Source organism: Poecilia mexicana, unplaced genomic scaffold, assembly GCF_051168715.1.
Source record: "Poecilia mexicana isolate PSO_F unplaced genomic scaffold, ASM5116871v1 scaffold_6, whole genome shotgun sequence".
Classification (NCBI taxonomy): Eukaryota; Metazoa; Chordata; class Actinopteri; order Cyprinodontiformes; family Poeciliidae; genus Poecilia; species Poecilia mexicana.
This window is the reverse complement of record NW_028263375.1, coordinates 12,961,238-13,015,321: the sequence shown is the minus strand read 5'-3', so window position 1 is coordinate 13,015,321 and position 54,084 is coordinate 12,961,238. Positions and strand designations below refer to the sequence as shown.

Genomic DNA, 54,084 nt, shown 5'->3' with positions numbered 1-54,084 from the left:
TGATCATTGCCTACTTTCTTTATTGCAGCACAATGTCATGCAGCGACAACATGCATCCCCCTTAACCTTTTCACAGAACATTCACACCTCACACACCACAGCAGCATTTTATTTCATTCACAGCACCAGATGATTTTATGTTTCAAACGGAAAAACTCTTCTTTCAAATAAGTTCTAACGCAGAGTTGCAATCGACTAAAATATTTGGCAATTTAATGGAGGCTGTAGAACATAACACGGTGCATTACATTAAGAGTTCATGTTCTGACGCACAATGATGATGAGTAAAGTCAGCTCATAAAGGACAAGGAGGGCGTATTATGAATTCATTTTAAAAGGTCAAATCCATTTGGTTTTCTTTCAAAATGTAATGTGAGCAGTTTTAAATGGTCTGAATCTTTGTTGGTGTGTTTGTGCTCTCTTCCTACGACAGTTTGATTCGGTGGGACTACCCATGTAGGCACGTCGAACGGCTTCACTATGTAGCGTATTTACTGATAATTCGAGCACATTTCTACATTCTGGTCGCATCATTTTCTTCTTTGCAATGCATTTTCAATAAAATATTTCTGTCTTTCAGAGCTCTGCGTTTTTTTTCTTTCTTTCTGTCTGTATTTTTTTTCTTCTGCTCTTCTCTCCCAGTTTTATGCTCAGTATCTCTTTTCTCCCTCCCCTTCCTCTCGCCGTCCTTCTTTTTCTCCCTCCCTTATTTTTTTTCTCTTTTTTCTTCTTGAGCCGCTTGCTTTTCATTCTATTTTCTTTCATTGTTTTTCTTTTCTCTCTCGCCTAGGGACCCCGTTTCTCTCTCTCTCTCTCCTCCTCTTTCTCTCTCTTCCTCTATTCAGGTTTTCTTTATTCTCCTTTCTGAATAGTTGTGGTACTTTAAGGGGAAGGGGAAGGCGAGGGAGAGGGGAGGGAGGTTAGTTTCAGTCAAAGCTGCAGAACAAAACTTCCTCCCACACCACATGCAGTGTCTCTTGGAATGAGTTTGTCACTGACTTGAAGACACATCCCCCCCCCTCACCACCACCACCACCACTCCTGTGTGTACCACCATGGATGACAGTCTTGCAGTGACTTGGTTTTAGGCCAGCAGACATCCACATGTTCCATACAGACTATTGTCCTCCTAAATATCAGGAAGAGTTGCTTGTTTGTGCGTGGAGTATCACATGGTGACACATGATGCGTTTTAAAAACCAGCCCCAGCCGTGTAGGAATACGATTATCTCCCGAGTGAGGTGCGTGGAGGGAGGCATTTGTGCTTCATGGAAACATCTTCATTGCTGCAGAGGACTGACAAGCTGCCTCATACATGCACAATCTCCTCCGCTGCTCGGATCTCACTTGGACCTTGCACAGATGAGTCCAGTTCACAAATAGTGAAGCCACACAGGCAGTTTGCAAATGCAGCAATATGCAGGGAGGAAGAAAGAAAAAAAACTATTAGTGAAGACACACAAAGACAATTCACAGCAGCCAGTTAATCTCCAGATATCATGACAGAAATCATTTCTTTCTTTATGACAGTGAAAGACTACATCCACCTGCACCTATGCTTCCCATCTCACACACGCACTCACATTCTCTCTGAGACGGCTTAATGCATGACTCAATGACGTTGAAAGAAAGGGGGTTGGATAAATTGGAAATGATTAAAAATGCAGAATTGACAGGGAAACCGATAAAAAAAAAAAAAAAAAAAAAAACTTTCTCTTCTCTTCTATAAGTAAGAACCAAAACCAGCATGATGGAATGGCAGGCTTGAAGGGGAGAGAAAGGTGAAAGACAGATGAAAGTGAAGAGAGATAAAAGCCAGAGTGAGGAGGGTGTGGGATAAAGCAGGAGGAAGGGAGGCAGAGATGAAAGCAAAATGAGAAAGATAAGAACAGAGTGAGAGAGACAGAGAGGGAAACGGAGGAAGAGATAGATAGTGTACGGAGCGGAGAGAGAGGTAACCATGGAAACAAGAGGAAGGTACAAAAGAAGAGATAGACAAAGGGGGTTTGATTTAAAAAGAATGAAACTTGGACGAGAGAAAAGTAATTCCGACAGAAATTTGTTACCAGGAGGTGGAGAGATTATATTATATATATATATATATATATATATATATATATATATATATATATATATATATATATATATATATATATATATATATATATATATATATATATATATATATATATATATTAAAAAAAAAAAGAAAAAGAAGAGGAGCGACAGCCATGGAGGGACAGCGCCTGAATGTGGACGCCCGCACGCGGGCGCAAAAGGCACTCCAGAGACCTCTAGTGTTAATAGGCTTCTGTGGTTCATTGTGGGCCTCACCTTGAGTAAATCTGGGGCCATATCTCTATGTAGGACACTCGCAAAGCAAAGACAGCCAAATATCCCAGGTTTCCCTTTCGTTTTATGTCCGTCACACACAGATTTCACATGCAGACGCAGAGACTATATAGCGTCTTATAATCATAGTTTGCCATGAAGCACATAGCAGGAAGAGACTAAAATAGGATAAAGTACCTTAGCGAGATTCCTCTCCCACCTTGCTGCAATGAAAAACTGCATTTCTGATAAGAAGGTATAAGTTGGTCCTGCTCTGTGTTTGCTGACTTATTGAATGAACTTGGGGTGGATGTTGAATTCTGTACTGCAGGCTATCCATTCCCAATGAATAAATGCAACGTGCCCATATATTAGGATTCATATTTGTATATCTATATAGAGTTACAGACAGACAGAGAGGGATTTTTTTTATTATTATTTTTATTCTGTGGTTTTTGAGTCTCTTGTGGCTATCCCTCCTTCTCCCTTCCCCCTCTCTGTTTTTCTCTCCTTTCTGTCTTTCTCTTTCGTCCTCTGTCTCTGTTTCTCCCCCTCCCTCACTCCCTCCCTTCCTCTTTCTCTTGATCTCTCTCTCCTCCTCTCTCTCCTGCTCTCTCATGCCCCCCTCTTTTTCTCTTTCTCTATTTCCTTCCATAGCTCTCTGTCTCACTCCCGCGCCCCCCTCTCTGTTCCTTTTATATCCTCCTTGCTGAATGCTCTTCTCCTCTCCTCCCTCAACTCTGTCTTTTCTCCTTTATATTCAGTCTCTTTTTTTTTTTCAAGCTCTCCCCACACTCTTTTCTCCAATGTTGTCTCCAAGCAGAGTTATTTCATTGGTAATATGCTGTCTTTCCATTTAGTAACTCCGCTGCAAAATGGAAAATGTAATCTTTTATTTAGTTTTCCTTCTCTTATGTTTTACTTTTATTTGTTTTTTTTTTCTTTGCTCTGGCTATCTCTGCATCCCGTCAGCCAGTTTGCTCAGGAATGATTTTGCTGAGAGAATTGTTTAAATATTAAGACTACGGAAGGGGAAGAAAGCAAGCAAACAAGGGAAAACATCAATACTGAACCCAAAACTTGAAGTTGAAAGAGACTGCTGCAAAAGTTGCTCGTCTGTTTCATGACGAAGACCCTCCTGCTTCTTCTTACCGACCAGGGTGTGGCTACTTTTTTCTTAGTGTTTTCCCATATTCCATCTGCATTGCTACGATTCGAGCTGTCTTGATTGTCTCTTCTGCGCTTATGAAAATCCCTGCTGTTTTTTTTTTTTTTTTTTTTTTTCTCCATGTGAAAGCCTAATTACAGCAGCTAATCATGCTTGAGACTTACTATTATATCAGCATGCCATGCAGAGGTGAGACTGATCCAGCACTGGAAATAACAGAAGGTGTGTGGGCTTGATGCTGCAGACACAGGTCTGAGAAGATGGCCTGCAAGAAACAAAAAATAAAAGAACAGTGACATCACTCCAAAAAAAAAAGAAGAAAAAAACAAGAAAAAAAAAGTTCACAGCCAAGAGCGAGCTTATTACTCTCAATGAGAATTCTTACCTGAAGACTGAAGAGGCAACTTCCTTAAAAAAGAGCAGCACAGCTCCCAGTTTGCCTGACAGGGAGAGGATGTTGAATTATGGCCATCACCCGGCACAGCGTCTCATACGCAGGCTGAGCAAACTGGGACTGCATGGTGCCTGTCACTGGGCTGCATGGAGGAACAACACTTACTATATAAGCTCAAGGCGTTGACTGAAAGTACAGAGAAACCAACGTTACGGGTGCAAATATGTGTGAAAAACCTTAACATATATGTAACCATTTTTACAGTGGAATAATCTCACTGTGATTTTTTTTTTCTTTGAGGGGCAAGGGGGAGATACATTCTTTAATAAAAAAAAATGTTGCCTATGTGGCAAGGAGAAGCCCAGAAGATTTATTTTCACAAGTGGAGTGTTATAGCAAAGCTATAACACTCCACTCCACTTCATACATTTTGAAAATATTCACTTTTTTTTTCTTTTTTTTTAGAAATTACTTCGAGCTCATTTCAAATGCTATGGACACGCAGAGGAAAAATAGGTAGATTTGAAAAATAAAGAAAAGGAGGAGGGGAAAAAATTAAAAGAGAAAGAGAGAAATAAGAAGGGAGAAGAAGAAGTATGCCTTTACACCCACAGAAAGAGAACAAAAAAACAGAACTGAGAAACCAGAGTAACAGACAACATATATGATTATATAAGTATAACAACATCACTGAAAACCACTTAGTACTAGTTAGTACAAGATGTATTTAGTAGCAACAGCCAAAAGATTGTGTTTCTGTAAACCCCTGAATCCAAGCATCAATGTGTAAATTAAAAAAAAAAAAAAAGCAAAACACAAAATCATTATTTGTGACAATCATGGCACCATCCTACCTCGTGTCCCCCCCTCCCGACCCTGCAGTTACACTTTGGACAGTTCAATTTTCCAATAGAACAGAACTTACTCTTCTTCTGGAACATTTTACGAAATTGAAGCATACAGAGAAAGGGGTTTTTGACTACTCCCCTTTGAACATTCCTTCTAGATCTTTGGCTCTCAAATGTTGTATTAGACACACAATCTTAATTTTCCGAAAACATTTTCCACAACATATTGGCAGACACAAGTACATATTTTTGACTTTTTTTTTTATCTGGTTAAGTGATGTCACATACACAAGACAATTACAAGAAAAAGGAAACATTCTTTGAAGGTCAGAAATGAACCAACCGGATCTCTGTAACTGCAACGTTGGTTTGTGGCATAAGCAAGACAAGAGTAACCAAGAGCAGCTTGACTTGTCAACAAATGCCTACTTCTGAACTTGTTTAAAAAGTTTATTAAAGGAAAATTGTGGAAGAATTTGAAATTCCTTTCAATTTATTTTGATTTCAATTTTTTAGAAATTAAAAAAAAACCTAATAAACGTAATAAAACAATACAAGGCATTGAAGTTTGATAGGTATCTCACTGATTTTAGAATTTCTGTTCCCTGGATCTCTCAACTGGTAAGAAAAAAAAAATCTTTCTATCTAAAGTAAACCAGCAGACTGCATTGAGTCATTGCATCAATCCATCCTCTTCCTCAGCAAGCATTTAGCGACAGTGGGCTGTCAGTGGCATTGAGTTTTCAACTTCGAACCAATCACTCCTGTAAAGCTTTTAACTTTGAAGCAATCACTCCTGTTAAGCAAGATAAATATGGCCACTGGCTAAAAGAACTTCCACTCTGTGTTGCACTTTTCTACTACAGAGAACGGAAAGATAAGAATTAAGAATGTGGAGTTCCTAGAAAGTCTGATAAGCTTTAAAAAGTGTATAACTTTCACCACTTTTATTTTAAAAGTCATGTTCGGGGCTGATTGAGCAGCTGATTATTTTATTTGAGGCAGCTACTTCTTCACATGGAAATGTTTCCCTTCTGAATAAAATATAACCAATTAAAGTTTAGCTGTTTTTTATTAGATTGCAGTACTGCAGTAGAAGATAAATTCATTTTAAAGCTTTTCCCACAACAAATTTGCCTGCATAAACAAAAAAAAACAACAACTTATTAATAGCATTTGCTTTAACCCCCTTAAACCAGGAACGTAAGTTGACATCGATAAATCGCTTGTGATTCATTGAGGTTTTTCTCAGGGTTGAAACAGACAGTTGATATCTGGATGTGTTGCACCCCACCACCAATGCCGCCGCCGCTGCCACCTCTCCCCTGTCCCTCTCTCAAGCTCTCCATCTCCTTGACTTGGTCTCTTTCTCTTGTTAGAAACAATAAGTTCTAACTTTGACCTACATCTCACAGAGGATGTGACACTCATGCGTGGTCACCCTATGGATAAACAGCTCTAAGCGGGCCTGCTTTGGAAATGGATACACAGTAGACATACAAACCATGTGGAGAACAGAAAGCGTGTTCTTCTTCTGTGCTTGTCCCCCGATCTCTAGCATCAAACACATTTGAAATCCCAGATGAGGGTTAGTGCACTCGAGAGCAGACCAACGGTTCACATCCCTCTCTCTTCCTGCTTTAGTACCTGTAGAAATTATATTTTACTCTCACTTGTAGCCATGAGTCTCATCCCATGTAAATGTAACTAAAGTAAATGGACAAGCAAGCCTTTTCCCCCCTCCTTTTTTTTTTTTTTTACTGATACGAAGATTCAGGCCTGGAAAGGAGCCAGAGCTTTTCCTACTCTCGCCCCCCTCCAAAAAAACTTTTGTTGTCTGTGTCTTTTTCATTTTCCCCATAGGCTAGTTCTGTGTTGTTTTATGTACGTGTCCCTTGTTGTTTCTTCCATGTGGTTTCTTTGTCTTTCAGCCTCTTATCTCTTTGTTTCTTCCCTTGCTCTCCTTCTATTTTCTCTCCCTCGACTTCCTGCTATCTCTCCGCCTCGCTCACACCCTCACTCAATCTCTTTCTCTTTCCTCTCCCCTCCCCTCCTTCCCTCTCATTCCCTATCTCCCCCTCCGCCCTCCTCCTTCCCCCTCCGCACCCCTTTCTCTCTATCTTTTCTCATTCTCGCAGCACTCCCAGCTGCTGATGATTGATCAAGGTTTTCAAGGTTTGCCCTTTCCTGTTATTTAGCAGGAAATGTTTATGCACAGTTCTCAGTCTTGCAGTCACAATTGGCATGTGTCCACACTGTGTTTGTTGTGCCTGCCCGCACCTACTCCTGCTTGTCTCACGTCCACTTTTTTTTATTTATTTTATTTATTTTTGTTTGTTTGTTTTAGAGTGTTCACAAGTACAGTAAAGGTGAGGTAATATAAAAGAATATCCGTCTAAATTATGAGGTTTGTCATTAGAGGCGACCTCATCAGTTCTCATCCGGCAGGTAGAACACTCTGCCACACCGTTCTCAAGGAAGTTCAATAGTTAATGCCTTCTCTTTGCTGTTTTTTCCTTTTTCCTCACTCCCTCTGTCTCTCTCTATCTCCTTTTCCTCTTTCCATTCCCTTTGCTCCCACCCCACCACCTCCACTCCTCCTTCACTTCTTTTCTTTTCTCTTGCTGATGGACTCCTCTTTTTTTTATTTTCACACTCCACCATCCCCCTATTTTCTTTTTTGCTCCTGTTTTCCTCCACACACCCTGCTCCTCTCTTTTCACCGCATTTTCTTTCAACTCACTATCTGTCTTTCCATCCCCACCTCTTCCCCCAACCCACGCCCCCCCTTTCTTTCTTCCCTGTCTTTTATTCTTTCGCCACATCCTTTCTTATACCCCAGCCTCCCCCTTCCTCCTCCTCCTACAGTTCTTCTTTACCTTCTTCCTCCTTTTTTTTGCAGCATTCTCTTTTTCCCTCCCCCACGCCAGTTCTCTTTCCTCTCTCCCTTTTTCTTTCTGCCCCCCCTTGCTTCCTCCACTCAGATTCACTCCCCCTCCTTCTGCTTCTTTCTTCCTTATTCTTTCTCCCCCATGTCTGTCTCCCTCCCTCTTTCCTAACTGCTTTTTTCTCTCCTCTCTTTCTCCTACTCTTCTTTTGTCACTCTTTTTCCTCCCTCCTTCTGAATTTCTCAGACGGAATAGTTTATACTTAATTAGTTTGGATAAAAAACTCTTCGCTCTCGGTGAAAAAGTTAAAAAATGTAAGCTTTTCTCAGACATTATCTGTCTGTCTGTTTTGTCACTGACAGACGCACCTCCACCCATAACGTCTCTAAATGTTTGAGAAAGTCTGTGGCATCTCTATGAGTGAGAGGGTCTAAATCACACACACGCACCTATATATATATATATACATATATATATATATATATATATATATATATATATATATATATATATGTATATATATATATATATATATATATATATATATATATATATATATATATGTATATATATATTTGTGTATGTCTTAGTGTGTGCTACTGTTAAAAAGAGGGAAATGCAAAGTATCAAGTGTGATCAAGACAAGATAGTAGTAGCTGAAGAGAAATGTGTGTTGAAGGGTCATGTTGAATTGTACGTAGTGAGAAAGGGAGATAAGATGTGTGTGTGTTTATGAGAGAAAAGAAGAGAAAAGTGAGATGGGAAGGAGAGGGTGGGAGGAAGAGAAAGAAATGGGGTGATGCTGTGTGTGTGTGTGTGTGTGTGTGTTTGTGTGTGTGTGTATTGGGGTGAGGGCTGTTGAAGGGTGGTGGGGTGCGAGGGGGGGCAGGCACAGTCAGTTCTGATAACAGCAACAGTAGGAGGAGGATGAGCCGTGGGACCGCCCCACTCTCCCGCAGATATAAATAGGAGGTGGATTTTTTTACTCCACTCATTTCTCCTGAAGGATGAGATCCCTGAAACACCTCAAACATCACTCCAGGAGCAATGTGGTGAGTCTGGGACCCGAATACACTGGGGGAGATGTAAGGGTTGTGTTAGAGAAGGGGGTTGGGGGTTGTTGGGGACTTGTTTTTAGCACTTTGTCAATGAGGTGTTTACCATAGTCCTGTCCGCGCTCTTACCCAGGAGTTATAGGAAGGAAGAGGGAATGTACTTTTCACGTGTGGCGCAAGTGCTGCGGCGTATGGACGTGTTTTCTGAAAGAGACGCTTTCTGTTTCCATTCCAATTGTTTGTCTTTAGGTGTCTTTCAGTCTTGCAACTTTAAATGTGAAAGTGCGCCACTCTCGCAATAATTACCCTACCTTCCCTGTCTACTTGTCATTTGTCTTCCTCTCTTTCATTTTGTCAGCCTTTCATTTTGCTGTGCTTTTTCTTCTCTCTACAGCCCTCCCTCCCTTCCTCCTTCACCTCTTTCTCTCTTACTCACTCTGTCTTTCTGTCTCTCTTCGGCTGCCCCCCTCACCACCACCACCCCTCCATACACTCACACCCCCCTTCTCCTTTTCCTTTCTCTCTTCACTCCTCTCACACGCTCACTCAATCTCTCATTCCCCTTCCCTCCCTCCCCTCCCCTCTTTTCTTTATCTTTCAGCCCCTCCATCTCATTTCTCTCTCCGTCTCCCTCCCTCCACTCCTCCCCCGCCCACAGCTCTTTCTCCTTCTCTTCATACCTCCCTCCCTCTTTTCTCTTTCTCTCTCACTCACACACGCTTTCAAATACACACCCAGTCTCTTTCCTTTTCTTTCCTCACAAACACACAGTCTGTCTCTGTCTGACTACTTTAAAAGCAGTAATTATAAATGACATGGTTATCAGGGCATCCAGGTCTACTCCCCTCACCCATGCACACACACGCACACACACACACACACACACACAAACACCTTTATTCCTGTTCTTTATCTCCTCTTTCTTTCTGTCTTTTCTCTGTCTACTCTTTTCTTTTCTCTCAGTATTGTGTCAGGAAAAGGAAGCAGCTTTTTCTTACATGGCACATTGAAAGCTGCAGAGTGCTACCTGGAAATAAACCACAGGGTCAGAACTTCTCAGAATAATGTTTCAGCCAGTCTGATCCATGCTGATATTTAATTTATATCATGTCTTCATATACAACAGAGAGCCAGTTCCTTCAAAATATGAGCATAAGGGTCTGAAACACTTAAAGATTATACAATTGAGTTTTCTGCATTGGTCTGGAATATAGAGCGAGTTCAAAGCCCAGTCGAATGTCTGAGCTTTGAACTTATGAGACCGCCTGCCAGCATATATCATCTTGTTAAAGAGGTTCAAGTTTGAAGGCATTATGAAGTTGGCCACAGTGCTCAGAGAATCAATGAGACGGTTTGCTCCAGTGATGGGCCGACCGTGGTCAAAGCTAGGCCGTCCCAGGACCCCACAGGAAGTGCCGAGGACAGTCCACGGAAGTCAGCTTCCTGACCAGGACCTGTATCCCTTGTTGTGTTCTTTATTATTCTAAAGCCTGTCAAGGAAGGAAGCTGAGCGCGAACACAGATCTACCTTATCTCCTCGATCTAATGTTCTTTGGATTCCGACCGAAGACACAAAGGCGGCGTCTGTACGCAGCTTTCATATTGTGAAAAATAAGATCTTAATACCTGCAAGCTGAAATCATTTTAGCATTTGGTTACAGCTTTATGAGCCTGAAATATGAGGGTATATTTTGTTCTAATAAAATATTAAGTAGTACTTTAACAGCTGTTTCATCAGTCTAAGTTCCATTATGCCTCATACCATGTGTGCGCGTGTGTGTGTGTGTGTTTGTGTGTGTGTGTGTGTTTGCAGGAGGAAGAAAGTAGCTGTTTGGTGCGAACTTTTCCAAAGATGACTGAAGCCCACATGGATGTGGGCACACAAACAGAGCCTGTGGTGGTGTTATCACTTGCTCAAGCTGCTGTTCTTGGACTCATCTCCCAGAATGAAATATTTGGGGCTACCATTGCCCCAAATGGCTTTTACACAGGGGAGCCAAAAGAGTGTCCTCCTCCTCCTCCTGAGGCAGCGGAGTATGAGTATGCTGACCAGCTGATAGGTGCTAACGGGGACTACCTGCCCGAGCCTGCTGGTGAGCAGGAGCCCCAGCCGCACTGCAGCGAGAGAAGACGCCCTGGTCCCCGTGGGAGAACCAAGAGGCCGAGGAGCAATGGGGAGATAGAACCTCCCCAGCACAAAGACGTTGCTCCACAGGCTCAGGTTAAAGGTGAAAGACTTGATTTTGACACCCCTCCTTCCTGCATTCACATGAATAACAGACACTCGTCCAGCAAGTTAGAGGATTCAATCACCCATCATGCCTCCTTGAAAGAGGAACAGACCTGTGGAAACTGTTCATCATGTGTGAGAGATACGCCCATCCCACAGACAGACGAACAGACAGAACTGGAACATGAAGACAGTTCTGTTAGGGAGAAAGAGAGGAAGGAAGAAGAGTTGGTGGTAGCGGAAGAAGAGGAAGAGGCACTGAACCTAAAGACAACTGGAGAGAATAGCAGTCCTCTGGAGAATCGTTATTATGATTCCAATGAGGTGGCCTACGAGTCTGCTGACATGCCGATGCAAGGAGAATATGAGGAGAATGGCCAGGCACAGGCCATGCTGTGGTCAGACCCAGAGGGGCTCGCCAGACGAATGCAGATTGACAGACTGGACATAAATGTACAGATTGACGAGTCTTACTGTGTTGATGTAGGAGAGGGTCTGAAACGCTGGAAATGTCGTATGTGTGAGAAGTCCTACACGTCTAAATATAACCTTGTCACTCATATCCTGGGTCATAATGGAATTAAGCCTCACGAGTGTCTGCACTGCGGGAAGCTTTTCAAGCAACCGAGCCACCTTCAAACTCACCTGCTCACTCATCAGGGGACCCGACCCCACAAATGCACAGTGTGTGAAAAAGCATTCACACAGACTAGTCACCTGAAGAGGCACATGCTGCAGCACACAGATGTTAAGCCTTACAGCTGCCGCTTCTGCGGTCGTGGCTTTGCCTACCCCAGTGAGCTGAGAACCCATGAAAACAAACACGAAAACGGTCAGTGCCATGTCTGTACCCAATGTGGGCTTGAATTTCCAACCTACGCCCACCTGAAACGTCACTTAACCAGCCATCAGGGTCCGACTACGTACCAGTGCACAGAATGCAACAAATCTTTCGCATATCGGAGCCAGCTGCAGAACCACTTGATGAAGCATCAGAACGTTCGACCCTATGTTTGTCCAGAATGTGGGATGGAGTTTGTGCAGATCCACCACCTTCGACAGCATGCCCTCACCCACAAGGTACTGGATGTTTTTTTTTTCTACCAATTAATTGGCTAGTAACTTTATGTTACTAAATCCTTAGTTGAAACAAGATCACAAACACTAAAACATATTTTAGATAAAAGTGTTTAACTTTTTTCTGTCACTGTTTGATGCATTAACATAGATGTAAAATTGAGCCAACTGCCATTCTTATATCACAGGCTATTCTCTAAAACCAGTTGCTTTGTAAGGACAGTCTTCAAAGGCTTTGAGTTTTTGTGTGCTCAGCCCCACCCCCAACATGTGTTTTGTTTCATTTGCAAAGCTTCTTCTCTTCCTGTTTGATGATTCACACAGTCTCTCTTGTAGTATATGTTAAAGATATTCTTTATTTTTAACGGTAGAGATCTTTTGTTCATGACGAGCACTGCCAAGAATTTTTAGAACCCTCACATATTTATATAATTTCTTCTGATTTAGACTTGACCACTTTGTGTTTCCTTCCAGGGCATGAAAGAATTCAAATGTGACGTGTGTGCCAGAGAGTTCACTCTGTCAGCCAACCTGAAGAGACACATGCTGATCCATGCCAGTGTGAGACCCTTCCAGTGCCACATCTGTTTCAAGACCTTTGTCCAGAAGCAAACCCTCAAAACGCACATGATCGTCCACCTTCCCGTCAAACCCTTCAAATGCAAGGTTGGTATACCAAGGGAGTATAAATATCACGTTGAACCAAACTGATGAAGGTTACTGATTCTTCACCCACCCTCCTCCCCCAGGTCTGTGGGAAGTCATTCAACAGAATGTACAATCTGCTTGGCCACATGCACCTCCACGCTGGCAGCAAGCCCTTCAAGTGCCCTTACTGCACCAGCAAGTTCAACCTGAAGGGCAACCTGAGTCGACACATGAAAGTTAAGCACGGCATTATGGACACCACAATAGATGGACATGGTGAGTGGCTTTTGCTCTTGTCCTAATTAGACCTCTTTGGAGCAAATGAAGTTGGTGAATATGTTCATAGGGTTTACCAATGGCATGTCTCCAAGTGGGACTGCTCCGAGGGCTTAGCGTCAAACAATTGTCACTCAGTCTGTCCCTAATGGACTTTGACTCAGCATGTACAGTAACATAGTGGCCGAGCATTTTGATGTTTCCGTCGCTCTCTCCGCATCTGTTTAGGAAATATAGCAGTGAATGGATTAGACCAGTGTTTCCCAACCCTGGTCCTCAAGGCACACTGACCTGCATGTTTTAGATGTTCCTCTGCTTCAGCACACATGATTTCAATTGATGGCTGATTAACAGGGTTTTGCTGAATTGGAATCATCTGAATGTGTGTTGAAGCAGGGGAACATCTAAAACATGCAGGTCAGTGTGCCTTGAGGACCAGGGTTGGGAAACACTGGATTAGACATGCCGGTCTTCATCAGTAAAGACTGATGCAGAGGACGGGCAATCTGCTGGATGTCCTCAATGTGGCCATGTGTCTTTAGGAAAAGATCTATGCATGTGTGCAACAACGTCTGTTATTGAACGCAGCATTCCCCTTCCTTTGTCAGAACCCCCCCAAGAGACAGAAGGCCAAGAGGAGTTTGAAGAGGAGAGCTTTGAATTCAGTGAGCGAGAAAACCGCGCCAACAACAACAACACACCCGTGGCCAAACTATCTCAAATGGAGTACTACAGCAACTATGGGAAGGGTGCAGGGCGCTTTAGTGCATCAGGGATAGTACCAAGTACCCCAAACTGAACATGTGCGTGAACTCATTTAACTTAGGTTTGTTTATTTTGTTTAATTGCTATTAAAGGCAAAATGGTTAAGTTCCTCCCTAAAGGGATAGCTTGTGTTTTTTTGAGGTTCTTTGAAATTATCAGCAATAGTTTCATTACCTGTAATTCAAATGTTGTGTCACTGAGTTTGTAGAAGAATAAGGAAACTATCAGAGCAATTGAGAACTAATAGCTGGCAACATACTAGCTGATTGAGTATTTCAGACGATTCTTAGCAACTTTAAACCTAAAAATCTGTCCACTGAGGTACAGATGTATATATGTAAAACATCTACACTTTTACAAGAGACTGTTGTTAAAGCCAGTAACTTAAATGTTCCTGTGCGCAGGATGCAGGCAGCTTTTCGATGCCCATGAGGCGGATAAGGTGGATGACACAGAATCAAAGTAACTTAGTGTAGTAGAACACGTGTCACTCAATTGAGAAAACAAAGACAAACTTAACAACAGCCACCCTGAGAAAGTGTAGAACGTTGATATCTCCTAATATAGTGCTGTACCCCCTAGGCTGAAGTTATCCTCAGTTAAAGTTGTATTAAAGTGCTGCAATTACTGGTAGTCAAAAAAAAAAAGTCTACAATCCCACTGAGGTTTTCTTTACTTTATGACAAAGTCATTGCAATATAGATGAGACCTATGTGCTACAGGTAGAGAAACCATTGCAGATAACATGAAAAAAACCTAACTTTAAAAAAATCCCAACAATCCTTTTGGGAATATGAGGAAGCCCAGCAAACTGCACATTAATATGCACTGGAATCACTCAAAATCTGCAAAATGTGAGAAAAAAAACAACTGATTATTAAAGGTTATAGGAAAAAAAACAGTATAGAAGTATTTAAGTGAAAAATGCTACAAGATCAACAAGATCATAACCTGAGCCCTAAAATAAAGCACATTTTTAGCAAGAGGAAATGCATGTTACATTGCAGTTAGACAATCCGTGTGCTGAGGTTTCACCAGTGTGAGCTGTGAGGGAAGGGAACAGGTGCTCTTTCACCTACCAAAGCTTATCAAAAGGTTAATGATTCTCTTTGATTTATACTGTGATAAAAAAAAATAATTAAAAACTGTAAGAAAAAAAATGTTCTGTGCTTTACTGCATTTTATTGTACAGTGCATCAGTTCTGCTGTATGTTGGCTGGTGCATCGCACTAGAGGACCACTGTGTCTACTTTTTACATTAACAACCATCCTTGTGTATTGATCTCTAGTCTATGAATGTAACTGTTTCTGTGGAATGTTATAAAGCAAATTCAAATGTCCTTTTTTAATGCTTGCACCCCTTTACCAAAGAATTTGAAAAATCTTGCAGCTATGGGTGAGTTTTTTTTTTTTTAACCTAGCTGTTGTGTTGAACTGGGACATTGAATTCCCCAGACTTCATGAAATTACATCCAGGTTTATCCTCCTACCCTTCTGTAGATCTCTTCAAAAGATTACCACAGAGATCAGGCTGTAATGCAGGTTTCAGCAAACCTTACTTTTCCCCTCCCCACCCTAAAATCTAAGTTTCTGAAGGCAACACTGCAAAATTTATTTAAAAAAACAAAACAAAAAAACAAAACAAAAAAAAAAACAATGCAACCTACATCCATACTTTTACTTTTCTCATTTTAAATTGGTGAATCTCAAACTGAATTGTCCCCCCCCCCAAAAAAAAAAAAAAAAAAAAAAAAACTTGGACAGAAATATTAAGTGCCCCAGTGTGTCTGCGAGAGCACACCATCCATCATGCTGCGTACTGCTCTCAAGTGATGAACGACAGCCTCCATACATGCGACAGGGCCATGGACCTTGCGGAAAATGATGCGGAAATGCTCAATATATTCAGTTTTCCACTGCTCAGCTTTTTCACACTTGCAACCTGCAAACAAGTTTCCCCGTGCAAAATGTTGATATAATGCGTAAAAAAAAAAAAATTGCTCATTTTTGTGAGTTTTTTTTTTATTTTTTAGCTTCAATGTTCACTGCGTCAATATTTTAGCAAGGATATGAAAATGGGAAGACGCTCATCCTGAAAGGCTTTCTGTATTGAACTCTAGTGTGAAGATGATATGAATAGAGTTGTATGAACAATGTTGTGTACCAGGCAGAATTGTCAAATAATAAATTTATTTACCATATTTTTGCTGAGTTTTTTAATTAAAAACGCCCACACAAAAAAACTAAACATAGGTCAAACAAGATTTATTGGCAAGCATTTTCCGTCAGTCTTCGTTCTTGCTCAAGGCATAACACAGCACGGAATACAGTACACATTACAAAAATAAAACTTGCACATAATGGGTCAGGTGTTTATGGGGCCATTAGATGGAAAGACGACTTAGTCGTTTAATTTCCTATAATAACTAGTAAATCCTACGGTGTATGCTCCTTCGAGTGAAACGCAAGTGGATTTGTTGACCTTTCAAGTTAAAAATGAGGTACAAAAACATAAGAGTGACATTGCCACATCCTGGTTCTTATTGACCGTTTCAAGTCTTTCACTTGCCGAGGGCTTTATCCAGATTTTTCTTGATGGCGTCGAGGAAGTCTGTAGTATTCACATAGTGCTCATTCAGCTTCACACTGAAAATTAAGCAAAAAGGAAGGGGGAAAAAAAAAAAAAGAAAATCAACCAACAAGATCCAACATCTACATTAATTGTACAAAATCGTATTAAAATCTGCTTAAACCTGTGCATGGATGCATGTTTTCATAAACTAAAATGAAAAACTTACATGTAGACTAGCTACAATGCATGCATATATATATATATATATATATATATATATATATATATATATATTTACTGCTCAAAAAAATAAAGGGAACATTTCACTTTAATTTTGTGTGTGGCTCCAAATCCAGGCCTCCATTGGTTAATAGATTTGATTTCCATTGATGATTTTTGTGTGATTTTGTTGTCAGCACATTCAACTTTGTACAGAACAAAGTATTCAATGAGAATATTTCATTCATTCAGATCTAGGATGTGTTATTTGAGTGTTCCCTTTATTTTTTTGAGCAGTGTGTATATATATATATATATATATATATATATATATATATATATATATATATATATATATATATATATATACACACACACACACACACACCAAAGTCTATATAGAGACTTTGGTGTGTCTTTCAGTGCTGTACACGATGTGAGGTACGATGCTAGGGGGTTTAAATGTGTATGGTTGATATATATATATATATATATATATATATATATATATATATATATATATATATATATATATATATATATATATATATATATATATATATATATATATATATATATATATATATATATATATATATATATATATATGATTAAACGCAGATAGGAATTAATAAGTATTCACATCCTCCTACTCTTTTTCAAATAAGGAAAGGTTGAGTGTAACCTTTGCTCTTATTAGTTTTTAATATCATATAATCTCAGTTATGGATCTTTACTGATAAGATTTATGAAAGAACCACCCTAAGAAATTATTTAAGTCTTGATCGTTGATCAGTAAAGATTGGAAAGTGAAAGTCGAATATTATGGCTGATCAGTGAACATGCCATGCGTAAGCACTACCAGGTTTGGGAGAATGTTGTTAGTGATCAGAAAGACTCATGGCTGGCCATTTTATCAGTGATGCGTTTCAAAATAAAGTTAGCAGTACCACAAAATGAGGACGAAGCTTCTAGAACGAAAACTATTTTCTGTAGATGTATGTCGGATACTCGTGCAGAGTGCCACAAAAGACATTTGGACCTTGGAAGAGAGCTGGGAACTTAATGTATTGCAGCGATTTTTCTCCATTTATCTTTTTGAAGAGTTTAAAAAGGTTTACAAAAGAAGAGGCTGGATTAGAAAATGTTAGCCTCTTGACAATCTCCCGTTCAATGCAACGCTACTCCTGCAAGGAATACAAACAGAGACTGATTTAGTAATGCTAACCACAAACTGCTAATATAAATGGCTAAAGGAAGTTTGAAATGTTAAGTTTATAATCATCTTGTCAGAAGTTTGAGATATAAATGAAAGTGTAAAAGGATAGAAATGTATTTGATCTAAAATAAGTTGGACACAGCTGGGGGTCAACTTGAAACCATTTTGTCAGGAAAAAAGGAATATAAAATACAGCAAGCCAACATGTTGAGATTTTTTTTTGTATGTTTTTGTGCATTTTATTTTTAAAGAAATGCCTGTCCTATAAACTGCAAGTACCTCAGAGTATTTCACTGTAAATATTCAGTGCTGCAGACCGAAACAGCTCATTAAGTATGGGCTCCTGTGAAGAATTCATTGTTTTATTTTACCATAAAAAAGTATTCAGAGATCAGCTGTTAAATTATTCAAAGTAGGTTTTATAATTATTGTGTTTAGTTCTTCAAAATATGTGATTAGAAATCATCCACAAATATTTCTGACTGGTACATATGTGGTTTCTTAATTTTATTAATGATGATTTTATTCCCTATCTGTTTTTTAAGCTTATTAACATTTACTGCTTATAAGTTCATTATCAGCTTTCCAATTTTGTTGAACCCAAAATTTTTTATTCCACCACCGTTTTTTGGTGGTGGAATAAAAAAAGATCTCTTTAAGAGATCTCTGTCCTGTTTTCAAGTATAAATATAGAAGTTCAGTACGATTTTATGGCAGGTTCAGCAGTCAAATATGGAACATACAAAAACCACAGCCTGAACGAAGGGAAGAAGGGACAGACAGATGGGTCGACACGTGAATGGATGGATGGACAGTTGGATGATGGGCAGAAGGATAATGAACAGATGGATGGATGACTGGATGGGTAGATGAACAGATGGATCGAAGAATAGATGGATGGATTGTTGGGGGATGGATGGATCTTTAAAACAATGTAATAGGAATTACAGCATGGAAATACAAATCCTTTTTTTCCATACGTATCCAATACTAGAAAATACTGAACACTCTGGAGTCCCTTTCATTTTGTTCTCCAACAGTATTTCTTTATGACAAAAAGATCTTCTAATGACTGCCATAAAAATATTAGATATCAACATACTGGGAAAAAAAAAAAAAAAAAAAAAAAAAAAACTTCAATCTTCAACTTACATGAATATTTGCTTTTTATAATTTATAACACATTGGCAGTCAGTTTTAGCAATCACAGTCTTTTTATTTAAATAATTATTATCTGGGCCTGAAAGCGTGAAAACATCTATCCAGCTTTTCCTTCGGTTCTTTCGGTGAATACATGACTCTACTTTCATGCCTTACACTTAAAACAATATACATAGAAAAGCAATCTTTTAAAGATTGCCATAAAAAACTTTCCATAAAAGTCTTGTGTTAACTCATTTCATGAAAAGAACACATCACCACATAGCTGGGAACAGGATCATGATTTGGGTGGACGGAGCTTTCAGTGACTTTCCACTGGTAGAGGAGTGTCTCACAAAATAATACACTGAAATCAAGACAACTGAGATTTAACCTAATTAGACGAAGGATCAAAAATCCTCAAAGCCAAAATTGATGCCACATCACTTTGTGGCCGGTGCCACAAACCTTTACATAACCTTGTCATAAAGCAAAAATATAACTCTGCTTATTGTTTTATCTTCACTTTTTTTTCCATTTCTATTTAGCTACAGACCAGGAATGAGCTGGTTAGCAGTAAAGAAAAGTCTGTGCCTACTACAGATGTCTGTGCAGACCAAGCAGAAACTTTGTATCCACAAATGTTAAACTATTGCCTTTTAATTCTTCAAAGTGACTCTGGAATATAATAACCGCAAACAAAACTTTACATTTCTCCTCATGTTTTCAGAAACCTCTGGGAGTAAAATTTCCAAACATGAATAATTACTAATCACAAAAAAATGAGGATATTCAGCTTCCGGGAGAAATTTCAAGATGAACCTGAAATTCTCTGCAACTTATTAAGTTTACAGGTGAACCTAATATGACCTTCTCTAAATGTTTTAATTGACATGTCCAACTCTTTGATGTTTCAGTACTTTTTGCATAACCTGCTGTTCTCTAACAAGGAGTTTGACAACTAAATTCACAACAGGTGTTTGATCCATGAATCGATCAATAGATGGACCTCGAGGCTGAATAACTCCAGGAAAGAGGCGAGTTTATAACAACTCCAGTGTCAAAAAGATCATCGCTGTTCATGCTGCGTCTACTAGATTAATCTTAACCCTGCCTTACTTTTCTGAGAAGTTACTGATAAATGTTTCAGTTTCAGGATGCAGGTTGTTTCCTGAGTAAATAACCATCAGCTTCTCTGTAAATTCCTAAGCTATGCAAAACCAACGACAGTTAAAAGATTCGGAAAATAGTTTTTACATGAACAGCAAGAACAAGAAAACCAAAAAAAAAAGTACAGGTTAAAAGTTTAGAGACATGAGTTGGTCCCGTTTTCCCCCCACAGCAAAATTGGATATTAATGTTAATTAAACTTACTTGGAGAGGCCGTGGATGCAGCCCGCGAGGTCCTTGGTCATGATGCCGCTCTCAACAGTCTCAACACACACTCTCTCCAGAGTCTGAGAAAACCTACAGGGAATAATAATAATAATATATAAAAAAAACCATACACACACATTTGTAAAATCTCAATTTCACCTTAAGGTTAGGTAGTTTCCAGACATATTACAGCTCTCACTTTATGAGGTCAGGGTTGCCGTCGAGTTTTCCTCGGTGCTCCAGGCCTCTCGTCCAGGCAAAAATGCTGGCGATGGGGTTGGTGCTGGTCGGCCTCCCCTGATAAGAAAATAATCACGTGGAAATCAGCCACTTCACGTCTCAAAAGATCAGAATTTAGCTCCATAGTTATTCAAATCAAAAACTCATACTACATAAATACATAAAGCAAAGAGAAATGCAATCAAAGTGTTTGTTTCTTTTCATTTTTAAAGGTTATCACTCAAAATTATGTTTCTCTGAGAAGTAGAACTTAACATCAGACCAATAAAAAAAAAAAGCGGCTAAGTTACGGCTTACATGACCATTGGAAAAATAGTCGACTTGACAGTCATGAACCCCATCCAAGACGAGGATATGCTACAGAAGGTCACTGCTGAACATCAGATTGCTGTATAACCCTATTCATGGAAAACTGAGTCAAAGGAAATGGTGTAGCGACAAAAATGTGCAGAGCCAAGAGTGTTATCTACAGCCTTGACAGGTTGATGTAGTAGTTCATACAAAACGAGGCCTGAGCAAGAACGGAATGCGTATAATATACATTATATTGACATATTTTGCTGTAGCCTGATATTTCTGTATTAAAAAGTTTTGTGTGGTTGTGCGTCATATAATTTTCTGTGAAACCGAATTCTGGGGATTTAGCACCTATAAGCCACATCTATCAAGATAAACTGAAATAAACACTTGAAATATATTACTCTATCTATAAAAGTTTCTCTTTTTGAATCAATACTTTTTTGGTGATAATTTTCCAATTTACAGAGACCCACTCATTTATTTAGGCGGGAATACATGTTGCATTTTATTTTCACCACATGATGGCAGTATAGAGCCACAGTGTAAAAGCAGGTAAGGCAGTTCTGCTACTCCATTCCCCACACATCTCAGTGGAAATGTTTTCCCAATACAGAGCAGCTGATTGACAAAGACTGATGGCTGCAAACCTTCTGGTGCTCGCGATAGTGTCTGGTCACCGTGCCGTGAGCTGCCTCGGCCTCAATGGTCTTTCCATCAGGGCAGACAAGGACTGATGTCATTAGTCCCAGTGAGCCAAAGCCTGAAAGACAAAGCAAGACCCTTCTTTAGAGCAGCTCTCACACTAGGGAAGCATTTTCGAAAAAATAAGCAAGTTTTCTTCTCAAATTTCTCACCCTGTGCAAGAATATCAGACTGAACATCTCCATCATAGTTCTTGCAAGCCCAAACAAAAGCTCCCGAAGACTTCAGCACTTGGGCAACCATGTCGTCAATAAGCCTGTGCTCGTACCAGATCTTCAGCTTGTCAAACTCTGGTTTGTAATGTCTGTGGGACACAAAAAGAGATATTCGTTTTCCATCCAACGACTTCAAAAGTGCTTTAAAAATAAGCCTTGAGACACTCACTTCTCAAAGATGTCCTGGAAAATATCTTTAAACCTGCCGTCGTAAGCTTTCAGAATGGTGTTCTTTGTGCTCATGTAGAGTGGCCACTTCTTGCCAATGGCATACTGGAAACAGCTGTGTGCAAACCCGGTGATGGACTGGTGAAGAGAGAAAAATAAACAGTTCATGCCTGCTGAAGGTCTTTATCAGCTGTAAAAGGTTTACAACCTTTCCCCTTGTTGAGATGAAAGTCATGTGGAATGACCTCTTATGTTGTTAAGACAAACAGACCGAGCTGATGAAGGCAAACAAACCAGTAGCAAAGCAGGCTGAACGCTTTGACTGCCAACGGTGTCCAGAAAATTTTACAAATCACCACGCACTGTTTCTTTAAGTTTATTCGTAGTCGTTCTGAACCACACAAACCTAATTCAAATGGTGTAAATCCTGGGAGAAAAAACACGATCATCACATGCTGGTAACTGTGTGCTTCAGACAATGCGTACACAAGAGAAGTCTGCACATCTATCGAAAGGATATTAAATGTATTTCAGTATTCAAAATGTATCCGTTTATATTTATGAAGAACAATGATCTAGTTGTTTTAAGGTGAAATAAAAAAAATTAGCTGCATGTTGTACAATAAACATATTACAAGATATGCAACAGGACTTCAGGGTAAGAAACTAAGTTTCTGACAGAATTGTTTGAGCTCAGGCTCAGTAAATCTGCTTGTTTTCAAAGTTTTCATCATTTTGATTGACCGGCCAAAACTGCTGCAGTTAAGTTCGCTTTTCTCACAAGGAAACCTAAAATTCAGGACACTTTATCAGTGGTTTGAGTTGTTTTGTTAGTTTGACCTCAAGCCTTGTTATTTTGTACAAGCAAAATACTGCTTCACAGTTCATCTCTGATAAGAGGGTGAAAGCATGTCTGCAGCCTGACCTGCTTTGCAAGTTTTCTTTTGATTTTAGAATGTGAAAAATAAAGGACTAAAGAAATAGATTTTTTTTATTTTTTTTTTATTTTTTAGTTAATTTAGAAGTTTGCACAGTAATGCTCTTAACATTTCAATTATATCAGAGTATTACCTCATGTCCAGTTAAAACAAGTTTGTATCGTCTCATCGTCATCGGTATTCCTTAATGTTCATCAATGAAATAAGATTAGAACATTGATGGATGGTGTATTGTGGCCGTAAACACCTGATAGTGTCAAGTTGTAAAATAAAAATCTGTATTGGCAGGGCAAGCTTTTTAAACACCAGTGATCACTCAAAAATCTGCACTGCTTTGACAATGAAAAATACAAAGAATCATGAATCATTTGTTGTGCGTCTCTATAGTCTTTCCTCACCTCGTCTGTGTTGTACATGCCCATTCCACAGCCGCCAGCTGGAAAGTCATAGACCTCCCATTCCTTGTTTGCACTTCCATCAGAAGGTGAGAAGACCATCTTAAATTTGCCAGGCTGGTCCACAACAAAATCTGTTGCTCTGTACTGTAGAAGAAGAAAGAAAAATAAAATGGAACTATGTAGTAAATTTTAGTGTTCACGTACATTTTCCATTTCCAAATGTCAGATGCTTGACAATTTTAAAATTTCTAGATTTTTCCTGTTATGTCTATGAATTCATAATGATTCAAATTCAGCAGTGTTTTTTTTTTGTATATATACTAAAATAAATCAGTTTTGTTTTAAAATGTTTCACAAGGAGATTTGTCAAATCTGGACTATATTACCCATACTAAATGCAGATTAAAATCTGACTTTGTTGTCTGTTAACTGTTTATTTTATTTGTAAAAAAAAAAAAAAAAAAAAAAAAACTGGCTCATTGGTGCATCTCTAGAATGCAAACAAAGTAAAACTACAGAGATGGGAATTGACCGATTGCACCTTAAATCAGCTCTGATTATCGTTTTTATCTTGCAGAAATGCACTACTTAATATTTTAGATAAGGAGCAAAGCCTTAAAACTACTAACTTATTTTCCTTCCAAATTACATATCCAATAAAGAATCTCATACTTTTAACGTCGTCAAAAACCCTGAAAATGTGTAGCGCTGCCCAGCAGAAGTGAGGCTTACTTGATCACCAAAGGCATGTCTGCCAATAGTGATGGGCTGCGTCCAACCCGGAACAAGCCTGGGAATGTTCTGGCAGATGATCGGCTCACGGAACACGGTGCCCCCCAAGATGTTCCTGATGGTTCCATTGGGACTTTTCCACATCTTCTTCAGGCTAAACTCTGCACATAAAAAAAAAAAAAAAAAAACACAGGTGAGAGAAATATTCCGAAAAGATGGTATTGTACAGTAAATCAACTAAACAGAAACCATTCCTTTCAAACTTTTGCTGGTCAATTTGCAGAAAATGTTCTAATGTTTATCACCCACAACTGAACACATAACGTGAAAGGTTGTAAAATAAAAATGAACAAGGAAGATTGCGAGTCAAAGATTTGTGAAAAGACCTTCCACTCTGGCTTCGTCAGGTGTGATGGTGGCACATTTAACCGCAACGTTGTATTTCTTGGTAGCGAGGGCGGAGTCGATGGTGACCTGGTCATCCGTCTGGTCGCGGTATGGAAGACCCAGATCGTAATACTTCAGGTCTACGTCAACATTTGTGAGGATGAGCTACAGAGCATGGAAAATAAAAACAATTAACACAAAGAACATCTAGAAACTTCCAACTGTATTACTGTATAGGAGACTATTTGCATTTTTTTCCTGAGTAAAACGACCTCAACTGGTATGGTGAACATGACAAGCCAGCTAACTCTCTCACATTCGACTCCTGAGCCAACAGCCATCTGTTCTCTCCTCCTCCCCAACATCATGCATAAATAATCCCCCACAGAAATATTCCCCAATCAGTCAATCACAGCCTAGAGTATCCCGCCTCCTCATTTGTGCGTTTACTCCTTCAGAGCTGGATGCTAATTTATCACCTTCTCTTTGATGAACTCCCAGATGATCCTGGTCATCTCATCTCCGTCCATCTCAACCACCGGGTTGGCCACTTTGATGCGTTTGTCGGCATCTGTTGATCACGGGAAAATGGGAGTTTTACTTCAGTGCCAGAATCACATGAAGGCAAAATGGACCATAATGAACCAACAAATAAAATCTCCATCATGTTTATTCAAGGATTTTTCCCAGGATAACATAATTTCAGGCTACATCTTAGGAATTAAAGAAGCAGAAGTCAGAAATAAATTTTTAAGATATTGTGCCATTTTATTTGCTTGTTCACGTTCCTCCTGGACCAGCATGAGAGACCATCTCTAATCGTATCTGTTCTCCGTCAGCTCAGTGTGTGAGAGACCTGCCAGCAGGACAATTTCGGTGAATCTAAAGTACAGGGGGAGGTGCAAAGGATCAAGTGACTCTCGGATTTCCCGGCTGAGTTAATGCTCCCCCACCGCCTTTAAAGCCCTCACAGTTTACTGCAAAATAAACATCAAGGTGTCCCGTGGAACCCTTAAAGAAACAGCAGTCTCTTTGGGTCAAACACCAAAATCAATAAAAATAAAACAAAATAAAATAAAATAAATGTGATAAATGTGAGTTTGGTAAAACTTTAAACCAACCAAGTATTACAAGTGAAAGAAGCATCGTTCCAATTCGGCTTTGGCCCAAACTTAAAACATGACCCGACTCCTGCTGCTTGGTGACTGCGCACTGAAAATAACCTCATAGGATAAACAGCTGCGACCACCGAGTTACACAATAGACTATTTCAGACGAGAAAAAGGAGAAAAGCATACAAGTGCAGCATAAACTTAACATATCGTTAGTGTTTTGTGCTGGTTAGTCAACTGGATAATGTTTGGGTTCTGTCTCGCGGTTTCTGTCTGCACAGTCCGATTTCTTTAAATCAGACAATGATGTGTGAGAAAGTTAACAGTCTGTAAGAGAAACAGTATGCTGTCTGTGCTGGCTATACAGACAAAAACTATTTTTGAGTGTGAACATGAGAATAATTCTGAAATATCTGTAAAAACCCTGTCCTGATACCCATTTGGTTTCTCCCAGCAACAGATATCTTTTTCTCAGCAAGTTGTAATCTCTCCTTACCTGAGAAGACCCTGCATCATCGTCCCTGCTGCTGGCCTCTGGTCTAATGTCTCCTCCCTGACTTTACTCTATTGTGACAATGAAGATTTCTTTTAGCAAAGCAATAGTGAGCACACAAATTAAAGAGGATTTAGTTTATTCCTAGGATTATATAACCAGAAAGGGATGGTGCATAGGTAGAGGTGAGAATAGCCAAAATTTTCACTCAGGTAAAAGTAACAGCACTTCAACGCTTTTACTCAAGTAAAAGTCGGTCTATTTGGAAAAATTGTGCAAATGTTTTTTTTTTTTTTGTTTTTTTTTTGCAGGCTCTGGATCGTTAGCCGCCATGATTCTAGCACACACAATAGTGCTACAGGTGTCCTGTTGCTAACCCACACAGGTGTAAAACTGACGTGTGTACGCTTGTGATGCGTTTAAAAATTAGCTAGGAAAAACGCATTAAGGCATGCCAACAATAGATTACACACTGCTTTTAAAAAGTGCGGAGGACACGTACCGGATGCAAGGGTAACATGTACCTGTTGCAGTCTGTCCTGGGGGGCCGAATACCTGAAAGGGTGGACCCAGCCCGGCCCCCCCTCTGGCACTGGGACTGACTGAGTGCATCACGCATTAGACAAAGAAAAAAGACCTTTGAAGCTTCACCTTTGGCACTTTGCGATGGATCTTATTTTCCTCCCCCATGCTTGAATTTAATTAGCCAGAATAAGACCAAAGTGTCCATTTTCAGAAACATCCCTTGCTTTGATCTTTATTGCTTCTGAAACTGAAAGTGCATTTAAAGTGCCCCTCTAAATCTGCACTTAGCCATATTGAGCATGCAGCGCATGATAAAAAGAAATATTAGCAGAACTAAAAACCTTACTAGAGGTTAGTAAGATGCTTTTTAATATGCATCACACTTCCCTTTCTTTTTAGCTACTCAAAATAACAGAAGACCTTCTGCCCCCAGTGCATTGTGGGGAAGTCTGCACAACCTGCCGTCTAGAATAGTTTCTAAGCAGTCAGCCCTAAATCTGCAGCAGAACGCTGTCGCCCTGCAGAGCGAGGGGAGGGAAGCTATGAGCTGAGCCGGTTATGCAACGACTGACTCTGAAGGACACGCTGAACCAAAGTCACGTGAGCCCACCTGCAACATCATTTGTACAAGCAGCTTTGCAGCTACGAGCTTCTGTGCAGCAAAAACAACACACACACGTAAAACAACATCAGATAAATTAAAAACCAATTAAAGTTTTATTAAACCAATGCACAAAGTGGGAGATATTGCATTTTAGTATGTTTAATAAAGTAATATGTATATTTTAAAAATCTATTATTGACAACAATTCATTTCTAATATATAAATACCTTTGAATCTTAAACATCCTTAATTAATCTTAAGTATTTCAGTAATTCAATTGGTTTTATGAGGTATTCAAAGTATTTTTTTTAAAATAATGTCACATATGACATTATGTGTATTGAAGTTAACATACTTCAACACAAGTATGTTAACAAGAGCAATAATCCGTCCAAGGTTACAGTACCAGCTTTAAGTATTAAGCAGCCTTACCCTGAGGCACAAGAAACTTATCACTAATTTTAAAACTCGAGTGTTTAAAGCTGCGTCTTAAGTTCAAGTTGTGCCACACACTTTAAGGACAGGCATTTAAAGATGAGCTCAAACTTGCACGACTGTCCATCTGTCCTTCCTGGTTAACTTTCAACGCAGATAAGACTGGGCTTCAAACCCCTTTAGTTATAGTCCCTATAGCAAGGAGACCCATCTTACAGCTGACAGGTTTGATGCAGGGAATGGTGCAGCACTAAAGTGAAACTAAGGTTTGTTAAAGAACTGCAACTCCAAAATGTGAGAACTCTGTGAATTTCAACTGATTGGAACATCGGGTCTTATCTTTGCATTCCAGCAAAACCAACAGAAAAGGTTTCTGTTACTTTCAGCAATCTGCCACTGTGTGTTGTGACTAGAAATGGAATGATTCAGGGTACAGTGAGATCTTAAAAAGTTGCAGTTTCAAAAGCCATAAAAATTTCTATGCCAATTGAAAGTCATTCCATTAAAAGCTTGGTGGGAGCGCCAGGGTGTCCAGCTGTGTATGAATGAGTCAACGCCACAGCAGGAATATGTATTTTGTTCATTTTCACATAAAGTTACACAGTGAGAAATTCATGGTGGCCCCTGCAAACCTGTTATTAATAGTACACCAATAGAAACACTGCATTTAACTTTTCAGGTGAATATTGGTTTCAAAAAAATTTAAAAAGTGGGAAATGAGGATATCTTCCACCAGCTGATTTATTGACCCTGAACATTCTTGAGCTGCAATCTGTCACCACCATCAGGTATGTACACAACAAACTTTAAATGGCCTGTTGATTCAGTCACAGCTAAAACAAAGGACAAAAAAAAAAAAAAAAAAAAAAAAAAAAACTAAAGACATCTTTAGTAACCACCATCTGGTAATACCTGTTCCCATTACAAGATTTCCTGTTTCTGTTCCAGTAGCTGTATCTCTTACTTTATTATGTGAACTGTCCCCTACAATAATAATTTGCCATGACTTGTCATGATGAATTGAAGTTTCAAAACCCAGTTGACAAATTGTTGTTTATACTTACTATGATATGACACTATCATATCATATTGCTATGATATGATAGTTTTTAATAGTTTGACAAACTTTTGGTCTGACAAAGCCAGGTTTTATTTATCTGTAGGTGCTCATGACATCTCCCACTCTACTTCCTAGCTGAGCTCTTATATCTAGCAGGTTTTGAACATAAATCATTCCTGTTACCATATCTTTAATATTGCTTCAACACTCTACAACCCAAGCCTTACAAAAACGGGTTATAGTCGCCCTTTCGAACGTCAGTCTAAAAGAATTTAAATGACATTCTGCAGAAGAACAGCACATCTAGTTCTTTCAGGAGCCTTACTTAAAACTGTTACTAAATGTCAGGGCTAAGTTCTAACTTAAAGTTAAGCAAGTCTAGCTTTACAAGTTGTAACTTACAAAGTTAGAAGTTGAATGAAAGTATCATACGTTAAAGATGAAAACTACATATCTGTTCTTCAAATGAAGGGAAACAAACGACAGTGTCCAGCAGAAGAAATTTAATGCCGAAGCGTCTCTTTAAATATTAATCTCTTGTGTAGCTGTGAAAGTTAGAATGACTTTCACAGCAGAAATTACTATATAAATAAATAAGGTTCCCTGATGTAGGCCTCTTTGCCATCAGTGGTCCGAAAAATGACACACTTTAATACTCATGGTGAAGATCTAAACAGTCTTCCCAATATAGTTTATTAAATGTTGGAGTAAGGATATTGTGCTGCAGCCTGGATGTGACCCAGAAGAAGACAGCATGTAGGACACCCTGAGCTGCAGCAGCGGCAGCCATTGCTCCCTGTAACAGACTCTCGTATGCATCGGCTGACCTTGAGGAAACTTTTCTATAAGTTAAACTAATGACAAAACCTCCGAGTACGATTTCATCAATTTGTGCTTGAGCAGCTTCTTTAGCTGGTTTTGAAGCACATTCCCACTGTTGACCCCTAGAGCAGAGGAATGCGATAAAAAGAATTACCGCACCGACAGCTAAAAACGGAACATCCTTATATGAGTCATCTGTAGCCGTTTTTTTAACACTGTCCGCAAAATTTCCCCGCAAGTAACCTAAAATGTTTTGATTATGAGCTGCGTGGGATACAAGCAGGATTTGTTGGCGGATATTAAGTAGTTCGCGTGTCATTCATCAAGGTTAGCGCGTAATCTTTACGTGATCCATCAGTTGCTTCTCAAAGTTTGAAAGAGAAATACAAAGACAGCTTTCGTTTTATTGCCCTGCCCTTCACCTTTCTCGACTTTTACATCCGCCTCGTCATCACCAGAACAATCCGCAGCAGGAAAGCTGTTTCGGAGATTTAAACAGGCCTGTGGAGCATCGTTGGCCTTAACCTAAGAGCGCCATTAAAGCTATTTACAGCATCCCAGCTGGCTAACAGTAGCAGCACACACGTTAAGCTAGCATGGCTGAGGTTAGCGCGGCGCCGGCGGCTTCAAACGGCTGTCTCATTACGCCGTCCGTCCTTCCTGACATTGCTTTCTCTATCCACATTTCATTTTGATTACATAAAAAATGCAGCGCTTTATAAACCTCCATTTTATTCAACAACAAAATTTGATGCTGGGGACGTCCGCCCCCGCCGTTATCTCCATCAACTCACAGTTTCTTTGTTGCAAAGTCTGGCAATTTGCAGCCGGCGCAAGCACTGCGGGATTTCTGGAGAGAGCCGCACCGGCCGACCTCGAAAGGGAGCTGAGAACTTTCAAATATCCAGCCATGTCTTTCTTTCCCGGGCCCAAAACACTTCTGCGGTCAACACTCGACGAAACTCAAAGGGAAGAGGGGACGATGTGCTCTGATGATCGCTCCAATATAGTTGGAGTCAGCAGCACCGCCCTTCTGGCCCTCCCCGGTGGAACACGCTAAGCGCTACGTCAGAGACATTCACCAGGACATTTTAAAGTATTAAAAAAAAAACACACAAATAAAAAATATAAAATATTAATTAAAACAGAAAATACTTTTCCAAATTATTGTTTTATTTAAAATTTGAACCCAATATTTACTGCAGGTACTCTGTGTATATTAGAACAGGGTCAGGTACTTTCAGTGACAATATCTACAGTTTACCAAATAATCACTTATCTTCCAAATGACAAATCAGGCTTAGCAGATTGATACTTATATTAAGCCATGTGGTATAAATGAGAATACTGACTTTGACATGAACGATCTATGTCTGGTGCATTTTTTGTTAAAACCTTGCTCTTCACTCAGGGAGGTTACTTCCAATAGGTAGAGCAGCCAGAAATCTTACTCAAGTAAGAGTAGCATGAGTAAGTTATAATACAACTCAAATAAAAGCAAAGAGTATTCCATAGTTCAACTACTCCCAGAAGTCTTTCTCTCTCTCTCTCTCTTTATTTTTTTTTTTATTTTTATTTTTTTAGTTGCAGAGAGGAGATCTAGTTACAGTAGTAACTTCTTCACATCCTTCACCTGGCAATATACATTTAGATCCTCCATCCAGTTTGATTGGATGGACAAAAATCTCCCTCTTTAGAGAAGCAAACAATTTGCAGCAGTTGTTTCTACAAATGATTGACTTAGAAGGGGGAATACAAATGCATGCTGCCTGCCTTCAGATTTATGATCCTCTCCACTCCCAGAAAATTGTGTATTATTTTCCTTTAACTTTGTGCACTACTTTGTGTTCATCTACTGCCTAAGTTTCTAATAATCACATTTAAACACACACACACACACACACACACACACACACACACACACACGCGCACACGCACACACACACACACACACGCACACACACACACACACACACTTACAATAAGACAAAGCTGCCATACAGTCTATATCTTCCTAGGGCTTTCAGTCGCAAGGTTTTGCATTCAATGTGTACATTTCTCTGTCTTGCTGCACTCATTTTTATTTCATAGTATGTTAGTCATGTTTGCTTTCTTCCACAGTCTTGATTTCTTAGGCTTATAAAACCCTTTTTATGAACACTATAACTGTCAAATTCATAACCTTTTTTTCAGTTCATTTCTCTGTCTTTTTTAGCAAACTGGTTCTTAATTAAATAGAAATTATATCAGGAACACCGTGAAATTTATCTTGATCATAAATCGTCAGTAGAATTCAAGCCGGAAAGTCACATTCCAAAAAGTATCAGCAGAGGGCCCTCTAATTTTAGCAGGGGAAGCTTGCCATAATGGGAGAGTGACTGTGAAGTGAGCAGAGCAGTCATATGACAGGTTTGGTTGAGTGCCAGCAGTCGGGTCACCTCTGACGCACTCTGGGAGAATAGAAGTTGTAGTGATTTGAAAAATAAAATTAAAATTCAGAGATTTAAATCTGCCTATGTCTGACTGGAGATATCAAAACCTGTTGTTTTCTAGTAAAACTGGAAGTGCCCAGATTGTCTCTCTTTAATGAGAGACTGTAATGACAAAATAGGGAGGTAGGGGTCAGCGACAATTGCATAATCCTTTATGTTCGACAATAGTCCTTGAAGACTCAGTCAGTTAACATGTCTGCTCACACTCCGCCAGATTTTCTCAGATGTCAAACTATTAACCCCAAGGTCAGGTGTTTAACCCACGTCCAGACTCATATCAGAAAACTCCACAGAGCTCTGAAGTTCAGAGGAGGACATGACTTTTTGATAGGACACGGTGTTTTTTTTTTTTTTTCTCATATCTGTATGCACGGTGCAAATGTTTTAGCTGAGGCTTTCAGCAGACTTGTTGAATTTAAGAGTGTAGGCGAATGCTATTACTACTGTTCTTACTGGTGGGTTTCAGCTATTGTCTACTAAAACAATCGCAGGAACTAACCCTTTGTACTAGTTGGAATTAAGAACATCCTTTCATGCTATGTACCATAATTGGCATCAAAACAAATTCAACATACTGGACTGCTGAGAATAAAATTTCTATAAAAAAAAAAAATAAATAAAAAAAAAAAAAAATTCTAATTGTCTGGAAGTTGGAGATGATGCAGATGCTCCATCTGCTGGGGTCCACAGAGAAGCACTGCTAATCTGTTGTTGAGCCTGCACTGACCTCTACTGGCTCAAATTCACAACATTCACTTTAATGTGTGCTGCTCTTGACCTTACCTTGCAAAATAAATTGCTGCATGGGATGTAATCTTTTCAATTTATCTTTCACTATATTTTCTTTTTCCTCAATACACCAGTGGGATAGCAAAATGTCACTAAACGTTTACAAGCAATGCTTCATAATGGGATGACTGATACTTTGACAGTGATCTATTGCTACTGTTTATTTATTAATTTTCAGGGATATTTTATTACTACTATTCATGGGAAAGGGTTGCTGAAATATGGTTTTACTATAAGATCAACGGCCATTGAAGTTTTTTTTTTATTAACATGTTTTAATTTTTTTGTTTGTTTTTTATATATACTGTAGACGTTAGCTTAGTGGGGAAAATGTTGATTGCAAAATTGTTAGTGATTAATTTGTGAAACAGGCTGTTGGAAGACTAACAGAGTAGTAAAAAGTAATACCTAGACTCTGAAGTTATTGCATATAACTTCAGAGCAAATCATACAATCAAATTGAATGGCATAAATGAATCAGACATCTGCTTCTCTATAGCCTACACCTTAACACTTAGTTACATTTCAATAACGAATGAACAAATTTGGGATTTCACGTAGTTTGCCCACAAAATTAGACAGTTCTTGTGATATTGTAAGCAAACAAACAAACAGATAAATAAATAAATAAATAACGATACTTAATATTATTATACATTAGGTTAGGCACAATGACCCCTTTTTTATAGACCTAAGTCGACGACTACATCTCAACAACGGATCATCAAAATTATTTAGGACTTTTTATATGTATCCTCATAAAGCTTACGCTGTCGTTGTTTTTCAGGCGCGTTGACATGGACAGCCAATGAGCTTCCTCTTTATTGCATTGTGGCAGTGGGCGGTACTTCCTCTTTGTATTACGTATCTGTGGGTGGCGGGCGAGCTTTGTTGTAACAAGTTGTTTAACCTGCTTTTCTGGTGCTGGTTTGCTGAACGGACTTGAACAGAGTCTGCTATTCCTTTTACATCCATTGGAGTACAGCGATATTAAAGCAATGGAGGTCATTACCGCTACAAGGTCATTTTTGCTAGAGTACCCTAAAACTATTGCTGTGGTCACACTTACAGGTAATGTATTGGCGTCCCGAGTCTTTGTTTAAAATTTGTTTTAAATAAACCACTTACTTATGAATAACATTAAGTCGTGTATTGCATCTATAATGTTTTAGTAACTTGGCTCTGCTCCAAAAATATATTTATTGAAATAAACGAATTTCCGAACCGTGCAGAGCCACATGGGAAAACTGCATTCGATTTTTATCATGATAATTATCTGATGGATGGAAACATGGCACACAAGGTTAACAAAAATTACTAACTACACTTCGAGGACGTCGTTTAACAGCTGGTACGTTCCTTGACAGTCAGCCGGCGCGCGAGTCGGCCAGTGACACGAGCGGTTATTATGGAGTTTTAATGAACAAAAACTTTGCCTTAAACGAGAGACCCAATAGAGCAGAATGCTAACTATACGACTAAGAAGTTGACTGTAAATGTGCAAAACTTAAATATAAATTTCCATATATTTTTGCAAGAAAGATACACAACATTTTTTCCTCACTCTGACATTAAATCAGTCTAAGTTCCTCTTGTTTTAGGTTACTTATGATTACCTAAAAAAAATGTATTCACTTAGTGCCATAATGAGAGAAAAGCACATTTTAAACATCTTCTCTCTTAGGTTTAAATTCAGAACTTTAATTCAGAAATAATTTGGGGTATAATTTAGGGTCACTCTCTATTTGGATGACACAATTAATTTCTGGGGCTGTTTATATTACTACTATTACTTTTTTATGTTTTCTTTAACAAGCCAATTGCTTGTTAATATTGCTGCCACCCTTGTATTTCTCAGTTACTGTTTCCTTTTCAGGCTTTAAATTTTCTACTTTTTTCCTCCAAGTGTAACAATAGTTATTATGGTCAGACTGTTCAGTTTTTCCATTAGAGATTAGAGGACTTGTTTTCATAAAAAAATGGCTTAGTAATCTTCATTATGTACACATTTAATTTTTGAAGGAAGCACTAACGGATAGGTTTTAGATTTATTTTGGTAACTATCTGGACATTTTTTCCACAGGAGTGGGTTTGTTTGGATTTAAGAAATGGATGGCCGGTGGTGTGTGTCGCAGCAAGGCCCGCTTAGATGGAAAGACCGTCCTGATCACCGGAGCCAACACTGGAATCGGCAAAGAGACCGCCGTTGACCTGGCCAGAAGAGGTTAATATTTCACCTTGGTGTTAAATATTGTGAGAAAGACACGGTTCTGTTTAATCCTACGGCTTGTGCTTTTGTGTGACAGGTGCGAGGGTAATCCTGGCCTGCAGAGACATGGACAGAGCTAACAATGCTGCAGAGTACGTTAAAAAGACGAGTGGAAATGACAACGTTGTTGTCAAAAAGTTGGACTTGGCTTCCCTGCAGTCGGTGCGTCTGCTCGCAAAAGACATTTCAGCAAGTGAAAAGCGTCTGGATGTTCTCATCAATAATGCAGGTGGCTAACGGCTCAGACCTGAATCTTGATCATGGGTGTTTCATGTTCAACAGCTGTCAGATGTTTCTGTGGTTAAGTAAATAAACCAATGTTCTTATCTTTAGGGATTATGAGCTGCCCACAATGGAAAACTGAAGATGGGTTTGATATGCAGTTTGGTGTGAATCATCTTGGCCATTTCCTTCTGACAAACTGCCTCTTGGATCTCCTAAAGCAGTCAGCACCAAGCCGCATTGTCAATGTTTCCAGTTTAGCACATGAAAGAGGTGAAGTTCTTTTCTCCTATTTGCTCTGCTGTGAAATCTTTCAATGGTTCTTTTATGTCTTACGTCTTTGCTGTTCTTTAAACAAGAATGTCCTGTCTTTGTTTCACAGGCCAAATCAACTTTGATGATATAAATCAAGAGAAAAACTATAATCCTTGGAGAAGTTACTCTCAAAGTAAACTCGCCAATATCCTCTTTACAAGGGAGCTGAGTAAAAGGTTACAAGGTACTAAGCTCTTTTTCGAATTACTTTAACAATAATGTATTTTCAGATTCTTGTTCCAGCATACAGATATCAACATATATTGCAAAGATGGTTTAAAATCTATAAAATAAATTCCTATAATATAATCCTGTAATATCATCTCACTATAAATCCAAATTTTACTTTTTCTATTAAGTAGCAAGAAATGCTACATTATTATTATTATTATTATTATTATCGTTTATTTAGTTGCTCTTTGATGCAATTGGCCAATCGCATCAAAGAGCACCCACTGTACTGTCAGTTTTCTAAGTTAAAAAGACCAACATAAACTGCTAATCTGCATTCCAAATGAGACCTACATTGTTCACTTGGAACTCATAGTCGTCCCATTTCCATTTGTCAGTTTCTCTCCCTTTTTGTTTTTTTTTGTGAACTTTGAAGAGAGTGCTGGGGTCTGGATAAAGAGTCCATGGATCTAGATTACGATAATTTAACAGAGTTTACCCTCTAAAACTTAATATTTACATTAACAGCTGTTAAATAGATAAAACCTGACAGACACATCCCAGGTAACTATTAACCACATCACAAAGAGCAACAGCAGTCGCAGCACCTTGTCTCTTAATTTAAAATCTATAAAGAATTCCAAAGAGGATGTGGATGTTTTCATGTGTGCCCCAGAACATAAACTGTTTAAAACCCTGGAACATTAAAGGATTTACTCCATCTTTCCTCACAGACGGCTGTAAACGAACATCAGTGATTTGAAATGTGTTTTATTGCATTTATGGCAGCAGTCTTCTAAACTGATTTAACTTACAATGAATAAAAAAGTAAGAAAATGTGAAAAGCTCAACACCATCCGTCCATAAAATTCCATATAAATGTTTTAACTTGTTGATCTGTTGTTAATGGCCCCAGGACAATACCCTGGTTTACGGAAAAGCTTTCTGTACTTAATTTGCACCTTTATTTGTAAAAAAAAAAAAAAAAAAAAAAAAGAATAAATAAAAAAAAGTTATATCTTTCAGCTGTCTGTAGCCACCCTCTAACTTAAGAAGATAGACACAACATACCTATGTTGTGCTTAAAGCTTCTTGGCTCTCCAATATTGAATATTAAGAGAAATTTGCCTCTGTATCATATCAGAATTATATAACAGGGAAGTCATGTAATGCTAACTTAAAAAAATAATAATAAAATAACACAAATATTTAATTGACATTTATTTTATTGGACCTGTTTTTGGTCCAGTAAATTAACAAAATCTTGTTTTGTTCGCCCTCTGAATAATAGTTATGAGTGTGAGGTATAAAATATGTAGTTTAAGATTGATTTTAAGTTTTTCCAGGCTTCTTTACAAGGGTAAATGCATCGAGGTCATCAAGTCTTACATTGTGTCTTTATTTAGGTACTGGAGTAACAACGTACAGCCTCCACCCTGGAGTTATTCGCACCGAGCTTGCCCGACACTTCATGCCCACCATACCCCTGTGGAAGAAAGTGTTATACAAACCATTCAGCTTCTTCATTAAGAATCCCACAGAGGGCGCACAAACCACTATCTACTGTGCAGTGGAGAAAAGCCTGGAAAATGAGAGTGGATTGTACTACAGGTCAGTCACTCATCATCTTTAGTTCAACTATCAGTACCAATATTGCAGTGTCTGATTTAATGGCAATTTATCAAATAATGTGAATTCAATTCAGCATCAGAACAAGACTGATTTTGCTGACTGACTGGTCTTATTTTATGCTATTAGTGGTGCTTTTTGCATCATCTTGAAGTAAGTACGATCGAGATCGTTACAATCTAACATTAAAAATTTCATCTGGATATGTGTTTTTATGTGCTTTATGTGTTTTTATATTATGTTTATTGAAAATTCAATAAAACCTCAAATAAATTCACTAAGATATCTAAAAAAAAGTACTTGCTTTAGAATTTGATCAGTTGTAAAGTTTTCGGTCTGCCAAATGTCCTGATCAGCAGTGCTTTTAATCAAGCACAGCAAACAGCAGCAATAACCTTCATTAAGAATTAGGAGCCTTGTCATGATGAATTTCACTCAGCATTCATGCTGCTTTTAACTCTGTTTTGCTCTCTGCTGACTCCCGAGGGATATTTGCACCTTTTCAGGTTGCTGCTTTATGATCACCATCAAATGTGGTGACATTGTCTGTCATCCAAGCTGTGCTTTCTAGGCCATGTACAATGGGTGCAGCAGAGCTTTCTTAGCAGCTTAGCACAAAATAACTGCTTGCTGAGTTGATGAGAGCATAGCTGTGGGCTGGAAAACCAAAGCAATTATCTGCAACGCATTTAAAGAACGTGTAAAGGTGAAGCACATTACAGAGGTGGTTGATAAGTACCTATAAAGAAAAGCTCTTTCACAATATGCAGATATTGTAGAAGTAGGTGCATCAACATCAATGTAAAGGAAAAAAAAGACTAAGTAAGGAAGATACAATTTTAAAAGTGATTTCTCAATTTCTTGCCTTTCTAAGGCCAGTTTACCATATTAGTTCATATGCAAACATAGCATATGATATATAGAATTTATGAAAAGTATTCCTTTTCAAAACGCATTATGTTAACTATTTAACACTTCAATTTAAGGTGTTTTATTCAGATTTTATGTAACTAATGTAGTACAGTTTTTGTTTTTAATAATAATAATAAAAAGAAAATAAGTGTTCCTGTATCTGTTTTACTCTTCTACCCTTTAATAAAACCCAGTTCAACCAGTTCCCTTTAAAGGTCAAATTATCACTAACTAGAGTTCACCTGTGAGTAATTTAGTCTCGATATAAATGCAGCCGTTTGGTGAATTTCTTAGCTTTGTTAGAGAACATCAGTTAAAAACAGTTCCATAAAAATCAAAGTATGCTACAAACAGGTCAGTGGAGTTTAATGTGGAAAGAGCTTGGCGCAACTGCAGACCGCCTATTCACCTAAACCATGAGTCTGCAACTCTAGCTGGACTGAGTGCAAAATGGCTCTTTGGATGTAAAGTTTGCAGACCCATGACCTAAACTGACAAGTATTGAAAACCTTGTAGACTTGCTAAAAAGACAAGCTGCTGTATTTGCAGTGGAAGGTGATTCTACAAAGTACTGAGTGAGGAGGAGGAAATACGTATCCATGCCACAATTATATTACTAAAAAATATTAGGCATTATTCATTCCTCTTCACTGCTTTGTGTTCGTCTATCGCATAAGGCCCAGTAACTGCACTGATACTAGTAGTCGTGTGGTAAAAATACTTCAGCAATGCAATAAAATGTAATAACATATAATATAATAACCACTATTTCTACTATACAATAGGCATTTGCTTTTATTAATTAAACTTAACACTCTTGCTGTTCATTAATGGCTGTTTAGTAATTAAGTATTTGTCTCCATCTTTCTCTTTGCAAATTTAAAAGGGCCCCAACTCCTCATTAACTTGTTTTGATCCCCACTGTCTATAAATCTAATAAACTCAATGATCTTCTTAATGGAGGAAACACAAAGAAAATATTGACTGGATCTTGGATTGTGAGGAGGAAAGAAAAAACTATCCTGCAGACAATGATAAATTTACTTATTAAATTTACAACGTCTCTTTACCAAGAGGTGGCTGAATGACCATCATTATCTTGGACAAATATTGCCTTGTTACCCTGTAAATTACCGCTTGGTTGCCAGCTACTTTCATTTATTGCCGAATGATTAACTTACTCATGCGTACTTGTGTGAATCAAGTCATGTGTTTAACATCCAATTCCTTCCCTGATTACTGCAGCGACTGTGCCCGTAAAGCTACCGCCCCTCAGGGACGTGATGATGAAGCTGCCAAGAAGCTGTGGGATCTGAGCGCCTCCATGGTGGGTCTGACACAGTCCGAGTGACGCACATGACGGTGGCGATGGCTCTTCACGGCACTAAACGCATCGCAAAGCCACCCCGATAATGCACCGGCAGTCTTTCTGGCGAGCAACAGCGTGACTTTTAACAAATAAAGTCGGCAAGCAAAACACAGTAATTCACGTTTGATAGACATTTATTTAGAATGTACAACAAACTACTTGCAAAAATACTATCTATTCAGCTATGTTGTGTTTTCTCTGTTTAAAAAGTAGCACTGCTTCACAGATAAGTTACATGGAAGCTGCACGATCCTTAAATTGTCATTAAATGACATTTCACCAGTGTCTGCGTGGACTGGGAGCTTATATATTATCCGCTTTTACATGAAAAAAACATTTAAGACATGAGCTTTCATGAGACTTTTTTTTTTTTAACACTGCTAATGTTGACATTTTTTATGAGCATTAAATTGTCAAACTTTATAGCCTACTGTCTTGCCTATAAGGCATAATGTTGATTAATATCATGTTCACTCATTCTTTGTCTTTATTTTGTTTTATGTCAAATGAATAATGTAGACATTGCTAAAGGGTAGTTCAATATTTTTGAAGTGAGGTTCTGCTGAGCAGTAAATGTCTTTACTACACCTTTATAAAGTCAAAATTCATCCTAAGTCAACTAAGCTGAGATTCATAATGTCACAAACAACTCCAATCTCAAAAATATTATGAGAGTTTATGAGAACTCTATTTAATAACCCTTAATCTGTCACCATGTTTGTAATGAAATGATATATACAGAGAAGTCAATGATTATTTACAAGGAAAATGAAGGCAGTATATGTGGTGCGCCACCAATGACCCTCCTGTGTGAAACACATGCTAAAAATATAGGAATTAATATATTCCGACCAGAGTAACTCTCTAATGAAGAGATGGGGGAAAGAAAGCCTTTTAAGAATTGTTTTTTTTTTTTTTTTTTTTTTACTAGACATCTTGTTTCCATATAAAAAGCGCTGAGTGGTAGAAAACTAACAAACATCACCCTGAACACACTGCTCTCACTCTGAAATACAGTGGCATCATGTTTTATGAAGGCTTTTCTTCAGTAAGGTCAGGAAATCTGGTCAGGCATTACAATTTTAATTTAATTTTTTATAATACAATTGTTTAATTTTAATCCTAGGTTTTCATCACAAATTTATTTTACTCAAGAGTTTTGTAATATATCCACAACGACTGGAAATTCTTCACGTTAGCCGTAAGTGTTTCACAAAGGAAGACCATTTGTGGCACACAACCTCCAGCTTTGATTTATTATTATTATTATTATTATTATTATTTATTTGTAAATTAACATTAGCATGTTTGTAAATAACTGCCCAATGCAAACTTAATGACAGCTTAAAAGTTGCTAAAATGTCACTGGCATATAATTGCTATGACATTCTATTGATTTGAGTTCTTTAATGACACCTGCTTTGATCATGGCTTCTCTTGAGATTACAATTGAACTTCAATGGAATCTAATAATCTGGATTTGTACTTAATAAAGACAAAGAGAATTATCACCTTCAGGTAAGAAAATAATTACTATCCCTTTAACAGAATATCACTTCAAAAATTCAATAGGACTATCCTTATAAATTCATGAACATAAATGAATTGCCTTCATATAATAAATATATCTGTTCATTTGTCTTTTTTTTATTTCTTTCGCTTGAAGGCACTTTTTTACAAAATTGCTACAAACAGTCAGGTTTCATCCCATTCAAAGCTACATCTCAGAGAAGTGAATCTCTCCTGTATCTTTTTCCAGAGAAATGATCATTTCCATATGCAGAAAGTTTACCCAAGTGGCCTGCTGGCTACAAAATGAACCCTGCTATGTTTCTCACAAATTATATGATCATGTATTCACATTTACATTCAAAAGTAATACATACACAGGGAATGTTGTAAAGATAATCCTTAATCTGGGTTTAACTCAGGAAAGAAATCTATCTATATTGCTTAGATTCAATATATATTCATGTAGATTTATTTGTTTTAAATTATACATTATTCAACATCTAGTTAGCTGTATGTACACACAGCTGAACCTATGGATGTACTTCCTGCCATTATAGGGTGCTTTTGTTTCTACTACCACAGTATTTGCTGCATTAACATCATACCTAACTAATGTGGAGGCTCTTCAAAATCATAAAGCTGTTTCATCTGTTCCACTTGCATAGAGTGCCTTCTAACAAGTTTCTTCTTTGACTTGAGACCTCCTGTCTTTGGTGTGTTTGGTGCTACTGGGGCTATAGATTTAATACCTGCTAGAAGGGGTGAAGAGGGCTTGTTACTGGCCCCAATGTCAGGAATGGGTGGATTTGGGTTAACATTGAGAGGGGGCAACTGGCCGGGCCTAGTGTGGGAGATGTAGTCCAATAGTAGTGTGCCAGAGCCTCTCCTCTCCAGGAGGCCAGGCGGACGCCTTCGTGCCGTGCTTGGAGAGGACGTGCTCGCATTGCTGTCAAGAGATTCTCTAGAACTGGTGAGCATGGCGAGCGGAGAAGTGTTTAGCTTCCTTCGCTCCACTGGGACTTTAGGAGAGTCTAACATGGCAGAATCTGAGTACAGCTGCGAGTCTGAGTCATAGTGATCATTTCCCAGACGTCTCCTGTGCAACGTGTCTCTGAGGCTGACTTGTCCACTGCTGAAGCTGCTGCCGTTCTCCTGCTCCGTGGGCACGGTACTGCGGCGAGCCAGCGGCTGGTGCTGTCCGAGAGATCTATCGTATGACGGCTTAGATGTTGGCGGCACTGATAACGAGGTTGTCATTTTGCACGGCTGGTCCCCCACCAGTGGGAAAAGGCTTTCCTTCTCATCCATGCTGCTCTGCCGGGACAAAGCGGATCGCTTATTCAGAGAGAGTCCATTCACCCCGACAACAACATCTTCATCAGAGCTGGCTTTCTTACTCTCCTCATGTGCAGCAGCTGCAGCAAGGACAGAGGGAGCAATCAGGCCCCAGGGTTCTGATTGCAGCCGCTTCAGCTGAGGCAAACGCGCTCGCTTCGGGTTTGCAGGCCGGCGAGTTGGAGATGTGGGTCCATTTGTGAGCTTTGATGCTGTGACAGAAGTTTTTATTTTTGTCTGGAAACTGAAGACTGTGTTTTGTTGCTCTTGCTCAGATGTGGAAGATGCGGTGACGTTGACGTCGGAGGGAGAGGCGCAGTATTCTGGAGATGACCTCTCGATCAACTCTGGAGATGGCGGCACATTTAGATACTGTTTGGTAGTTTTAGTGCCGGATGGTGACTTGTCTGTAGTGATGATGATTACTTCCTTTCCTTTAGCTTTGCATGCATCCAAAAGTAACTTTAATGTCTCCTTGTCGTCCGCATTGATGGCATAGACCAGAGCCGAGGCCCCACTCCTGTCCTCCAGACTGGGATCAGCGCCGTTGCTTAGCAGATGATCCACCACCTCGTGCCCGGCCTTATGGATGCAGGCATGCATTAGGGCTGTCCTGCCCGCCTTGTCCTGTATGTTTGGGTCTGCTTGGTTGTCCAGCAGATATTTGACAAGCTTCGACTTTGTCACACTTTGCTGGTCGGAGTGTGTCGACATGCAGGCCACCATGAGGGGCGTCTCTCCACGTTCATTGCTTTCATTGATGTATGCACCTCCTTCCAACAGGAGCCTGGTGAGTCGTAATCTTTTGAGCCACACTGCCTTCAGGAGAGAGTTTCCGTCTGTGCGCAGCTCCAAAATGTCTGCCATATCCCCAATCTGCCGCAGGTCCTCTCAGTGTTGAACTCACAGCTCACAGACCTTTGAAGAAAGTGTGGAATTAGTTCAGCATTCAACATTTTCCAAAATTTAGAAGATAGGATTCACAGGGCTATCCGTGAAAATATCTGTGTGACCAAGCTGTGTGCAAATCTGAGTTAACCTTTAATCAGTAGTGATTCTTAGAAGAATGGTATGCAGATTCCTTAAAAAACAATGAAGTAGCTCTTTAATCAAAACTGACTCTGAAGCTGCAAAAAAATAAAAAATAAATTACTTCATAAATTACTACTGACAGTCACAGTCACTTTATACCAATTCTGTTCTTTATTAAACTGACATGTAAAATAAGTATCAAAAAAACCTGTTGGGAGTTGCTTCCCCAAGACTTTGCCACCCTGGGCAATAAGCCACACCACCTGTATAAAAAGTTTCCTTTAACTGTAATTATCAAATAAGATGAAAGACAGATCTACTATAAAAATAGTCCATCCAAAAACCATTGTCTGTTCACTGACTTACCTTGCCCATATTTAAATACCTTATGTATGAATTTAGTATGCTTTTGTGTGTATTTATGTAAATTACAGCCAAAGCAAATTACCTCACATTCTCAAAGACTGGGAATGTTTGTGTCATGCAGATTGTGGGGAAGAAATGTCATCTTCTAAAAGCTGGTGGTAATTTTGGAGCAGGAGAAGAAGTAAAAGATGGCATACAGTAAATGATACAGGTATGCCCCAGAAAGTAGGGTTGTTCCTTTTTACGCTAAACACTTAGTGTCAAAATTGGGCTTATATTTTTCCATTTTTGTACAGATACAATAACAATCACAGAGCATATCTGTGATTCAAGTCATGTGTTTGTGGAATGTGCTGAGATTTTCCACGTGCAGAGGTATAACTGCATTTGTTAACATACAATCCAAAGGAATCCATTAAAGTGATGCACAATTCCTCTGATAATCACAATCAACAGCATCATTCTAGTTTTAAAATTACATCTTGAATCCTTTAGTCGGATTTTGTCCTTTATGTTTCTAGGAATGTGTTCACTTCCATGCCTGTACTTCTCTGTGACTTTAAATAGCTCGAAAGTAAAAAAAAGTTCTCTTTATCTTTAAAAATAAACTTCACCTGTTGTATTTGTGATGAGGGAGAGAACAATTGTAACCTAAGGCAGATATAGGTGCCAACATCTGCTTGGCTCGAAATGCATGTTTGCACTTTCTATGTGTTTAGTACGACTGTGTTTAGTATGACCATCTTTGTGCAGAAACAAAGCAAAATGATACAAAAAAAAAGATAGAAATTGAATTACTTCAACTTCCCTGTTTGTTTATTTAGTGCTTACCTACATTTTCACAACCAGTAGGTGGCAGTCTGATATAACATGAAAATCATAAATATAAGTTAATAATATCAAATCTGTTGTAGTAGATGTATTCTTTAGGGTAAATAACAAATCAGACAAAAGCCTCTTTTATATAACATGTAGCTTTTCCATGCACTGAGGAGGAGAAAAAGGTGACACAACCTGTTAGAGTTCCAAACACAACTGATCCATGATCGGGTTGTTTAATTTTGTTTAAAAACATTCAAAACTGATATTTTATCAGTAAAACAGATTGTCCTCTATTACCATAACCTGTATACAAAAGCAGATGATGTGTTTAAATTAATCTTATTTCTAGTGGGTCATACGTGTATAAGACACTGTAATTTAGCGTCACGTTTTTATATCTAAATTTAAAAACAGCAGCACAGCATTAAATGATGTTTAATGCCAGCAAACAGTCTGAGTCGTCGCGATGAACTTGGCAAGAAAGACGCGCTTTGTTATAACCTGAAACAGATTGGATAATCTTCTGTTAAAATATGCAAATGGGCTATATTTAAATTATATTGCAAATAATAAGCTGTGTTTATGAGGAATATATACATGTATTTATTTTTTTTTTTTTTTTCATGGAATGTGAGTCTTGTTTGCCAGTCACCCCGCCTCGACGCAAGACAAGGACATAAAGTTCACAAACCTTCATTCGCGATCATTTCTGCAATTGAACAATCTCAGGGACCAACTTCATGCGCTTACCTGCTCAGAGAAGAGTCTCTCCATGTCCAAAGTGTCCGGTGCCATCTGAGAGGGATTATACATGGAGGGACAAAAAACTGATTCAAAACACAAAGTTTGTTGCGGTATCCTTTATTTTTCCAGCCGCGGCAGCTCCCATCGATGCGTCCTAGTTTAGGTTACAGTGCGCCGTCCCTCTCTGTCACCATGAGCACATGATGACGAGCTGTGTGGCTTTTTGTTACGGAGGCGCGCTACATCAGTCCAATGGGGTGTATTCCTTTCACTGCGCACTCAGGGATCACAACCTGGAGATGCGGAGGGTTATAAATAACTTAGTTTCTTGCTTGTTGAATGAAACGTGTTGTCTCTTGACGTCAGAGTCGCCCGAAATAAACTGCGTCTGATGAAAAACCTATGTCCTGATCTTTACATCTTCAGGACGCAAACAAAAAAAACGAGCGCCACCTCCTATTGACATTGCGATTGCTTCGCATGTATTTATTTACGATTATACCAGAGGGAACACTGAAGAATGGAAGTAGCAGAAAAGCGTTTTGGGCGGCTTATGATAAAAACAAGTGAACCTTTTATTATGAATTCATCTGCTCAGTGAACAGTAGTTGATTTGCGCTTCAAAATTAACACGTTACACCTTCACCACCACATTTGGGACGGAATAACACATACTGGAAAGATAACGTGTATGTCTTTGTGAGCCTTCCTATAAGTTCTTTGGGGGTTAAAAAACAAACAAACAAAAAACACAATCTGTCCATTTCTATTATCAGTACATAAATTAATTTTTGTTCAAACTGATATGCTTAACTCCAACTTTTTTTTGGCAATAAAAAAAAAGCTCCCCTCATTGTGATACCCCGAAATAAATTCCAGTGAAACTCCTTTCCTTCAAATTTATTTTGCCAGTAAATTTCACCTGTGTGTAATTATACCTCAGTGTAAATAAATATTTTCTGTGTAGGCCTTAGAGGCCTGTTAGAGAACATTAGTGACCAAACAGACCCACAAACACCAAGGAAAACTGTAGACAAGTCTGGCATAAAGTTGTAGACATTTAAGTGAGCATTTTTTTCAACCCAAAATGAGAAGTGACTGTCATAACTGCAGATCTATACCAAGTCATTAAATTGGCTGATAAAGAGAGCATCAGTCAGAGAGATTAGCTGCAGAAAAATACACCACTCAAGGGAGAGAATCTGACTACAGGGCAGTCACACCCCAAAAATCAGACTTTTATGCAGGAGTTGGAAGCAGAAAGATATTGCTGAGAGAAACTCGTAAGAAGTGCTGTTTGTAGCTTGCCACGGCAAACGTGAATAAAGATCGGATGAGACAAAAATGAAACCTTTTGGGCTACATAAAAAGCACTAGGACATAGAATACACCACATCCCAGCCTAAACTTAGTAACCCTATAGTTACTCTTCTACAGGAGGTGCAGAAAAGCTGTAAACAGTTGATGGGAAGATGGATGCAGCAACATACATTTCCTGGAAGTAAACATTTTGGAAGTTGCAGAAACACTTGAAACTTGAGCGGATGTTAATTCTCAACTAGAGGAGAACCCTGAACTTACAGTGCTATGTCCTGGTTTAGACCAGCGGATATTTATGGGTTAGATTGGCATAGTCAATCTGACAACCAGTTTGCAAAAAAAAAAAAAAAAGCCAAAATTTCAATTTTGTTGTATACGAGCAAGGCTGCTGGAGACCCAATACCAAAAAGGCTTAACGTTTTGATTTTACAAAGTACTGCCAGCAGCTGGATCCATATAAAGAATTTAAGAACATATATCCATCTCTTCTCCCATATGCTCTGCTTTGTGTTGCTCAATCACATAAAATACCACTGCAATGGTAAAGCTCTGGTTTTAACACAAAACGTGAAAAGCCCTAGCGGTGTGAACACTTTTACTAGGTGCTGCATATTTTTCCACATCGATGTATATTTACAGTGTTCAATTAAAGAGGCCAAAACTTGTAGCAGCCATCACCGCCATACAGCCTAATATGGACATTTCTATTTTTAGGTTGCTATGAGACAGCACAGAGGCAGCTTCTAATGAGAACAGTGATGTTCTCAGCACTGCAAGGAACAGGTAAATCAGACCCACAACATACCACCAATGACAGCTTAGCTTTCATGGGATTTTGTGGAGATAATCTTTGCAAGCGCTGTATTTGTTTTCTTTGAACCGTGCTATTTTCCCCTCCCTGACAAGGACTGATCAGTTTATTACCCATCCAAACACCTGATGTTTCAGGACCTCCAGTTGTCAATGCTTGCAGTGATTTTTCACCTGTGATTGGCTCCCCGGTCCCTCAGGATGTGTTGTTTACAAGGCACATGGAGGTGGTTTTATGAAACAGCACACACCATTATCACTGAGTCAAAAGACACATCTCTCTCCATCCATATTCAAGAAGCATTAAACACAAACATAGAAGCAAAGAATAGGTACAGCTCCTGTCATGAGTTTACATCTGCTCCTCATAAATACACTATCTGTGGGATTTTAATGATTTATTTCAGTAGTTTTGGAGGATTTTCATTATGTATTATACATTCTGTGTTAATGCAAGTTTGTGATCATTCTTCAGTTAGATTCCTCCTTACTGAATAAACCTGAAATAAAAGAAAAGATATTCAGATGTTTAAGAACAACCTTGGAATAACCAAACCTCAAGCCGGCCATAAACCAGAAACTGTTGGCTGACATTGTCACCATTCAAAAATGAAGCCAGTTTTACATTTCCTCTGACAAAGAAGATGTGGTGCAAAACAGAAGCAACTTAAAGCTAAGTATTTTTAATGACTAAACTTGTATTTAATCAAGTGGTCAAGCCCCAGGCCCTCTAAATATGTTTTTATGGTTGAACAAATACTGAGCTATTTAGCATCAATAACAAGAAGTATATTTTTCAAACTGAAGAACACAACACAAACTGTCAAGCACTTAAAGTTCTACTGATGAATTTTACAATAAAACGTAATGAAAATGGAAGATTTCTTCTAAATTTTTTAACATTACAAAACCTGCAGCCAGCCAGTGTAAACAAAGTTCACCACAAATACATCAGTACTGACTAATGCTAATCTTCTGGAACTGACCTGTTCTCAGCTCTGTTTAAATGTATGGGTTATACTTTAAACTCTTGTCTGTACCAGGAAACCAAATAATTTATAAGGCACCCAACCAATTCTCAAGCCAGAATTAAGCTCAGACGTTGTTAATGCCTTCAGAGCTTCAATGAATAGCTTACATACATCTTTGAAAGCCAAGATTAATATAGCATTTTTCCACACAATGTGCATATGCAAACGTTTGACCAGGACTGTGGCGATCTTTACTTACCCCTCAGAAATGTATTTAGAATATTCTTTGTCTGAAATTATTCTGACTGTTCTGTGTAATACTCTGTACATTTGAAAGATGTTTCAATTTCTTGGTATGCAGATATTCAAAGTGTATCGTCTAAAAGGAAAACTAACTTATGATTTAAAAATAAGTTGTGTTGTGCCCTGAGCTGCTGTCTGCAGAGGCTTGGAGCAAGAATTAAGCCAGAGCCAAAGCTCAGAGCTTTAGACGCATTCATTAGATCCTTGAGGCACAGAGACGTCAGCGGGTCCTCATATGAGGCGATCTTTGGCCCAACAATGCTGTTGTCGGAGGTATATTAAAGGGGGAAATAAATAATTTAAACACTGTCACCCCCAGAGAGCACTTTCCATTTTCAGATATCTTACATCGCAGCTGCTGCTCTTGCTTCCTCCCGTTCTAAATATAACCTTTTCTTCTGTCTGCATTGTGAGATTTTTACTCATCAGGCTGGGGTATAGCTCCAGGACTATTTATGCATCTGGCTAAAGGACACAGAGAAGTTATCAACGGTTTTTCACATTTTGGATATTCAGAAAGATCAACAATTTCATGACAAGGTCTAGGAATAAATCAAATGAAAGCAACGTTTAACTGAACACTGTTACAATCTAAGGATCATAATTAACTATTTCAATTTGCACTTGATTGTTCTAATGTTAGACTACTGGATCTATTTTTGAAATCGCATGTTGATTAAACGTCTGGCTTCACAGACCTAATTCAGGATGGTGAGAATCAGACGTGATTTCATCAGCGATGGAGGAATGTGTTAAAACCCACCATATGGTATCTGAACATATTTGATTCTGTTCATATAGCTTTAAAAATGGACAGATGCTTTCTGTCAGAAGGACTTTCGTGGTTTACCTTTCATTTAGGAAAAAGATAAATAAATAAAGCATCCAGTGTTTAAAAATCTAAATATTGAAAAAAGACATAATGTGTCAACCTTATTAGTTTTAATCCATCAAAATAGTTGAAGGGTGATGTCAAAATCACTGTTTGAGTTTAGCCAAGCAAATGCAGGCACTTCTCTTGATGTAGAGTGAAGGATGGATTTAATATTTGTTTCTCTACATTTTGAATAGAATGTTGTTCCCAGTGCATTTGAAAGTACATGAATAAATGCTGTTATAAGAATTTGCTCACTTTTTGTAAACCCAGTGGCATTATTTTTAACTCAACTGTATAAAAAGCTGTTCATAAGAAATCTCGACCAACAAAAAAAAAAAGAAAGAAAAACAGCTTGCAGGGCCCTCTCTCCAAAGGTGACAAATTTCACCGGCTCTATTTTCAAATACTCCCCAAAAACAAGTGAAAACTGTGAAGATACCAAATAGCTGTTTTATCGGGAATACGTGTATTGGGAGCAGCAACCTCCTGGAGCCTCCACTGGTTGCTGGGAAACTGCTAGATACCAAGAAACAGTCTGACACATAACACCCCAAAACTGTTGATTTGTTGTTGGTTTTTTTTACACTTAAGCTTCTTACCTGTTTTATCCTGATTCCACTTCCTGTGCAAAGCTTAGTTAGCCAGCTACTGTCAGTTTCTTCATATCTGACAGGCAGACAGAGGAGGAGTGTTTCAGTCTCGTATACGGGTAAATGGCATAAACTATGGTGTTATTTATAGGTTTAAAAGTCAGAAGTATTGTGGAAGAATTGCTTACTGCAAATATTCTGGTTTTGCTGTGCCCGTCCTCCTTCTCCTGCATTATGAGACAGACTAGGATTTATCACCTGTTGGTGACGAAACCGTGTTGTTTCTTCCTCCATGGTGGTTGTCTCTTTAAAGACCGAGTTTGACATTCTCATGGCATTTGGTGTCTCTGCGATTGTATCAAGCGAATGTGTGGGCTGCGACAGCAATAAACTGGCACGAACCCTGCTGCAGCTTTGCACCGGACTGCTCCTTGCCTCCCTCAGATTTAGGAGGGGAAAAAAAAGAAGAAATGCCTCCAGTCCAGCTTAAAAGCCCGCCAACCCTTCACATATGCTTCTAGTAATTTTTTTTTTTTAACCTCATCACCCAGTCGTGATTATAACCCATGAAGCATCACACATTTTCAGACACTTTCATCTTCTTCATATTGAAAAGTGCTACTTTCTCGTACTTGAGATGTTGAAACGGTTCCACTCCTCCTCTGCACTTCTTCTCCCGTCTTCGCTCCTTCTGTTCTTTCACTTCTCGCAGTGCAGACCAACACCTGCCCTTCTGGCGAGCTGTAATTGAGTTGAGCATTATTCAAGAGCATTATACAGCCAACAGTTTTGCTTGGTGATCATTGTGTATGTCAGCTGTATCCTAGGAGATTGGTGCATATCTAATAAGGAGTTTGTTACTCATTTTGCAGAGTGGGCACTTTGATGTCCACCGTGTTGCATTTTCTGTTTTAGTTCAACATCCTCCTAATGAAGCCAAGGGGCCAGAAGCCTCAGAATTGGTTGCTTATCAACTCTACAACCCTCTTATTAGGACATGTTGGGAAGCCTTTAATTGGATACTGGAATAGGAAGCAGCCTTAATGGCCTGTCATTAATCAAGTGTTCAAGATATATCCACACATGACAGCATTGTTTAAAACATTGGGAATTTTAACATCAATCCTGTAGCAAAGCTATTCACGTCTTTGACATGTTCTTTTGTACGTGTATACATATTTTGTATTGTGTTCATGCAGAGCCTTAGATCCTGCGTTGTAGCTTCACCAACTAATTAGTCAGAATTGATGCTTCAGTGGAGACCGTCACATCTCTGTTCACACCACCATATCGATTGACTGCCCCTGCTAACTCACAAGAGATCTAATGAAAGACTACTCTGTAAATTCCTTATTGTGAAAATGGCAAAATCTCACTGGCAACAAATATCCAGTGGTGCTTGTATTTTAATGTAATATTAAGCTAATGTTGAACTAACATAGAGAGACAGCTACGGAGAGCCACAACAGTTTCGCAAGCAATGATGGAGGAGTAAAATTGCAGCATCCAGATGTGAAAGCCTGCATTGAAACCGATCAACACAAACTACGGGCTCTGATTGGAGCCAAAAGTCCATCTACAAAAAAATGACTTCAAGGAGGTGAATATTTGTGCAATCGCTTTTATATGTTAAGTATTATTATTTAACATCATTTTGTAAAAATCAGTTTTCAGGTTATATATATAAAAATTTGAATGATCATTGATTTGTAATAAAAAGGGAAAAACATACAAAGGAACAAATAGTTTTTTTTATAGACACTGCATATGTCATGTAGCTAGGTTGTTTCAACTTTAAAGAACTTGAGTGTATTCAGATCACTAAGGAGCTTAATCTTTTTATGTTCTACTTTATCTGCAGCTGTTGTAGTCAAATGTTTTGGGTATAATGCAGAGCAGTTTTATTATTATTATTATTTTTATGCATAACTTTAAACTCTCAGTGTGAAGAAGTGTTTTGTGCTGTGACTTCATTGCCGATTGTTTCAGAGCTGTCATAAGTTTTAGTCTGTCAGAGCATGTGGGTACATCAGTGTGGATGAGTGGCTGCTCTGACAGCGAGTTAGAGAACTTCACTTCGCTGCGCCGTGGTTCACACCCCTGAGACTGTGACGTATTTGACACCATGTGAGGCACTCTGACCAAAATACACCTCCTCTGCAGCACAAGGTGCAGGAGCAGGCTTTTCTTTTTTCAATGTACGCTGTCGCTAGTGACGTCAAATCATTCGGGTCTGTCCTTGTGGTGCCTGTTGATGAGCACAATCAGACATGACAGGACCAAACAAGATGAGTTTAGCCTCTGCAAAATGTGTCCTCACCCATTGACTCAGCTAACAATAGAGCCGAGGCTTCATGGACGTGCTTGTAAACCTGGATGCCTGCCACCTGTTAACTGAACACTGAATATTTTTTCTCTTGCAGTCATAATAACTCATTATTGAAGAACCAAATCAGCCGTTTAAGTGACTGTATATCATCCCACTCCGACGAGAGCAAGTGATTCTGCTTTAACAATAAGACGCGGGTAAATGGGAGGTTTGTTCAGACACGGGTTTCTTGATGAGGCAAGTGTAAGACAGCATATGTGTTGCAGCTGGGTCTCCTCAGCTGTGTTTGTAGGTGGGAAGAGCTGGCAAGTATCAAAGGGCAAACACAAGTCAGTAATTATTCCTGAATGCTATACGAAAGAAGTGGTGAAACACTGAGGACTGTCAGAGTGAGGTTTTTACATTTTCTCACCCAATTTCTTCTTTAAAGAAACCAGAGTGGATGTCCTCAGCTTTAGGCAGTTCTGCGCTATGTAAAGTAATTTGAGTTTATTATAAAAACCTATCATACAACTAAGCCATCTACCATCAGTTATCAGTAGAAATGTGTTAAGTGGAAGTAATGATCTCAGTAATGATATATACCAGCACACTGAAAAATAGCTTTTCTGAACACTACAGGTGAGATGAAAAAATACTCAAACTCTAAAAATTTCAGACCGTCTTCAATAATTTTTCAGTGAAGAGCTGTCTGGTTCGTGTTTGTCTTATTTTTTTTTGTATTTTTGAACTAGATGTGAATAAATGCAATCAAGCCTAATGAAAAACAATGAAACACCCCTTTGGAGTAGTTATGGTAATGAGACATCACAGGTGCACATTCAGAGCAGAATTGGACCATAAAAGACATCTTTTATGTATTTATCTATTTTTGTAAGTTAGTATTTCAGCCATTATTATTATTATTATTATTATTATTATTATTATTATTATTAGGCCCAAGATAACCCTTAGTTTGGGTACATCTAAATGCTGAACACATCTATCCAAATCTCTGTGTTGATATCCAGATGAGAATTCTCCATATCAATGGATTTTCAGAAGTATAACACAAGTATTCAGATTTTCTCTTGACAGTTAATAATGTCAATATGAGGAAGCAGTCACTGAATTATAGAGATCCTTACATCCATCTTTCTGATGTCACTTTTTTTTTATTATTATTTCAAAAGGCCATATACCCTTAAAAATAAGCTTCCGCTCCAAAAGTAACAGATCGCTCTGGAAGCATAGTATCACCTGTTTATCTCTCACACTCTAAATCACACTGATACGGCTGACACACTTGGCTGAGTCGCTTGTGTTTGTGCCCTGCTGTTTGCACACACAGACCAGGCAGGACTCTCATCAGAGTTTCCAACAGGAGGCAGAATGAGCGAGCCTTGCTCAGCTTGATTCGTAACTCTGCCGCTTTGTAATCCCTTTCCCCGTCTGATTTTTCGTTCAAAATAGACACGATAATGAACCGCCTGTGTGACGGCAAGGCAAAAAAAAAAACAAAAAAAAAAACACTGTGAGGAAGACAATCGACGTAATTAAAACAAACAGCGGCAAGTGAAAAGGAAAG

At 38.8% G+C, this 54,084-nt stretch overlaps 4 protein-coding genes across 4 annotated transcripts; 2 read left to right on the top strand and 2 right to left on the bottom strand.

Moving 5' to 3' along the window:
* Positions 1-8,231: 8,231 nt before the first annotated feature.
* On the top strand, positions 8,232-15,881 carry znf710a (zinc finger protein 710a). Its single transcript, XM_014993144.2, has 5 exons — positions 8,232-8,681; positions 10,498-11,994; positions 12,466-12,657; positions 12,741-12,915; positions 13,524-15,881. Exons 1-5 carry the CDS (start codon positions 8,637-8,639, stop codon positions 13,712-13,714), a joined length of 2,100 nt encoding a protein of 699 aa, XP_014848630.2. The 5' UTR covers positions 8,232-8,636; the 3' UTR covers positions 13,715-15,881.
* A 49-nt stretch (positions 15,882-15,930) lies between these two features.
* idh2 (isocitrate dehydrogenase (NADP(+)) 2) lies at positions 15,931-30,332 on the bottom strand. Its single transcript, XM_014993145.2, has 11 exons — positions 30,133-30,332; positions 24,767-24,858; positions 24,287-24,452; positions 23,901-24,061; positions 23,169-23,312; positions 21,834-21,970; positions 21,602-21,753; positions 21,395-21,507; positions 20,407-20,504; positions 20,205-20,297; positions 15,931-16,326 (listed from the first exon to the last, which is right to left on the bottom strand). The coding sequence occupies exons 1-11, from the start codon at positions 30,248-30,250 to the stop codon at positions 16,242-16,244; spliced, it is 1,359 nt and encodes a 452-aa protein (XP_014848631.1). The 5' UTR covers positions 30,251-30,332; the 3' UTR covers positions 15,931-16,241.
* A 3,145-nt stretch (positions 30,333-33,477) lies between these two features.
* Positions 33,478-41,146, top strand: LOC106921436 (retinol dehydrogenase 11-like). Its single transcript, XM_014993142.2, has 7 exons — positions 33,478-33,690; positions 34,703-34,843; positions 34,926-35,117; positions 35,222-35,383; positions 35,493-35,609; positions 37,003-37,207; positions 39,383-41,146. Exons 1-7 carry the CDS (start codon positions 33,618-33,620, stop codon positions 39,486-39,488), a joined length of 996 nt encoding a protein of 331 aa, XP_014848628.2. The 5' UTR covers positions 33,478-33,617; the 3' UTR covers positions 39,489-41,146.
* Positions 41,147-41,627: 481 nt separating this feature from the next.
* Positions 41,628-43,220, bottom strand: ankrd34c (ankyrin repeat domain 34C). Its single transcript, XM_088006270.1, has one exon. The coding sequence runs from the start codon at positions 43,218-43,220 to the stop codon at positions 41,628-41,630; it is 1,593 nt and encodes a 530-aa protein (XP_087862396.1).
* Positions 43,221-54,084: the final 10,864 nt, after the last annotated feature.

Bases quoted from the DNA above. Each gene is read 5' to 3' on its own strand.
- ankrd34c (XM_088006270.1), bottom strand. From the start codon at position 43,220: ATGGCAGACATTTTGGAGCTGCGCACAGACGGAAACTCTCTCCTGAAG.
- idh2 (XM_014993145.2), bottom strand. From the start codon at position 30,250: ATGGCTGGATATTTGAAAGTTCTCAGCTCCCTTTCGAGGTCGGCCGGT. The intron at 23,313-23,900 runs GTAAGCCTCACT...CTTCTTCTACAG, and splicing joins GACATGCCTTTGGTGATCAA to TACAGAGCAACAGATTTTGT. The intron at 20,505-21,394 runs GTTTGCAGCCAT...TTTTCTTATCAG, and splicing joins ACTATCGCGAGCACCAGAAG to GGGAGGCCGACCAGCACCAA.
- LOC106921436 (XM_014993142.2), top strand. From the start codon at position 33,618: ATGGAGGTCATTACCGCTACAAGGTCATTTTTGCTAGAGTACCCTAAA. The intron at 34,844-34,925 runs GTTAATATTTCA...TTTGTGTGACAG, and splicing joins CGTTGACCTGGCCAGAAGAG to GTGCGAGGGTAATCCTGGCC. The intron at 35,610-37,002 runs GTACTAAGCTCT...GTCTTTATTTAG, and splicing joins GCTGAGTAAAAGGTTACAAG to GTACTGGAGTAACAACGTAC.
- znf710a (XM_014993144.2), top strand. From the start codon at position 8,637: ATGAGATCCCTGAAACACCTCAAACATCACTCCAGGAGCAATGTG. The intron at 12,658-12,740 runs GTTGGTATACCA...CTCCTCCCCCAG, and splicing joins TCAAACCCTTCAAATGCAAG to GTCTGTGGGAAGTCATTCAA. The intron at 12,916-13,523 runs GTGAGTGGCTTT...TTCCTTTGTCAG, and splicing joins CACCACAATAGATGGACATG to AACCCCCCCAAGAGACAGAA.